The 72,089-nt window shown below is 44.3% G+C and overlaps 1 protein-coding gene across 1 annotated transcript; it reads left to right on the top strand.

Annotated features, from left to right (window-relative positions):
- The first annotated feature begins 9,262 nt into the window (after positions 1-9,262).
- LOC135319016 (putative serine protease 47) lies at positions 9,263-55,933 on the top strand. Its single transcript, XM_064478090.1, has 6 exons — positions 9,263-9,355; positions 13,794-13,926; positions 33,858-34,049; positions 48,525-51,221; positions 51,783-51,928; positions 55,827-55,933. Exons 3-4 carry the CDS (start codon positions 33,907-33,909, stop codon positions 48,835-48,837), a joined length of 456 nt encoding a protein of 151 aa, XP_064334160.1. The 5' UTR covers positions 9,263-9,355; positions 13,794-13,926; positions 33,858-33,906; the 3' UTR covers positions 48,838-51,221; positions 51,783-51,928; positions 55,827-55,933.
- Positions 55,934-72,089: the final 16,156 nt, after the last annotated feature.

A 72,089-nucleotide genomic window follows, 5' to 3' on the forward strand; every position in this document is an offset into this window, starting at 1 on the left:
GATGACGATGGGTGTGGGGACCACCATCCTTAATTCTGTTACCTTCAATTTATTGCAAGCTTGAGCTTTTAAGGAAAGTTTCAGTGGTTTTATAGTAAATGATCTTTATTGATTTTGTCTTTTTTGTTTTGTTTAAGTGAAAGCAAGCTTACTTAGAGAGACACACACTCCATAGAGAATGCCAGTGGTCTCAAGGCAAGAGAGAGAACAACTCATTGGTTTCATCTTGGTCAGTGTTCTTTCCAGGTTATGATGGAGAAAGAAAAAAAAAAAAACAATTTCAAAAACTGGTTTCATCTCCTCACAGTGTTGGGAGGGGGTGATGGAATCTGAGGAGTCCCCAGTACCCTGGCTCTGGAATCCAGCTGGCCTTTCCTGCCTGGGTCCCCACCAGGAAGAAGGGGGAGCATCAGGGAGGGAGATGCCTGTTTTGGGGAGTGCAGCCCAGCAGTCCAGGCAGGTGAAGGGAAACAACTATTCCTTGGTTGGTGTACCCCCGCTCTCTGCTAGCTTTTCAGGAACAATTCAGCTGCAGCTGTGAGCCCTTCAAAGCCAGTTTGGAGGGAACTGAAGAATTTAAATGGAAACGTGTGTGGAATATGTCTAGTGGTTGTGTTTGGCAAGTGAAGTTGATGCTCCTGGATAGTTACACCTGGGTAATCTTTGTAGAGGTGGAGAACAGAGAAATAGCTGGTGATGGAGAGGGCACTGAGTCAACGACCAGTTTATTTCCCCCTGTAGAATAGGATGGGATGGTGTCTGGGTGTGATGCTGGGGGAGGGAGAGGCTCACAACCTAGAGGCAGATGGGGATGATAGTGGCCCTCAAGCCCTGTGAGAGCAAGAGGGAGGCAAACCCAGGGCCCTGGAGGAGGGGCCAGCTTCTGGAAGGTTGAACATATGTAACAGGAGGCCCACAGGGCGGGGCTCTGGGAGCCTTTTGGAGAGATTCCTTCTGTCTGAAGAGAAAAAATACTCACTCTCTCTTTTTTTTAATTGAAGTATAATCAGTTTACAATGTGTCAATTTCTGATGTACAGCATAATGTTTCAGTCATACATATACATAACATATATTCTTTTTCATACTCTTTTTATTATAGTTTACTACAAGACATTAAATATAGTTCCCTGTGCTATATAGTAGGACCTTTGCTTATGTACTTTATATATAGTAGCAGTATCTGTAAATCTCAAACTCCCAATTTATCCCTTCCTACCCCCTTTCCCCTCAGTAACCATAAGCTTGTTTTCCATGTCTGTGAGTCTGTTTCTGTTTTGTAAATAACTTCATTTGTCTTTTTTTTTTTTTTTTAAGACTAAATACATGTGATATCATATGGCATTTTTCTTTCTCTTTCTGACTTCACTTAGAATGATGATCTCCAGGTCCATCCATGTTGCTGCAAATGGCATTTTATTTTTTATGGCTGAGTAGTATTCCATTATATATATACCACAACTTCTTTATCCAGTCATCTGTTGATGGACATTTAGATTGCTTACATTTGGCTATTGTAAATAGTGCTACTATGAACATTGGGGTTCATGTGTCTTTTCAAATTATGGTTCCCTCTGGGTAAAATGCCCAGGAGTGGAATTGCTTTATCATATGGTAAGTATATTTTTAGCTTTTTTAGGTATTGCCATACTGTTTTCCGTAATGGCTGTACCAAACTGCAAAGAATACTCTTATTTACACTTTTCTTGACCTCTGATTGCTTAATCTATGACTATTAATCAACATTTCTCTAAGGAAGAAACATTAAATGCTTGTATACTACTCTCATACCTAATAATCCCAAGCTTAACACTTTTACAAGTGTAATTTGCTCCAATTTTTAAATGAATGTATATATTGAATTAAACTTGTAAAATTGAACTAAATCACAAATCTGATAGATTCTCTTAAATGCTAAAAGTGGCTAGAACATTTAAAAAAATATTTGCTATCATCTGAGAGCTTAAGTACCAGGTCCTGTTCAGCTTTAGATATGTGATATTATCAATATTCAAAACGGCCCCATGAAATAGATCCTCTGATTATGGCCTTGAAATTCAAACATGGAAAAACGAAGCAACTTGCTCACGGTCACACAGGCAGCTGAGATTGGAGTCCAGGGTCCCATGCCATGTGCCCCTTTATCATTGTAGTGAATACCGAATACATTGTAACAGTTTCATTAAAACCAGTTAGAGAAATGCTAATATCTTTTATAGTAATCACTTCCTTGTCTTTGTTTGTAGTTTTATCATCTAAGCATTTGCTCCTGCACGTTATATGTAAGTTTTACTTTATTTCTGAAAAAGTAGAAAAATACATATTGGATGATGTTGTGTCCAGCACTATTTATTCAGCATGGTTTATGAGATTGATCCATTTTGTTGCCTGTAGTTGTGTTTCATTCGTCTCCTTGTTGTGTAGGCGTTTTTCCTTTATTTTTTATTTTTAATTGAAGTATAGTTGGTTTACAGTCTTGTGTTCCTTGTTGTGTAGTCTTTCACTGTATTTATGTTCGTATATATACATTTATATCACAAATCATTTATCCTTCCTGATATTGATGGGCTTTTGGGTTTTCTCCAGGTTTAGGCTAGTGTAATGAATATGACACTGAACAGTCTTGTGTAGGTTTCTGTATTTGTCAGCTCAGGATACAATAACAGAATACCACATTTATTTTCTCAGGATTCTGGAGATTAGAAGTTCAAGTTCCAGGATACCACTGTGGGTGGTTTCTGGAGTGACCTCTGTCCTTGGTCTGCAGATGGCTGCCTTCTCCCTGGGTCCAAATGGCCTTAAATGAGCTGAGGAGGAGGGGTGGAGGGGTTGGGGAGGGAGAGTTTCTGGTGTTTCATCCTAGAAGGACACCAGTCCTATCAGATTAGGGCTCCACCCTGAGGACTTCACTTAACCTTAATTTGGCCCCCTCTCCAGGTACAGCGCCACTGGGGGTGGGGCTTCTACAAAGGAACTTTGGGGAAGGATACAGCTCAGTCTATAACAGTCTCCTGGGGCACACGCATGTAGTTTTGCCCTTTGCATTTAATATATACTTTACAGGCATACGGTGTTTTATTGTGCTTTCCCTTATTGCACTTCAAAGATACTGTGTTAGTTTACAAATTACAGGTTTGTGGTAATCCTGCCTTGTCAGGTGATGGTCAGCATTTTTTAGCAAGAAAATATTTTTATTTATTTATTTTGGCAGTTTTTTGGGGGTGGGAATTAGGTTTGTTTGTTTGTTTGTTTATTTGTGGAGGGACATGGGATGGAACCCAGGATCCGTGCATGCTAAGTACGAGCTCTACCACTGAGCTCTACCCTCCTTCCACCAGAAAATACTGTTAAATTAAGGTGTGAATGTTGTTTTTTTAGACAACTCTCTTGCACATCTATAGACTACAGTGAAGTATAGGGGTCACTTTTACATGCACTGGGAAGCCAAAACTTTGTGTGACTTGCTTTATTGCAATATTTGCTTTATTGCATGGTCTGGAACTGAACTTGCAGTATTTCCAAGGTCTGCCTGTACCTGGAATTTAATAGAAGATTTTATTGAGTTAATTGCAGCTTCCCATGCAGTTTTAAGAAATAGTCCAGAGGGGGAGGGGATAACTCCGTGGAAGAATGTGTGCCTAGCAAGCACGAGGTCCTGGGTTCAATCCTCAGTACCACCATTAAAAATCAATAAATAAAAATGTAATTGCCTCCCCCCAAATAAAGTAATAAATAAAAAATATAATAATAAAAATCTAGGATTCTTTGTTCACTTCTCCCAGTTTCACATAACGGTGACATTTTGAGGAACTCTAGTAAACCATCACAACCAGGACATTGCTATGGGCTTTCTTCCCTAGTTTCATTTGCACTCATTGTGTGTGTGTGTGTGTGTGTGTGTGTGTGTGTGTGTGTGTGTGTGTGTGTGTGTGTGTGTGTGTGTGTGTGAATTAGGGTCTACACAATTTTCTCACCTACATAGGTCTGTGTGTCCACCGTCACAGTCAGATCCTCGATGTTGTCTTCTTCATAAACACAGCTGCTTCCTTGGCCCCCTCTCAGCAGTTGATTTTTTGTATGAGGTAGCGTCACATTTGTTTCCATTTCTTTTTTAAGTGATCTGTATTCAGTGGTTCTGGCATCCTTTATTCACAGGATCATCCTTTCCCCACTTCTCCGAAGCACCACCCCTGCTGTAAATCGTCTCCACGTATGTATGAGTCCACTTTACAGTTCTTCCATTCGTTGGTCTGTTTCTTTCTTCTTACATCGGAACCGCGCTGCCTTAATTACTACTGCACCTTTAAACAGATGTTGCTATCTAGTAGAAAAAGCTCTGTTTCTTATTTTTCTTCTGCAAACATTGTCTTGGCTTTTCTTGGCCCTTTGTATTTCTGACTAGTTTCCAAGGGGGGGCGGGTATAGCTCAATGGCAGAGCATGTGCTTAGCATGCATGGTGTGCTGGGTTCAATCCCCAGTCCCACCATTAAAAATAAGTGAACAAACCTAATTACCTCCCCCCAACCCAGAAACAAGAAAGCTGACTAGTTTCTGAATGAATTTTCCACAGCAGGACCAGTTTTGACATCTCATTCTCAGAGCTAGAGCGAATTCACACTGTCGTTTCTTCTCTCACAAAAGGGGCTTCAAGGAAGCAGCTGTGTGTTCCCCATCAATGTTGTCACGTTCATCTGACCTCAGGCTCTGGTCTCTAATACACTCTGGAAGGAGCTGGGACACTGGGAGGATGGTTCTTACAAACCTTTGGCTCTATAACCTCCTGCCATGAAATGAGTGAAAAAGCCAAGCTATGTCAAGTTTAGATCCCCCCTCTCCTTTTCTGAATGTAATTAGGTGACAGGGCTGTAGAAACTAGTCATCTCTGGTGGAACTGAGCTGGGAGCGGCTATTGGGAACCTCGGATCATCTTGCCTCCCGTGTATTGCAGTGGGTCCCAGGATCAACATCTGATCTGCAGCAGTGTGGGAAGGGATGAAGCTCTCAGGCTGGAAGGGCCCTCTGGAATTGTCCTAAGTTGGGGCAGGAAGGCCGAGCCTCAACCCCCTACATCCATCCGTCACTGGGGGTGGGGCTGCTCCAGAAGGGAGCAGGACCCTGGGCGGAGCCGCCATCCTCAGAGGAGGTGATCCTTCTGACTGGCCTCTGAGAGCTGCTGCCTGGTACCTGTGCTGCCTGTAGCTGAGGGATGTGCTCCGGGATCCTGGAGGGTGGTCTGGGAGGCACCGTTCAGATCTGCTTCCCAGGTGTGCACTGGGAGCAACAACTCCAGCGCCCCGGGGGGTCCTCATGTCTTAGGATAAACTTAGAAGGGCTTATCCATATATGGACTCATCGTCCCCTCCTGTTCTGACCTTTGTAGGGTCCCCTAACCCTCATTTGGCACCTCCGCTGGTCTCAGTGTCTTGCCTGGATGTATAACCCTGACCTTCATCCCAGAGAGGTCAGCATCCCCTTCTTGGGTCTTGCCTGCTGTACATTTCCACGCAACCAACACAGGGCCAGAGAGCAGCAAGAGAAGGCCAAGCAGAACCCGAGACCGCACCCTTCCCTGCCCTCCCTGTCGACACCGAGTCTCCCTCCTCGCGGCCCTCGTGGTGAGTCATCCCTGTCCAGGTGCTGACCTGCAGTTCCCAGAGGGCTCAGGCAGCAGCTGGAGCACCATGTGCCCTGGTAAAAGTGTTCTCACCTTTGTGAACCAGGATGGGAAGCCAAGGCTGCAGGGACAGGAAGCACCAGGGCCTCACGTGGGTCGCTCGGTCAGGGTAGGGCCTCCTTTCACCTTTCTGCTCCTCTGCCCTGAGTTCTGTCGGTGATGGAGCGCTACGTACATGTGACTGACGTGAATACACACAGCTTCCTGGGGGAGGGCAGCTTGTCCTGGGCCAACACTGGATCATTCATGGAGGTGTGGGCCTGACAGCTGCTTGGTGCCAGATCATGTGATCAGACCCGGTGGGTCCCCTGGCCATGTTGCCCACTCCTGCTCTTTTTGACATAAAGTGGGTCCCTTGGTCTGAGGTGATACCATGCGTGACCCTGTATTGGTGGTTTCAACATTGTTTAGAGATGCTGGCTGAGGTCCTGTGGGCAAACTTATATCTGTAAAATGTGTCTATTCCCATCAGAATTAACTGCTGCCCCTATCAGGGTAGAAGGGACTCCACTGTCATCAGCTTTGTTGATGCTGCAAACAAACAGGGGACCGTTACCCAATCGGAACTTGTTCTGCTTGCCACACGACAGCCAAGGTGTTGGGGCAAGGAATAGCAACTTTATTTGCAAAGACCGGCAGACCCAGAGGATGGCAGACTACTGTCTTGGATAGCCATCCTGCTCCAGTCAGAATGCAGGCTCATTTTATACAAAAAACAAAACAGAACAAAACAGGGGAAGGGGTGTGGTTGGTTGTTGCAAACTTCTTGCTGCAGGCATTCTTTGTTCTTTCAGCCATCCATGTGGGTCAGGTCATGCTGTCCTTGTAAACCTCCAACAAAACAAAGGTTATTCTCTGGTTTGCAACTTGCTATCTATGTAAATGCAGAAGAGCTACCATCCTTAAAGGTCAGAGCCCCTAGAATAGGCTCTCCTGTAGATGTCAGGCTAAAGGCAACATTGTTTCACATAAGGTGCAGAGCTGGCAAGACTAAGCCTGGAAAGCAGGGCGGGCACAGTGGTTAAAATTAAAGGAACAGATCCAATATAGAGTCAGATTTGTTCTCTATTACAGCACTAGGAAAGCCTTTGCTAAACATTCACTCTTAAAACACTGGCTGTGACCCAGCATCCAAGTAGCCTGGGAATCAGCAGTTCTAGATGTCTCTTGCACTAGTCACCACTAGCTTCACTCACTGCATGTAACTTTTTTCAAGGAAAGAACAGTGTCTAAACATTCTTTCCTAGTGCTATTCAAAAGTCTCCATATATCTAATGTGGGGACATTCTTTTAAATGAGGACGGATTGGCTTTGTCATTTATTGGGTGTGAAATCACTCGTTATAACAAAACTCCTCATGAGCAAGAGCCCTGCTGCCCCAGGTCTTCCGTTCAGTTAGCCGTGTGCATCACTCACTGGGTACAGCTCTTCCCCTGAAAGACACTGTGTCTAAGATGTCCTGCATCTCAGCTAGTGACAACAGCGCTCTGCCCACCATGAAAGCAAGGCTTCGATGCAGTGCGGAAGTTGGTCTCATCTGTTCCCCGTAAGGGCACTGGGCATGGTGAGCCTTTCAGAATTCTGAGAAAACAGCTTCTTTCCACCTGTTAAATTATTTACTACATGCTTTAAACTCTGGAAATAACAATATTTCTGTGAAAAAAACTGAGCTTAAGATTTCTATTATGTAGCCAGCAAGAACATCGAAATATTGAAAATCTAGAACAGGATTTTACATGCCCTGGAAAAGGCTTTCCCATCCATTCACTGAAAAAACATCAGGTATGGCTAAGCACCCAAGCAGCCAGAGAAAATGAACCGTCCAGGGCTGTTAATCTACGCACTGCTAGCTTCATTCACAGTCTAACTTTTTGTGACTGACAGAATTGTCTAAACTTTCTTCCATAGTGTACTAATAAGTCTATATGTGTGTGATATAGGAACAAATTTTTACATGCAGAAAAAAGGCTTTCTCACCCATGGCCTTTAGAACACAGGCTGTAACTAGGCTTCTGATTAGAGAAAGATTACAGGTCCCGTATTCATTGGACTACATACATCCCTCACTGAGCATGACTTTTTTCATTGTAAGAACATTATGTCTACAATTTCTCTCCTATAGGTAGTGACAACAGCTTCTAACACGGAGGACTTTGCATGCAAAGTGAAAAAATGTCTATGTATTTCCTGTCAGAACACTGGGTATAACAAAGCTTGAAGAAACCTAAGAAAATAGTTAAAGTTTTTACTACATGCATGACTCTGAATCTATCAACTTTTCTGTGAAAGACCTCTGAGCTTCAGATTCCTACCGCGTAGTCAGTAAGAACATCTGTATGTTGGGGACATGGGGAGAGGACTTGGAAAGTCTTTCTCATCCATTCAGTGTTAAACGTCTCGGCGTGACTCAGCATCCAAGTGGCCTGAGGAACAGCACTTTGGCAGGTCTGTTCAACAGTTCACCACGAGCCTCACACCGTACGTGACTTTTTTCTCCTGAAGGAGCACCATGTCTAAAATGTCTTTAGTTTAGTTTTAACCAAGTCCGTATGTACCTAATATGGGAGCAAGAATTTCCACTAGGGGAAGACTTTCTCACCTGTGGGCTCTCAGACATGGGGTACAGGGAAGCTTTTGAGGAGCAGGAGAGGCAATGCTGATCCAGGTCCTTATGCAGTTGGCATCATGCTCCTCTCCTCGGGCATAATGTCAGTTCACTGAAAGAACGCGCGTCTGAAATTCCTTTCATATAGCTAGGAGCAAGAGCTCAGAAACTCTAATGTGGAAGCAAAATTTACACAGAGTGAAAGGGTCTCACATGTTTCCTGGGTATAGTGAAGCTTGAAGAAACTTGAGAAAACAGTTTCTAGAAACCTGTTAAAAGATTCACTATTATGTACGACTCTCTGGGCATAACAACATTTCTGTGAAAGAACCCTGAGTTTAAGATGCCCTCCACGTAGCTAGTAAGAACTTGCATACATAAAGAATGTGGAAACCGTATGACATGCAGTCAGAAAGGCTTCAGCATCCATGCACCATTAGGACTCTCAGTATGACTCAGTGTCTAAATGGAGGCTCTTACCTGCTGGCTTGCAGAAATCTTAGGCACAGTGTCCTTCCAGAGAACTGCTGTTAAATCCAGAGTCATGAGGTAGCAAATCTTTTAACAGATTTAAATTCTGTTTTCTCAGGTTTCTTTACTTCCCTATAGCCAGTGTCCTAAGAGGAAGTAGAGGAGGCAACCTTTCAGCCTGTATGGGAATCTTGCTTCCATAGTACATGTATATAGTTGTTTTTACTAGCTGTGTGAAAGACATTTTAGGAGAGATTTCTTCCAGTGAGCACAAGTTATTCCCAGAGGGTGATGCACATAGTCAGTTGAATAAAGAACCTCCAAGTAGCGCTTTTCTTGCTACTTAGACGCTTCCCTGCACCCAGTGTTCTAACAGCTCATGGACAAGAAATCCCTTTCACCGGCATGTAACAGCTTGTTGCATTATTAGTTATGTACAGCTCTTGTTACTGCTCTTTGCAAGAGGGTGTTGACTTTGTGAGTTTTCAGGGGCAGGAAGTACCCAAAGTGAGTGAAGCTGGCAGTGAACGCTGCATCAGACCCACAGAACGAGTGTTTCCCGGGCTACCTGAAAGATGACTCACATCTTGGTTTTAAGAGAGAAGGTATGTGAAAGCTTTCCAAGTGCGTAAATGTTTTATCATTGTATTACATATAGAGAGATGCTGTTACTAGGCACAGAATAGAAATCATTGGCCCACTTTTCTTTCTGAGAAACATTTTTATACACGGAGAGTCATTCATGTAGTAAATCATTTAACAGATTCATAGAAGCTTATTGCTGATACTTCTTCCACTGTGGTATAAACCATTTTCTTACAGGCAAGAGATGAATGCTTTTGCTCTGCACGTAAGGTCCTGATTCCGTGTTAGAGACAGACGGCTGTTAGCAGCGCTATGGAGGAAATGGTAGGCTCCGTGCTCTTCCAGTGAATGGAGCTTATACCCAGTGAGTGATGTGCACGCTCAACTGAACAGCGGACCTCGAGCAGCAGAGCTCTTCCTGCTACAGAGAAATGTCTTCACTGTGCTCAGCCAGCCCCCAAGTGAAAAACTTCCTCATGTATGTGTAAAAGCTCGTTCCCATATTAGATATACACAAGCTTGTTAGTTTGCACACATCAGTGTATAAACATGAAAAACTACACGCATCAGCATACAGGCTGAAAGGTTCCCTCCTCTACTTCCTTTTAGGACACTGGCTATGGGGACGCTTAAAGAAACCTGAGAAAACAGCATTTAAATCTGTTAAAAGATTCGCTACCTCATGACTCTGGATTTAACAGTAGTTCTCTGGAAGGACACTGTGCCTAGGACTTCTGCAAGCCAGCAGGTAAGGACCTCTAAGGATAAGGAACATGGGAACGGGAGTTTACACGGACTCAGAACGTCTCTGCCGTCCACCCAGTGGCTGAGTTCTAGGCACGAGCCAGCACCCAGTTAGTGTGGGCATCAGTGATCCCACAGGCCTGTTAAACCACTCGCTGTCAGCCTGCGCATTTTTGTCCTTTTTTTCACCGAAAGAAGACTGTCTAAACCTACTTTCCTGGACTATTAGCAACTCTATACTTATACTGAATATGATAGCAAGGCTTTACATGCAGATGGAAAGGCTTTCTCATGTCAGGGTTGTTAGAGCCCTGGGCAGAGGGAAGCTCATTTGTAGCAAGGAAAGAAATACTGCTACAGGCCCTTTATTCACCTGACTACGTGCCTCACTCACTGGGCAGACTTCCTTCCACTGAAAGAAAACTCTGCCTAAGATCTGTTTCATGTAGACATTAAAGACAGCTATTTATATCTAATACGGGAGTAAGATTTTAGATGCAGGTTGAAAGGTGCTCTCACCTATTTTTTGTTAGAACACAGAATAGCAGTGTGAAGAAACCCAGGAAAACAGCTTCTATAAATCTGTTTAAATACTCACTGCATGCGAGACGCTCTGGATACAACAGCATCTCTCTGAAAGGACACTGTGCCTGTATTTTTACTGCGTAGCTAGTGACAGCATGTGTGTATAAGGTACATTCAAGCAAGACTTTCCTGAGAGGCTCTTACATATCTTCATGGTTAAAACCTGGCTCTGACTCAGCTTCCAAGAAACCCAGGAAGCAGTAGTTTGACAAGTCTGTTAAACACGTCACTACCAGCATCACTCACTGCAACTTGTTCTGCTGAAAGTACACTGTGTCTAAACTTCTTTCATAAAGTCCCACTAAGGCTATGTATCTAATCCAGGTACAATTTTTTACATGCAGATGAGGGGCTTTGTCATCCAAGGCTGCTTAACAACCTGGGTGTAGCAAAGCCTCTTGTAGCAAGAGAAGACCTACGGCCACCGGTCCTTCACTCACTTGACTGTGTGTATCACTCGCTGGTTATTTGATTCATTCACTAAAAGAACACTGCGCCTAAAATTTCTTTCATATAGTTAGTTACAGCAGGTATGCATGTATATGTAGCATGAAAGACAGACTTCACATGCAGAGTGATGGGGCTCACATCTATTGTCTGTAAGAACACTGTATATAGCAAAGCTTGGAGACGTCTGTAAAATCAGATTCTATAAATATGTTAAATGATTCACCATGGGGATGACTCACTGTGTGTAACAGTGTTTCTCCAAAAGAACGTTGTGTCTAAGTTTTCTGTCTATCTTGTTTTACGTTCACACAGGAAGACTTTCCTCTCCAGTCACTGTTAAAACTACATGCATCACTTACTGGGTACAGTTTCTCCCTGAAAGAACCTTGTGCCTAAATGTTCTTTCATATGTTTAGTTACAAAAGCTATATGTCTGTATCTCTCTTAATAATACCTAATGTGGAAACCAGACTTTTCATGCAGAGAGAAGGATGCTCTCATTCTCTGCTTCTTAGAACACTATGTATAGCAAAGCTTACAGAAGCCTTGGAAAGGAGTGTCCAGAGATTTCTTAATTCACAGGTGCATGACTCTTTCTGTACAATATAGCTGTGAAAAAACACTGTCTGACATTTCTATCATGGGGCTCAAGACAACATCTATATATAATCAACATTTCAACAGGAATTTTTATATATACTATGAAAGACCTTTACATCCATTCACTGTTAAAAAGTTTTGATATGACTCAGCTTCCAAGTAGGCTGAGAAAACCTACCTCTACAGGTCTGTTACACTACTTAATCCTAGCCTCACTTACTGTGTGTAACTTTCTGTCACTGAAAAAAAAACACTGTGCCTAAAATTACTTTTATAGTTCTTTTAAGAAGTGTGATTATCTATCTGTCTGTCTGTCTGTCTGTCTGTCTGTCTGTCTGTCTGTCTGTCTGTCTGTCTGTCTGTCTATCTGTCTGTCTGTCTGTCTGTCTGTCTGTCTGTCTGTCTATCTATCTATCTATCTATCTATCTATCTATCTATCTATCTATCTATCTATCTATCTATCTACATGGGAACAAGGGTTTACATGCATCTGGGCAGGCTTTCTCATCTACGGACTGTTAGAATACAAGGTGCAGCCAAATGTCTAAGTTCCACAGCAAACACTACTTCTACAGGTCTTTTCATCAGTTGACTGTATGCCTCACTTACTGAGTATAGCTTCCTTTCCAGAGTGCAAGAACACTCTGACTAAAGTTTAAAGTTTCTTTCACATAACAGGTAGCAACAGCCATGTGTATTTATGTATCTCTGACATGGAAGCAAGACTTTACATGCATAGTGAAAGGGATTCTCTATTTTGTCTTAGAACAGTGGTTATAGACAAGCTTAAAGAAGCCTAAGAAAACAGCGTTTTACAAGTCTATTCAATATTTACCACATCCACGACCCTCTGAGTATAAGAATATTTGTCTGATAGAACACTGTGCCTAAGATTACTGTCTTGTGTCTAGTAACACCACCTATGTGTAACTGCCAGTTTATCCCTCCCTCCACCTTTCCCCTGATAATCGTGTTTGTTTTCTACATCTGTGAGTCTCTTTCTGTATTGTAAATGAGTTCATTTGTGTTATTCTTTTAGATTCCACATATAAGTGATGTCATATGATATTTTTCTTTGATTTAATTCACTTAGTATGATAATCTCTAGGTCCATCTATGTTGCTATAAATGGCATTATTTCATTCCTTTTCATGCCTGAGTGATATTCCATTGTGTATATATACCACATTTTCTTTACCCATTGATATGTCAATGGCTGGTTGCTTCCATGTCCTGGCTATTGTAAATAGTGCTGCTATGAACATTGGGGTGCATGTATCTCTTTGAATTAGAGTTTCTTCTGGATATATGTCCAAAAGTGGGATTGCTGGATCATAGGGTAAGTCTATTTTCAGTTTTTTCAGGAATTTCCATACTGTTTTCCATAATGGCTACACCAAACTACATTCCCACCAGCGGGGTAAGAGGGTTCCCTTTTCTCCACATCCTCTCCAGGTTTTATCATTCATGAACTTTTGAGTGATGGCCATTCTGACTGGTGTTTTATAGTTTTGATTTCCATTTCTTTTGATAATTAGTGATACTGAGCATTTTTTTCAAGTGCCTATTGGCCATTTGTAGTCTTCATTGGAGAAATTCTTGTTTAGGTCTTCTGACATTTTTGGATTGGGTTGTTTGTTTTTTGTTATTAAATTTTAAGAGCTGTTTATATATTTGGGAAATTAAGCCTTTGTCAGTCAAACATTTACAGATATTTTTTCCCGTTCCGCAGGTTGCGTTTTGTTTTGCTTATGGTTTCCTTTACTGTGCAAAAGCTTGTAAGTTCAGTTAAGTCCCATTTGTTTATTTGTGCTTTTATTTCTATTGCTGGGGTAGACTGCCCTAGGAGAACATTGCTGAGATGTATGTTGGGTAATGTTTTGCCTGTTTTCTTCTAAGCGGTGTATAGTGTCTTGTCTGCATGTTTGTCTTTAAGTCATTTTCAGTTTATTTCTGTGTAGGGTGTGAGGGAGTATTCTAACTTCATTGATTTACAGGCAGCTGTCCAGTTTTCCCAGCACCATTTGCTGAAGAGACTGTCTCTTCTCCATTGTATATTCTTGCCTCCTTCATCGTAGGACGCGGGAGCGCGCCCGGAGCCCGCGGACGCTGGGCGGGAGCCGGGTGCTCCTGGACCGGCTCCCGGAGGAGCAACGCGGCCTGGGGCCTCGGCGACCGCTTGCTGTCGCTTCTGCTGCCAACGCCGAGCAGGTAAGGGGGCGCTGGTGGGCGCGCGCGGGTCGAGGAGCCGGCGGGTGAGGCCAGGGCTGTGCAGCTGGGGAGGCGCACAGGGAGGGAGGGGTGCGGAGGTGAGGCCCAGGCCGCGTGGCCCGTCAGGATCCTGAGGCGGGTCCAGGCCCGCTGCCCCGGTTGCGGCGCCCCCTCCCCGCCACTTTAGTAATCACTGAATGCTGCGTCTTTCTGTGCTGCAGCTCATATGCGGGTTTGGGAAAGTCGGAGCAGCTCCGGGAGATGGGAGGGCCCAGGGCTGGCCCTCAGGTCGTGGCCTTCCCTCGCAGGTGGACCTGCCCTGGGAGCGGAGGCCGCCCCGGACCGTCCTGGGCACAGGCGTCCTGGGGCGGAATAATGGGCGAGGCCTGGGCCTTTGGGAGTTTGTTGGCCTGCCCCTGAGATCAAAAGCTTTTGACAAGTGTGTTTTTCATCTTTTGGGGAATCTCCCTCCTGTCCTGTTTTCCACAGTGGCTGCACGAAACTACATTCCCACTAACAGTGCAGGAGGCTTCCCTTTTCTCCACTGCCTACCCAGCATTTCTCCTTTGTGGACTTTTGCATAATGGCCATTCTGACTGGTGTGAGGTGACACCTCATTGTAGTTTTGACTAGTTTCCTTTGATAAAAGAACAGCAGCATTGAGCCTCTTTTCATGTGCCTATTACTGGCCACTTGTATGTGTTCATAGGAGAATTGCTTCTTTAGCTCCTCCTCTGCCCATTTTTGGATTGGGTTGATTTTTGGTTATTCAGTTGTGTGAACTGCTTCTGTATTCTGGAAATTAACCTCTTGTCAGTCTCACCTTTTGCAAATATTTTCTCCCATCTGGTAGGTTGTCGTTTTGTGTTGCTTATGGTTTCCTTTGCTGTGCAAAAGCTGATAAATTCAGTTTGGTCCCATTTGTTTGTTTCTTTGTGCTTTTGTTTCTATTGCTTGTGTGGACTGCCCTAGGAGAACTTGGCTGATGTGTGTGTCAGATAATATTTTGCCTATGTGTTCTTCTAAGAGGTATACAGTGTCTTGTCTTATGTTTAAGTCTTGAAGCCATTTTGCATTTATTTCTGTGTAGGGTGTGAGGGACTATTCTAACTTCCTTGATTTACCTGCAGCTGTCCAGTTTTCCCTACATCATTTGCTGAAGAGACTGTCTTTACTCCACTGTATGTTCTTGCCTCCTTTTTCAAAGCTTAATTGACCAAAAGTTTTGGGGTTTTTTCTGGGCTCTGTATTCTGTTCCATTGACCCATATGTCTGTCTTTTTTCCCCTCCTTTTCCAGTTTTATTAGGTCGAATTACTACAGTCTGACTGCACATACGCATTCTATTGCATGTAGAGACATATACACAGTATACTGCACGTTTTTTGTCTTTTAGTTTACGTATGTGTACCACTTACCGATTCTAAGAAGAGACTACATTTTGAAACTTACATAGTTACCAAAGGAATAAAGCCAACTACGAAATAAGAATCCGATCCTAAAGGACAGTCAGATGTGCTTACACATACTCAAGAAATCAAAATGATTACTAGCCCATTTGCAGCCTTATTATTATTACTTTTTAGATTCCTCATATAAATGATGTCATATGGCATTTTTCTTTCTCTTTCTGGCCCACTTCACTTGGAACGACAATCTTCAGGTCCATCCATATGGCTGCAAATGGCATTATTTTCTTGTTTTTGTGTGGCTGAGTAGTGTTCCACATGTATGTATGTATGTACCACATCTTCTTTCTCCAGTCATCTGTCAATGGACGTTTGGGGTGTTTCCATGTCTTGGCTGTCGTAAAGAGTGCTGCTGTGAGCATTGGGGTGCATGTGTCTTTTTGAAATTTATTTTTCTCTGGATATATACCCAGGAGTGGGATTGTTGGATCACATGGTAGGTCTATTTTCAGTTTTTCAAGGAACCTCCATACTGTCCTCCATAGTGGCTGCACCAGTCTGCACTCCCACCAACAGTGTGGGAGGGTTCCCTTTTCTCCATACCCCCTCCAGCATCTGTCATCTGTACACTTTTCAATGATGGCCATTCTGGCTGGTGTAAGGTGATAACGCATTGCAGTTTTGATCTGCATTTCTCTGATGATTAGTGATGCTAAGCATTTTTTCACGTGTCTGTTGGCCATTTGTATGTCTTTATTGGAGAATTGCTTGTTTAGGTCTTCTGCCTATTTTTGGATTGGGTTGCTTGTTTTTTTTTTTTTGCTATGAAGGTATATGAGCTGTTTGTATATTTTGGAAATTCGTCTCCTGTCAGTCACATCATTTGCAAAGATTTTTCTCCCATTCTGTAGGTTGTTTTTTTGTTTTGTCGATGGCATCCTTAGTTTTGCAAAAGCTTTGAAGTTTAGTTAGATCCCATCTGTTTATTTTTGCTTTTATCTCCAATATTCCAGGTTCAAAAAATGCATTGCTGTAATGGATGTCCGTGAGTGTTGGGCCTGTGTTTTCCACTAGGAGTTGTATAGTATCTGGTCTCACATTGAGGTCTTTAATCCATTTTGAGTTTATTTTTGTACATGATGTTGGAGAATGTTCTCATTTCAGTCTTTTACAGGTAGCTGTCCAGCTTTCCCAGCAGCATTTATTGAAGAGACTGTCTTTTCTCCATTGTATACTCTTGCCTCCTTTGTCATTGATCAATTGACCATATGTGTGTCGGTTTATTCCTGGACTTTCTATCCTGTTCCATTGATCCTGTAGGTCTGTTTTTGTACCAACACCGTGCTGTTTTAATTGTAGCTCTGTAGTATTGTTTGAAGTCTCGGAGGGTTATTCCTCCAGCATTGTTCTTTGTCTTCAGGAATGCTGTGGTAATTCTGGGTCTTTGGTGATTCCATATGAGTTTTAGGATGATTTGATGTATTTTTGTGAAAAATATCCTGGGTAATTAGATAGGGGTTGCATTAAATCTTTAGGCTGCCTTGGGCAGCATGGCCGTTTGAACATGCTTAATTCTTCCAATGCAAGAACATGGGATGTCCTTCCATTTCTCTAAGTCCTCCTTAATTTCCTTAGTCAGGGTTTTGTAGGTCTCCGCATAGAAGTCTTTCACTTCCTGGGTCAGATTTACTCCTGAGTATTTTATTTTGGGGGATGCGGATTTAAAAGCGATTAGTACTTTCATGTAAAGAAATGCCACTGATTTCTGTATGTTGCTGTTGTATCCTGCTACGTTGCCGAATCTTTCGTCAGCTCTAGGTGTTTTTTATGTGGTGCCTTTAGGGTTTTCTGTATGTAGTATCATGTCCTCCAGACATAATGACAGTTTTACCTCTTCTTTCCCAATTTGGATCATTTTTCTTTCTTTTTCTTGTCCAGTTGCTGTACTAGGACTGCCAATACTATATTGAATAGAAGTGTTGAGAGTGGGCATCGTTGTCTTGTTCCAGATTTTAGCAGACAGGCTTTCAGCTTTTCTTGTAGAGTATGATGCTGGTTGTAGGTTTATCATAAATAGCTTTGATTACATTGGGGTGTGTTCCCTCTATGCGCACGTTGGTAAGGCCACAGGCTCAGTGCGGTCAGGGGGCTAGGAGGGTGGCAGCGGCAGTAGCAGCGGTGGGAGGAGGGGGGCTGCCCCTTGGGAGCCAATCATTTGCTCCCATCTCCCCTGCAGCCTGGCCCTGGGAGTAGTCTCTGTTGCTCCAGGTTGACTGGACCCAGGTCCTTAGGTCAGTCTGCTACCAGGAGGCTGATATGGTGCAGTCAGGGGCGAGGGCGGTGGTGACGGTGGAGGTGAGGCTGCCGCATGCAAACCCTTGCATTTACTCCCATCTTCCTGGCCGCCTGGCCTGGGGACATCCTCTGCTGCCCCAGGTTCACTGGAGGCATGTCTTCAGGTCAGCCTGCTCCTGAGAGGCGAGCTTGGTGCCGTCAGTGTGCTGGGGCAGGGACAGCGACAGTGACAGCGACAGTGAAAGTGGGAAATGGGAGCAAATTCCAGCTCTAGCATGGGGCAGCCCCAGTCCTACAGTTGCTGCTGCTGCCATCATCCTCCCCTGTCCACACTCTGCCTGCCTCCCAGGAGCAGGCTGACAAGGAGAAATTCTTTGCAAGAAGCCTGCGCAGCAGAGGCTTCCCCCAGGCCAGGCAGCAGTGGAGATTAGAGCAAGTCCACTGGCTCTGCCAGGGCAGCCCCCCTCCTCTGCCGATGCCACGGGTGCTGCTGCCTGCTGTCCATCCCAGCAGCGCCATCAACCACCCAGAGCCCACTGGTAAGCACTGTGCAACCAAGGACCACCCTGCTCCATAGGCTCAGATGAGGCACTGGGCACTGGGCTGGGGTGGGGAGGGAGTGGTGGTGGTGCAGGGTGGAAGTGTTGGGGGGTGTGGGGCAGGGCACCCAGGCGGGAATTGGAATGGCCTCCAGCCCTGCCCACCCTGGCCCGGGCGGGAGCCTGGGACACAGGGCTTTGCACCTGCACACTGCTTTTGCCATGGTGATCGGAGCCAGGATGGCCCTGCCCCTGCGAAGTGAGGGGTGAGGAGGTCAGCTGGGTTAGGGTTGCAATCTGGGTGTGGGGGGATCCCGCAGTGATGGGAGGACAGACTGAGGGGTGAGGGGGTCACTGGGAGTGGAAGTGACCCAGCTGTGGGGTGAGGGGGGCCGGCCCGGGGTGAGGGCCACTTGGAGTGAGGAGACCCAGCTGAGGAATGGGGGTGCAATTCCGGGGTGAAGGGTGAGGGGACTATCTCTGAATGGTGGGGGGACCTGGGGTGAGGCATGAGGGGTCAGCTTGGTTTGTGGGGGCTATAGCTTAGGACCTAGTGGGGCGCAGTGTTGGGGCGGGGAATTCTGTGTGAGGAGAAAGAGCCATGTCTTGGGGGTGCTATCAATCAGGGGCCAGGCCTGGTCTGGGGTGGAGAGGCAGTGACTGGGTGGGAGGAGGCGAGCAGGGGTAATGGGGCTGGGGGTGTGGCCTGGCCCCGGGGCCTGTGGTGGTTCTAGTTGGGTGCCCGAACCCTGTGGGTGGCAGGGTGGGGGCGTTGGGGCTGGGGACCCGGCTGGCCCGTCCACGAGGTTGGCCAGCCCCGCCGCCCCACCGCTCCACCGCCCCAGCACCCGGCCCCGCTCGCAGCATCCCTAATGCAAGAGTCCCAGTCAGGCGTCCGGGCTGCGGGCGGGAGGGGAGGGGCTCGCACGCGCACGGACGCGGGAGCGCGCACAGAGGCACAGAGCGCGGGGAAGCTGGGTGGGAGCCTGGTGCCCTTGGACCAGCTCCCGGAGGAGGAACGCGGCCTGGGGTCTGGGCCGCTGCGTGCCGTCGCCTCCGCTGCCGCCGCCGAGCAGATAAGGGGCGCTGGTGGGGGCGCGCGGGTCGGGGAGCCGGCGGGTGAGGCCTGGGCTGTGCCGTTGGGGAGGCGCACAGGGAGGGGTGTGTGGGTGAGGTCCGGGCCACACGTCCCGTTCAGACCCTGAGGCGGGTCCCGGGCCGCTGCCCTGGTTGGGGTGCCACCTTCCCCCAGATTGGTAATCACTGAATCCTGCGTCTTTCTCTGCTGCAGCTCATGTGCGGGTTTGGGAAAGTGGCTGAATTATTATAGCTGAATAATATTCCTCTCTCTCTCTGTGTGTATCACATTTGTTCTCCATTCATCCACTGATGGACACTCAGGTTGTTTTTGTATCTTGGCTATTGTCAGTAATGCTGCAATGAACATGGGGTGCAGTTATCTCTTCATAGCGTTTTTATGTCCTTTGGACAAATACTCAGAAGTGGAATTGCTGGATCACATGAATCTATTTTAATTTTTTAAGAACTCTCCATATTTCCATCGTGGCTACACGAATTTACATTCCTATCAATAGTGCACCAGGGTTCCCTTTTCTCCACACCCTTGCCAAGTCTTATTATTTCTTGTCTTTTTGCTCACAGCTGTCCTGACATGTGCCAGGTGATCTCTCGTTGTGGTTCTGATTTGCATTTCTCTGATGATAGTGATGTTTTGTCCCTTTTCTTGTCCCTGTTATCTGTCTGCATGTCTCCTTTGGAAAAATGGGTATTCAGATTTTCCGTCAATTTGTAAATCAGATTGTTTGTTTTCCCTGTGAAGTTGCATGAGTTCTCTATGTATTTTGAATAGTAACTCCTTGTTAGAAGTAGGATTTGCCAATAGTTTCTCCCATTCAGTAGGTTGCTTTTATCTTGTTGATGGTCTCCTTTGCTGTACAGAAGCTTTTTAGTTTGATGTAACCCCAGCTGTTTATTTTGGCTTTTGTTGCCTTTGCTTGCAGTGTCAAACCTTAAATATAATCATCAGGACTGAAGTCAAGTTGTTAATGCTTAAGTTTTCTTCTAGTTTTTATGATTTAGGTCTGATGTTGGATCACTTCATGAATATGTGTGTCTTGCTCAGGGGCCATGCTAATGTATCTTTCCAGTTTTAGTATATGTGCTTTCCCTAAATGTGAATTTCCCACCAAGGGGAAATTTAAATTGACCTTATCCTCTGCTAGTCAAACTTGAAGAACATGGATTTGTAATCTGTCTTAGTGTCCCCTCTTTAAGCACAGGACTGAAGTTTAGAACCATTTTTCTAAAGAGACTGTTTCCCCCAACCGCATTCTGTAGTCTTCTCTTTACAAGGACATGAGGGATGTTGTTCCTGAGAACTCTGAGGACAGGGTGACAGTCAAAGCACTGTTACTGATTAGTTGAATCCTAAGAGAAAAACTCTAGAATGTGCTTAGGGAAAGGTAGTCAGTTTCACTAATTAGCAGAAAAACCTTTGTAGATTCCTTGACGATGACTGATCTGTCGATCACTAAAAATATCAACATGATAAAACAGGCTATGTGCTTATCGGTCCCTCAGAACGTTCCTAGTAGAAGAGCACCTTTGTTTTTTCTCTTTAGGGTACAGAATTAGCTTTATTCCTCTACTAGTCTTTTCAACAAATTTTCAAGATCCAGTTGCTGGTTCAGTGGAAAAGTTGACCTAGAGCAACTTGGAAGTGTATAATGTGACTCTCACTTTAAAAATATTGCATGTATGTTCATTAATGCGTTTTCATGAGATCTCACATGTTCAAGAACTTCTAGTTCATTTATATAACAATAAATCTTCAAAGTTTGAGCACAGCAAAGCAAATGCATTTTTGCATTGCTCACTCTTTCCAATGTAAAGCTGTGCTGAAAGAAATTTTCTTTAAGTAGCTTTTGGTCTCTGGCTTGTATGGTATTCATCTACAAGCATGTCCAATGTGTTGTTTGAAGATTTTTTTTTCCTTTCTTAGCAATGAAAACTATACCATCAATTATTTTCTTTTCCACATGAAAGTTTATTTATAGTGATTACACAGTAAGAAGAAAAAGGAAATGCGAGATAGACCTCACAGTATTTTGGTTTGAAGCTGATAGACCAAGGCCTGATGTGACAGGTGCACTTCGGAAGACTGAAGCTCTGAGCAAAATGCCCTGGAGGATAATCAAACTCTGGGAGAGAGGATAGTGTGTGTATGAGATGATGGATCTGTGACCTGTAAAGCAGACTATAAATTTCGACCATCAATCCAGCAGTAGGAACGATTCTCCTTCCCTCATGGGCTTGGTGCCCTCTTATGAAATGTCTGGTCCTACAAGCCCATTAAGGAGCATTGAGGCCTCTGAAAATGTAGTTCACCCAAGAGAAGGAACTTACCCACAGGACTAAAGATATGCTGGGAAAGGATAGAAGGACACATCTAGCCTAAATTAAAGCCCAAAGCCCATTAAAGAAATCAGAGCCCATTAAAGAAAGGGAAGAGGTGGCTGTAACCAGGGACTGTGGCAATGGGCACAGAGGAATAACCAGGACTTCTTAAATTACAGAATTGAAGTGGGTCACTTGAAATACATAATGAATTGAGTTGATAATTGCGTTAGATTATTTATGAGTGGAATTTTAACTCTGATTATTATTATATTAGATGTATACTTCCATTTCAATCAGTATATTTCTATTTGTATTTTATTTCACTGTGTATTTCTATTTCAATCTACTTCTATTTGATTTTACCTGGAATGATTTGTAAAAATAGAAACAAATTCAAAAGAACTCTTTAAAAAATAACTTTTAGATTTCCTTTAAAGTTACAAATGAATTAAACATCCTCAATCACTATTTCATATTATTTATATATTTTAAATTATAAGATACAAGTGAAGATTTATGACATATATACACACAAGATACAAATAATTGTATCAATAATAGCAATGGTGATAGGCATGTATACCCCTGATCAATGAAAATAAACATCACCGGCACATCCACCACGTGCCTCTTCCTGATTGTGTTTCAGTTCCCTCTTGGTTTCTGTGTTTCTTACCCCTAGACTAAGAATTGCTCTATGTATTCAGTGTCATATATATATCTTATTATATTTTACTCCCTGTGTAAAAAAATATATGTGAAATATTTCACTTCATATACTCCTAAATGATAGACTCTTTACTTTTCTATGATTTAACTGTAGCTGGAAATTATGTTGTTTTATCACTTCATTATTCAGCATTATCTTAGTGAGTTACGTCCATGCTGAAATATGTAGAAGTAGTTTTCCATTTTCACTTCCTGAATGAAATGTTTTATGAATCTTCCATAGTATACTTATCCATCCACCTGTTCTTCCATGATGAGCACCTCGTGTGTTCCCAGTGTTTCTGGTTGCTTTGTGTTTGTGTGTGTGTATGATAGAAACACAACTACTGTAACATTTCTTACAGTATATGTTTCCAGGGATACGTGCCAAGACTTTCCAGCTTCTATACCCAGAGGTATAACTGCTGGGATGTAGAGTATGTGCCCGCTCAACTTTAGTAGATAAAGCCAATTTGTTTTCCTAACATTGAGAAACTTTACAAGAATTTCCATTGTTCTTCATCCTTGCCAGCAGTTGGCGTTTAACTTTTCATTTTTTGCTAAATTAATACATGTAAGTTGATACTTTATTTTGATTTTGAATTTCCTCTTTCCTGATGCTAATGGTTTTGAGCAAATTTTCATGTATTTCCTCATCATTTGGTTTGTTAATTTGTAAAATTCCTTTTCTTGTACGTAGCTGACTGATTTTTTCACTCCCCTGTAATATTGTTGCAGATGTCCTTGTTAGATGAGTACAGCATTTTGCTGGAAGGGGTGTGGTTTCCTTCCTCTTGCTGGTGGGTTTGGTCAGCCATTTGTTTTGGCCAATGGTATGTGAATGAAAGTAATGTGAATAACAACTTGAAGTGTGCTTGTGTGTCTGGGCTGGCCCACTTGAGCATTTGGCCAAGCCATGAGATAAAAACTCCAAGTAGCCATTGTTTATACTATTTATCAGCTTGGCCCATAGAATGAAACACATAGTGTTGAGTTGCCCCAGCTGACCCGCAGACATGAGTGAGAAATAAACACTTATTCTTATGTGCCTCTCAGCTCTGACACCTGCTTGTTATGCAGTATTATGAAGACAATGACTGATAGACATCTGCCATTTTCTTCTATTGGACTGGATGTCCTTTTCTTATGGATTTATGAGAATTCTTTATTTATTCTGAGTTCAAAATTGTTGTACTCCAAATTTGCTGCTTCTTTTCACTCTTTTTTTGATGTAAATATTTCCCCCAGTTTTACTGACGTACAATTGGGAAACAACACTATATAAATTTAAGGTCTACAACATAATGATTTGACTCACATATATCATGGAATAACACAGCAAATGTAGTTAATGTCCTTCATCTCATATAGATACAAAGAAGAAAAAAAATAATTTTCCTTTTGATGAGAACTCTTAGGATTTATGATCTTAAAAACTTTCATACGTACCAAACAAAAGTGTTAACTATATTCATGTTGTAAATTACATTCCTAGTTCTTATTCATCTTATAACTGAAAGTTTTTATTTTTAACCAAGTTCATTCATTTCTTCCTTTCCTTCACCCATGGCCTCTGGTAACCAGTAGTATGCTCTCTCTCTTTTTTTTTTTTAATGAGTTAATTCATTTGTTTTAGATTCCACATGTACATAAATTAATGTGGTATTTGTCAGTTTCTATCTGACCTATTTCACTTAGCACAGTGCTCTCAATGCCCATCTATGTTGTCAGAAATGGCAGGATTTCCTCCTTTTTGATGGTTGATTAATATTCCATTACATAGATAGATAGATAGATAGATAGATAGATAGATAGATAGATAGATAAATAGATAGATAGATAGGTAGGTAGGTAGGTAGATATCACCACTTCTTCATTCATTCATCTTTTGATGGACACAGGTCATTTCCATGTCTCGGCTATGGTAAGTAATGCTACAATGGGGTGCAGATATCTCTTTGACATAGTGTTTTCATTTCCTTCAGATGTATATTCCAGAAGTGGAATAACTAGATCATATGGTTTTTCTATTTCTAATTTTTTGAGGAACTTTTATACTGTTTTCCATAGTGGTTGTGCTGGTATATGGTCCCACCACTAGTGCACAGCAGTTCCTTTTTCTTCACATTCTTACCAGCATTTGTTATGTCATGTCTTTTTGATACTAGCCATTTCAACAGGCATGAAGTGATATCTTACTGTGGTTTTAATTTGCCTTTCTCTAAGGATTAGTGATGTTTTTCGTGTACCTGTCAGCTATTCATATTACTTTTTTAGAAAAATGTCTTTGTGGGTCCTTTGTCCATTTTTAAATGGGATTATTTGTGAGGTTTTGGTATTGATTTGTATGATGAGTTCTTTATATATTTTAGATATTAACCCCTTATGAGATACATGGTTTGCACATATTTCCCATTCCATATTTTGTCTTTTCATTTCATTGATTTTTTGTTGTTGTTCTGTAGAATTTTTTCAGTTGACACTTGTTTATTTTTAATTTTGTTGCTCATGCTTTAGGTGTCACATCCAAAAAATTATTGCCACAACCCATGTCAAGGAGCTTGTTCTCTTCTGTTTTCCTCTAGGACTTCTGATGTTACATTTACATTTTTAAATCCATTTCAAGTTAAGTTTTGGTCATATTATAAGATATCAGTCTAGTTTTATTGCTTTGCATGTAAAGATTCAGTTTTCCCAACACCACTTATTGAAGATACTGTCTTTTCTCCATTGAGTATTATTGGCTCCCTTGTCAAATATTAGTTGGCTGTATGCATGGGTTTACTTCTAGGCTCTCAATTTTGTTCCATTGGACTATGTCTGTTTTCATGCAGGTACCATACTCTTTTGATCACTATATTTTTGTAAACTAGCCTGGAATCAGGAAATGTGATGTCTTCTACTTTGTCCTTTCCCAGGGTTGCTTTAACTATTTGAGGTCTTTGTAGTTCCATATACATGCTAGGATGTAAAGATTTCATTAGAACCTCGATAGGGTTTGCACTGACTCTACAGATTACTTTTGGTAGAATAAATATTTGAAAGTGCCTCTAATTCTTCTAATCCATGAACATAGGATACTTTTGCATATATCTGTGTCTTTTCCAATGTATTTCATCAATGTCTTATAATTTTCAGTGTAGAGCTATTTCACCTCCTTGATTCAGTTTGTTCTTGAGTCTTTTTGTTTGTTTTGATGCCAATATAAATGAAATTGTTTTATTTGTTTTTGAGATAATTCACTGTTAGTGTATGGGAATGCTACTGATTTTTGAATGTTAATTTTGTATCCTGCAACTTTACTAAATTTGTTGAATAGATTTAAGTTTTTTGGTAGGTCTTTAGGGTTTTCTATATATTAAATTATGCCCTCTGCAAATAGAGGTAATTGACAACTTCTTCCTTTCCAATTCTGGGGCTTATTTCTTCTTTCTTGATTGGTCTAGCTGGAACTTCAAGTACTGTGTTGAATAGGAGTGGTGAGAATGGACATCTTTGTCTTGTTCCTGACTTTAGAAGAAGAGATTTCAACCTTTCACCATTAAGTATGATGTTAGCTGTAGGCTTGTCACTATGGCCTTTATTGTAGTTAGGTGTGCTCCTTCAATACCTAGTTTGTTAAAAGTGCTTATTTAAACAGATTTTGAATTTTGTCAGCTACTTTTTCTGTATCTATTGAGATGATTATATGATTTTTAAATTCATTTTATTAATGTAATTTATCACATAGATTGATTTGCATATGTTGAACCATCCTGGATTTTCTGGGATAAATCCCACGTGATCATGGTAAGTGATCTTTTTAATGTGCTGCTGAATTTGGTTTGAAAGTATTTTATTGATAATTTTGGCATCTACCATCATCAGGAATATTGGCCTGTGTTTGCCTTGCTGGTAAAGTCCTTCTCTGGCATTGCTATCAGGGAGGTGCTGACCTTGTAAAATGAGTTTTGAAGTCTTCTCTCCTCCGGGTTTTTTTGGGAAAAGTTTGACAAAAGTTGACATTAACTTTTTCTTTTAATGTTTTGTAAAATAAAACACGTGAAACCACTTGGTCCTGGGCTTTCCTTCATTGGGAGATTTCTGATCACTGATTCAGTCTCCTTGCTAGTATTTAGCCTGGATAGATGCTGTATTTCTTCCTGATTCAGCTTTGAAATGTGTATTTCTAAGAATTTTTCCACTTCTTCTAGGTTGTCCGGTTTATTGGAATATCATTGTTCACAGTAGCTTCTTATTATCCTTTTTATGTTTATGATATTGGTTGAAATATCTCCTCCTTCATTTATAATGATTTGGGCCCTCTCTCTTTTTTCCTTGGTTAGTTTAGTCTAGCTAAAGATTTGTCAATTTTGTTTAACTTTTGAAGAATCTATTCTTTGTTTTGTTAATCTTTTAAAATTGTTTTCCTGTTCTCTATTTCACTTATTTGTGCTCTAATTTTTATTATTTCCTTCCTTCCCCTTACTTTGGAATCAGTTTTTTTTTTCTTTTTTTAGTTCCTTAAGATATTTATTTCTACTTTCACACCATTGTAGTCAGAGAAGATACTTGGTATGATTTCAACCCTCTTGAATTTGCCAAGAGTTATTTCGTGACCCAGTGTATGGTCTGTCATAGATAATGTTTCATGTTGCTTAAGAAGAATGTATATTCTGCCATTGTCAGAGAGAAAGTTCTTTATATGTCTTTTCGGTTGAAATCTGCTGTTTTCTTACTGATTACCTGTCCAGATGATCTGTCCAATGCTGAGGTGGGGTATTAGAGTTCTTAGCTGGTGTTGTGTTGCTGTTATTTCTCCTTGTAGCTCCGTTAGTTCTGCTGCATATGTTGGGGCACTTCAGCATTAGGTGCATAAATATGTACAAGTGTGATACCTTCTTGACGGATTGACCTCTTTGTTATTATTCAATGGCCTTCTCTCTTCACATGATTTTTGTTTAAAATATATTTTGTATGATGTTAAGTATAGCTACTTCCACTTTTCTTGAGGTGTCATTTGATTAAAATATCTTTTTCCTTCCTCTCACCCTATGCATGTCTTTAAGGCTAAAGCAAGTTCTCGTGGGGAGTGTATCATTAAAACTTGTTTTTTTCTTTAATCCTTTCAGCTATTTTATGACTTTTGATTGAAACAATTAATCTATTTACATTTAAAATAATTGTTGATAGGTAAGGACGTACTACTGTCATTTTATTAAATGATTTCTGGCTGCTTTGCAAATGTTACTTAGTTTGTATTCTATTGTCTTTTTTTGTCTTTTGATGTCTTTAGGTATTAATGTTGTTTGACTGATGTATCATCTTCTTTTGTTTAATTAGTACCGGTTTTCCCCTAGTTATTACATAAAATATCTTAAAATTATAACACTCTATTTTGAATTGATAAAAACCTAACTTTTCAATAGCATTACTAAACTTTATACTTTTATTTCTTCTTGTTCTCACATTTTAGTTATTGATGTTATAATTATTTTATATTTGATAACTAATAACATTGTAGTTATGAATATTTTACTGTTTGGTGTTTAGCTTTTAAACAAGTTGTTAGTGAATTGCACATCACCATTACTATATTACAGATTCTAATTTTGAATATATATTTACTATTGACAGTAAGTTTTATCCTTTCTTACATTTTCACAAATTTTATTACCATATTTTCACCTCCACACAATCTCAGCAATTTTTGTAAGGCAGGTCTGTTGTGATAAACTCCTTCAGTTTTAATGGTTTTAGAACGACAAGGGCCTTGTTACTCTTTCATTTCTGAAGGACAGATTTGCCAGGTGTAATATTCTTGGTTCGCTATTTTTTTCTTTCAATATTTTGAATATATCACCCCTGGGCTAAAATGTTTCCCTTGAGAAATCCACTGATAGTCTTATGGGGTCTCTTCACGTGTTGTTTCTCACGTTTTTCCTTGCTGCTTTCAAATTTCTTTCCTTGTCTTTTACTTTTGACAGTTTCATTGTAAGATGTCTTGATGTAGGCCTATCTGGGTTCAAGCTATTTGGGCCTCATAGGTCTAAATGTCCATTTCTCTCCCCAAGAAGTTTTGAGCCATTGTTGCTTTAAATATACTTTCTATGCTTTACTTTTTCTTGTTTTCTTGAATTCTATAGTTATATACATAACTCTACAAATAGTTCTTTCTAGTTTTTTAAATTACTTTGTTGAATGTCTCATTTTATTTATGCATTGTTTTCCTGATTTATTTAGCTGTCTGCCTGTGTGTTCTTGTAGTTCACTGAACTTCTTTAAGTGGACACCTATTCTGAATTCTTTGCCTGAAGTTGATAGATCTTCATTTATTTGGTGTCAGTTATTGGAACTTCATTAGCTTCCTGTGGTGGTTCTAGTTGGGTGCCGGAACCCTGTGGGTGGCAGGGTGGGGGCGTTGGAGTTGGGGACCCAGCTGGCCTGGTCCACGAAGTTGGCCAGCCCCACGGCCCCGCCGCCCTGCCGCCCCGCCGCCCCAGTACCCGGCCCCACTCGCAGGGTCCCTACTGCCTGAGCCCCAGCCAGGCATCCGCGCTGAGGGCGGGAGGGGGAGGGTCGTGCACGCGCACGGACGCGGGAGCGCGCCCAGAGCGCAGGGAAGCTGGGCAGGAGCCCGGCGCTCCTGGACCAGCTCCGGAGGAGGAACGCGGCCTGGGTTGTGGGCCGCCGGGAGCCGTCGCCTCTGCTCCTGCCGCCAGGCAGGTAAGCGGGTGCTGGTAGGGGCGCGCAGGTCAGGGAGTCGGCGGGTGAGGTCTGGGCTGTGCAACTGGGGAGGTTCAGAGGGAGGGGTGTGTAGGTGAGGCGGCTCCGGGGCCGCCACGCTGGTTCATGGTGCTCCCCCGCCTCCCCACATTAGTCGTCCCTGATCACCGCATCTTCGCTGCCTCTTACACCCGGGTTTGGGAAAGCAGGTGCAGCTCCGGGAGGTGAGAGGTCTCTGGACGGCCAGGGAGCATCTCCGAGGGGCTCTCAGGACAAGGCCAGCTCCTGAGAGGCGGATGCGTTGCTGTCGCGGGTCCCGGCGGTGGCCTCGTTGGCATGAGGGCTGCCCGATGCAAGCCCCTGGGTTTTCTTTCCTATTCCCCCGCGGCCTGGACTGGGGCGGCCTCTGCTTCCCCATATTCGCAGGGTGCACGTCTGGTGATCAGCCTGCCCCTGGGAGGCAGACACGGCGCTGTCAGGGTGCGGGGGTGACCGCGGCAGCGGCGGCATCATTGGCTACAACGGGGAGAGGGGTCTGTCCCTGGGATCCTGTGGATTTGCTCCCATCTAGCCCGCGTCCTGAGGGCGGCCTGTGCTGCCCCAGGTTCACGGGTCGCAGGTGACAGGTCAGTCTGCTCCTGGGAGGCGGGCGAGGTGCGGTCAGTGTGAGGGGGCGGCAGCAGTGACAGCGGGAAATGGGAGCAAATCCCCATGCTTGCACTGGGCAGCCCCAATCCCGCCATCACTTCAGTAGCCCTCTGACAGCATGGCGCCTGCCTTCCAGGAGCAGGCTGATCTGTAACCTGAGTCCCGTGGACCTGGGGCAATAGAGGCTGAGCCCAGGGTTGGTGGCTGGGGAGTTTGAAGCAAGTCCACAAACTGGCAGGGGCAGACCCCTAACCCTCCGCCACCGCCGCCGCCGCCGCTGCCTCCGACCACACCGCGCCCCCCTCCAGGGAGCAGGCTGACCTGGGGATGTGCCTGGGGCAGCAGAGGCCGCCCCCAGGCCATGCCGCAGGGGAGATGGGGCAAATCACCCAGCTCACCAGGGGTAGCGCCCCTCTCCTCGCCGCTGCCCCAGGTTCGCAGGACACTGGTTTCCAGGACAGTGGGCTCCCAGGAAGCAGGCGCGGTGTGGCTAGGGGGTGGCCGGGAGGGGGCTGCCCCCGGGGGAGGCAGGTGGACTTGCTCCCATCTCCCCTGGGGCCTGTCCTGGGGGCGGCCTGTGCTGCCCCAGGTTGGCAGGACGCATGTCTTCACGTCAGTCTGCTCCTGGGAGGAGGGCGCCGTGTGGTCAGGGGGCAGCGTCAGCAGCAGGCCAGGACTTTAGGAGGACTGGGCTATAGCCCAGGATAGCTCATTCTCCTCTCTTCTCTTGCTTCCTCTGTTAGTGGCTGTAGTGGCTTTTCCATTAGAGGCTATTACCAGATACTGAACGTAGGTTTCTGTGACTAACATTTGTAAATCTCAAACTTCCACATTTATCCTTTCCCAGCCCCTTTCCCTGGTAACCGTAAGAATGTTTACTAAGCCTACAAGTCTGCTCCTATTTTGTAGGTGAGTTCACAGTGTCTTTTTTTTAGATTGCACATACAACTGATATCGTATGGTATTTTTCTTTCTGTTTCTAGCTCACTTCACTTAGAATGATGATCTCTAGGTCAAGCCATGTTGCTGCAAATGGCATTATTTTATCCTTTTTAATGGCAGAGTAGTATTCCATTGTATAAATATACCACATCTTTACCCAGTCATCTGTTGCTGAAAATTCAGTAAGGTCGCTTCCATGTCTTGGCTATTGTATATAGTGGTGCAGGTCTCTTTTTGTATTTGAGTTCCCTCCGGATATATAGCAGAAATGGAATTGCTGAATCATAGGGTAAGTCAATTTTTAGTTTTTTGAGGAATTTCCATACTGTTTCCCGTAATGGCTACTCCAAACTACACTCCCATCAGCAGTATAAGAGGGTTCCCTTTTCTCCACACCCTCTCCAGCATTTATCTTCATGAACTTTTGAGTGATGGACATTCTGACTGGTGTGAGGAGATACCTCATTGTAGTTTTGATTTGCATTTCTCTGATAATTAGTGATACTGAGCATTTTTTCATGTGCCTATTGGTCATTTGTATGCCTTCATTGGAGAAATGCTTGTTTAGATCTTCTGCCCGTTTTTGGATTGGGTTCTTTGTTTTTTGTTATTAAGCTTTATGAGTTGATTATATAATCTGGAAATTAAGCCTTTGTCAGTTGAATCATTTACAAATATTTTCTCCCGTTCTGTAGTTTGTCGTTTTATTTTGCTTATGGTTTCCTTTGCTTTTGCAAAAGCTTGTAAATAAGCTCAGTTAGTTCCCATTTGTTTCTTTATTTGTGCTTTTATTTCTATTGCTTGGGTAGACTGCCCTAGGAGAACCTTACTGAGATGTCTGTCTGATAATGTTTTGCCTCTGTTTTCTTCTAAGAGGTTTATAGTATCTTGTCTACATGTTTAAGTCTTTAAGCCATTTTGAATTTATTTTTGTGTATGGTGTGAGGGGGTATTCTAACTTCATTGATTTACATGCTGCTGTCCAGTTTTCCCTACTCCGTTTGCTGAAGAGACTGTCTTTACTTCATTGTATATTCTTGCCTCCTTCATCAAATATTAATTGACCAAAAGCTTGTGGGTTTACTTCTGGGCTCTCTATTCTGTTCCACTGATCCTGTATGTCTGTTTTTGTACCAATACCATGCTGTTTTGATTGTAGCTCTGTAGTGTTATCTGAAGTCTGAGAGGGTTATTCCTCCAGCTTCATTCTTTTTCTTCAGTAATGCTTTGGTAATTCCGGGTCTTTTGTGATTCCATATAAATTTTAGGATGATTTGTTCTAATTTTGTGAAAAATGTCCTGGGTAATTTGATAGGGATCGCATTAAATCTGTAGATTGCTTTGGGTAGTATGGCCATTTTAACCGTATTAATTCTTCCAATGCAAGAACATGGGATATCTTTCCATTTCTTTAGTTCTTCTTTAATTTCCTTAGTGTTTTGTAGGTCTCTGCATATGTCTTTCACTTCCTGGGTCAGGTTTATTCCTAAGTATTTTATTTTTTTTGGATGCAGTTTTAAAAGGAATTATTCCTTTTGTATAAGGAATGTCACCGGTTTCTGTATGTTGAGGTTGAGTCCTGCTACCTTGCTGAATTGTTTTATTAGCTCTAGTTATTTTTGTTTGGAGCATTTAGGGTTTTCTATAGATAGTATCATGTCATCCACATATATGACAGTTTTACCTCTTCTTTTCCAATTTAGATCCCTTTTATTTCTTTGTGTTGTCTAATTGCTCTGGCTAGGACTTCCAATACTGTATTGAATAGAAGTGGTGAGAGTGGGCATCTTTGTCTTGTTCCAGATTTTAGTAGAAAGGTTTTCAGCTTTTCTTGGTAGAGTAGTATGCTGGCTGTGGGTTTATTATAAATAGCTTTTATTATGTTGAGATATGTTTCCTGTGTACCCACTTTAGTAAGACCATGGCTCAGTGCGTTCAGGGGGCTGGGATAACGGTAGCAGAGGTAATGGCGGCAGAGGGAGGAGAGGGGCTGCCCCTCAGGAGCCATTCATTTGCTCCCATCTCCCCTGTGGCTGGGGCTGGGAGTGGCCTCTGCTGCCCCAGGTTCGCTGGACCCTCGTCTTTAGGTCAGTTGCCTCCTAGGAGGCTGGTATGGTGTGGTCAGGGGACAGGGGCAGCAGGAGGGTGGCTTCCCCCTGCAAGCCCTTGGATTTAGTGCCATCTCCCCTGTGGCCTGGCCTCTGCTGCCCCAGGTTTGCAGGACTCACATGTGTAGGTCAGCCTGCTCTCTGGAGGCCTGTGAAGTTTGGTCAGGGAGCAAGGAAGACTGCAGAGGTGGCAGTTTCAGTGGTGGGAGAAGGGGGCTTCCCTGTGCCTCCCTGTGGGTTTGCTCCCATCTTCCCAGGGGCCTGGCCTGGTGGTGGCCTCTGCTGCCCCAGGTTCCCTGGAGGCTTGTCCTCAGTTCATGCTGCTCCTGAGAGGCGGACACTGTGAATTCAGTGTTTGGGGACTGCAGCAGTGACAGCGAGAAATGGGAGCAGATGCCTGCTCTAGCACGTGGCAGCCCCAGTCCTGCTGTTGCCACTGCCGAGTCCCGTAGATAGCCCCCCGCCTGCCTCCCAGGAGCAGGCTGACAGGGAGAAGTGCTTTGCAAGCTGAGGAACTGCAGCTGCCTCCAGCCCCGCCTGCCCGCGCCCTGAGCCTGGGACAGCTGACTGCATGCCCGCACACGCTCAGGATCCTTGTCTGGTGGCTGTCACCATGGTGATTGGAGCCTGGACTGCCCCGCCCACGAGGGGTGAGGGGTGAGGGGGTCAGCTCGGGTTAGGGGTGCACTCGGGGTGAGGGGGGAAAGGCTGAAGGATGAAGGGCTGCCGGGAGTGGGGGGACCCTGCTGAGGGGTGGGCGGTAATCCCAGGGTGAAGGGTGAGGGGGACCATCTTGAGATGGTGGGGGGGACCCCAAATGGGGCATGAGGGGTCAGCTTGGTTTGTGGGGAGTGTGAAGGCAGGGACCTCAGTGTAAGGAGAAGGAGCTTTGTCTTAGGGGTCCAGGTCGGGTAGTAGGCCTGGCCAGAGGTGGGGAGGTAGTGACTGGGTGGGGGACGGCACGCAGGGGGTGCAGCTGGGGAATGTGGCCTGGTCCAGGGCCTGTGGTGGTACTAGTTGAGTATCAGGACCAAGTCGGTGGCAGGGTGGGGGCTTTGGGGCTGGGGACATGGAGGGGCAGGCCGCAGGGTAGGCCCTCCCCAACACCCCTCCCCGCCCGGCCCCACCCAGCCCCATTCTCCTTTTCCCACACTGCAGGAACCCCAGCCCGAGCTTCCCCCTGTGGTCCAGCAGAGGCGGGGCAGGTATGCAAGCCTGGACGTCTGAGCCCGCCCAGAGCAGTGGAAGCTGGGCAAGAGCCCGGTGCTCCTGGACCAGCTACCCAAGGAGGAACGCGGCCTGGGGTCTGGGCCGCCACTTTCTGTCACCTCTGCTGCCTTCACTAGTCAGGTAATGGGGCCCTGGTGGGGGTGCACAGGTCAGGGAGCCGGCGGGTAAGGCCTGGGCTGTGCAGCTGGGGAGGCGCACAGGGAGGGGTTTGTGGGTGAGGCCCAGGCCGCACATCCTGTTAGGACCCTGAGGCGGGTCCGATCGCCCACCCTGGTTTGTGGTGCCCCAGCCCCCTCATTAGTAGTCTTTTCTGCCGCTTATTCCCGGGTTTGGGAAAGCGGGTGCAACTACTGGAGGTGGGAGGCAGCTGGACAGCCAGGGAGCACCTCCCACTGGCCCTCAGGTCGTGGCCTTCCTGTGTAGGTGGACCAGCCTGGCCAGTGGAGGCCACCCCGGACCTTCTGCTTCACAGTTGACCTGGGGCACAATAAAGGGTGGGCCTGGGCCTTTGGGAGCTGTTCGCCCTGCCACAGAGATCAAAAGCTTTTGGCAAGTCTATTTTTAGTCTTTTGAGGACTGTCCCTACTGTTTCCCACAATGGCTGCACCAAACTGCATTACTACCAGCAGTGTAGGAGAGTTCCCTTTTCTCCGCAACCTCTCCAGCATTTCTCCTTTGTGGACTTTTCAATGAAGGCCTTTCTGACTGGTGTGAGGTGATATACTTCATTGTAATTTGGATTTGCATTTCTCTGATAATTAGTGATACTGAGGATTTTTTCATATGTCTATTGATCATTTGTATGTCTTCACTGGAGAATGGCGTGTTTAGTTCTGACCATTTTTGGATTGGGTTGATTTTTGGTTATTCAGTTGTATGAGCTGTTTATATATTCAGGAAATTAACCCATTGTCAGTCTCATCTTTTGCGAATATTTTCTCCTATCTTGTAGGTTGTCCTTTTGTGCTGCTTATGGTTTCCTTTGCTGTGCAGAAAGCTGATAAATTCAGTTTGGTCCCATTTGTTTGTGTATTTGCGGCTTCATGTCTGTTTGCTGGGGTACACTGCCCGAGGAGAGCATTACTGACGTGTGTGTCAGATGTTTTGCCTGTGTGTTCTTCTGAGAGGCGTGTAGTGTCTTGTCTTATGTTTAAGTCCTTAAGCGATTTTGAATGTATTTTTGTGCACGGTGTGAGGGAGTATCGTGACTTCATTGATTTCCATGCAGCTGTCCAGTTTCCCCTGCGTCATTTGCTGAAGAGACTGTCTTTCCTCCACTGTATGTTGTTCCTGCCTCCTTTGTCGAAGGTTGACCAGAACTTTGTGGGTTTCTCTCTGGACTCTATTCTGTTCCCTTGATGTGTATATCTGTTCCCTCACCACCCCCCCAACGTTTCCAGTTTTATTAGGTAGAATTATTACAGTTTGACCGCACATACACGTTATATTGCGTGTAGATACATATATGCAGTATAGTGCACATTTTTTTTAATTTACATAATATGTACTACTTACCATTTCTAAGAAGAGATTAGGTTTTTCAACTTACATAGTTATCAAAGGGCTAAAGCCAACTACAAAAGAAGAATCAACAGAATGCGGTATTAACGATCATAAAGGACAGTCAGATGTGCTTACACATATTGAAGAAGTCAAAATGAAAGTTAGTCCATTTGTGGCCTTATTATTATTGTTGTTATTGTTTTGATTCCTCATATAAATGATATCATATGGCGTTTTTCTTTCTCTTTCCGGCCCACTTCACTTAGAATGTCAATCTTCAGGTCCATCCATATTGCTGCAAGTGGCATGATTTTATTCTTCTTTTATGGCTGAGCACTGTTCCATTGTATAGATGTACCACATCTTCTTTATCTAGGCATCTGTTGATGGACATCTGGGTTGTTTCCATGTCTTGGCTGTCGTAAAGAGTGCTGCTGTGAACACTGGGGTTCATGTGTCTTTGAATTTTATTTTTCTCCGGATACGTTCCCAAGAGTGGGATTTCTGGATCACATGGTAGGTCTAATTTCATTGTTTTAAGGAGCCTCCATACTGTCCTCCATCGTGGCTGCACCAGTCTACGCTCCCACCCACACTGTTGAAGGGTTTCCTTTTCTCCACACCCCCTCCAGCATCTATCATTTGTAGACTTTTCGAAGATGGCCATTCTGGCTGGTGTAAGGTGATACCGCATTGTAGGTTTGATCTGCATTTCTCTGACAATGAGTGATGCTCAGCATTTTTTTCGTGTGCCCTATGGGCCATTTGAATATCTTCTGTGGAGAATGGTTTGTTTAGGTCTTCTGCCCATTTTTGGATTGGGTTGCTTGTGTCTTTGCTATTAAGGTGTATGTGCTGTTTGTGTGTTTTGGAAATTAGTCTCCTGTCAGTCACATCATTTGCAAAGGTTTTCTCCCATTCTGTAGGTTGTCTGTTCATTTCGTGGATGGTATCCTTAGTTGTGCATAATCCTTTGAGTTTAACTCGATCCCACTTGTTTATTTTTGCTTTTATTTCCAATAGTCCAGGAGCTGGTTCAAAAATACATTGCATTAATGTATGTCTGTGAGTGTTGGGCCTGTGTTTTCCCCTAGGAGTTTCACAGTGTCTGGTCTTACATTGAGGACTTTAATCCATTTTGAGTTTATTTTTGTACATGCTATTGGAGAATGTTCTCATTTCAGCCTGTTACAGGTAGCTGTCCAGCTTTCCCAGCAGCACTTATTGAAGAGACTGTCTTTCCTCCACTGTGTGTTCTTGCCTCCTTCATCATGGGTTAATTGACCACACATGTGTGGGTTTATTGCTAGACTTTCTATCCTGTTCCATTGATCCCGTAGGTCTTTTTTTGTACCAATGCTGTGCTGTTTTGACTGTAACTCTGTAGGATTGTCTGAAGCCTGGGAGGGTTATTCCTCCAGCTTCGTTTTTTTTCTTCCATAATGCTTTGGTAATTTCAGGTCTTCTGTGTTTCCATATAAGTTTTAGGATGGTTTGTTGTAGTTCTGTGAAAAAATGTCCTCGATACTATGATAGGGATCACATTAAATCTGTAGATGGCTTTGGGCAGCATGGCCACTTTGACATTATTAATTTTTCCAGTGGAAGAACATGGGATGTCTTTCCATTTCTTTAAGTCCTATTTCATTTCCTTAGTCAGGGTTTTGTAGGTCTCCACATAGAAGTCTTTCAATTTCTGGGGCATATTTATTCCTAGTCTTTTATTTTTTGGATGTGGTTTTAAAAGGGATTATTACTTTCATGTAAAGAAATGCCACTGATTTCTGTATGTTGATACTGTCTCCTGCTACCTGGCTGAATTGTTTGATTAGCTCTAGTTGTTTTTATGCGGAGGCTTTAGGGTTTTCTATATATGGTTTCATGTCATCTGCATATAATGACAATTTTACCTCTTCGCTTCCAATTTAGATCCCTTTTCTTTCCTTCTGTTGTCTAATGCTATGGCTAGGACTTCCACTGCTTACTATGTTGAATAGAAGTGGTGAGAGAGGCCATCCTTGTCTTGTTCCAGATTTTAGCAGAAAGGCTTTCAGCTTTTCACTGAAGAGTATCATGCTGGCTGTAGGTTTGTCATAAATAGCTTGTATTATGTTGAGATATGTTCCGTCTCTACCCACTTTGGGAAGACCACGGGCTCAGTGTGGTCAGGGGGCTTGGGAGGAAGGTAGAAGTAGCAGTGGTGGGAGGAGGGGGGCTGCCCCTTGGGAGCCAGTCATTTGCTCCCATCTCCCCTGTGGCCTGACCTGGGGGTGGCCTCTGCCACCCTAGGTTCACCGCACCCACGTCTTTAGGTCAGTCTGCTCCCAGGAGGCTGGCGTGGTGTGGTCAGGGGGCAGGGGTAGCAGTGGCGGGAGTGGGGCTGTCCTGTGCAAGCCCTTGTGTGTAGTCCCATCTCCCAGTGGCCTGGCTTGGGGGCAGCCTGTGCTGCCCCAGGTTTGCAGGACTTTCATGTGTAGAAACAGACTCATAGACATAGAATACAAACTTGTGATTGCCACGGGGCAGTGGGGTGGGAAGGGACAGACTGGGAGTTCGATATTTGTAGATACTGGCAGACATATGTAGAATAGATAAACAAGATTATACTGTATAGCACAGGGAAATATATACAAGATCTTGTGGTAGCTCACAGTAAAAAAAAGCAACAATGAACATATGTATGTTCATGTGTAACTGAAAAATTGTGCTCTACACTGGAATGTGACACATTGTAAAATGACTTTAACTCAATTTAAAAAAGTAAAAAAAAAAAGACTAGGCAGACAAAAAAAGAATAAATAAACCTAATTACCTACCCCCACCCTGCAAAAATAATAATTAAATAAAAGATTTTAAGGAGCAACAAAAATGACAAGCAGGAGTGACCTGCAAAGATTACAAAGTCTTACAAAGTTCTTATTTCCAGGTCTCTGTGTTTTAATTCATGATTTTCTTACAAAATAGTAAGATATTGGAAGCCTCCTTTGATTTCTGTCCTTCTTTTTTATGTCTGAATATGAGACTTAGAAAATCTCAACTTCCTTCCACTAGCTAGACCTGAGGTGGCCCATCTTCCTAGGACACACACAAAAGTTGTGCTATTTTAAAAATGCAATTCAGTAGGTCTTCTGACTAGTAACAGAGTCACAGTTTATCCCCCATTACATGCCCTCTGGGGCATTTAATCTAGACAGAGTTAAGTTCAACACTTGGCACAGAACGTCTATTTGGAGAGAAGCCAAAAACTGAAAAGAATTTTTTTAGAATTAATAAGATACTAAGTTCCTATCTTCTTTCATGATGAGTTATTATAGAAAAATAACTGCATACCTTAAAAAGTAAGAATCTAATTTTCAAATGGGTGAAATTAACCTCCAGCTCTCAGAAAAACATACTTCAAATACAGTTTAGCTGAATGTATTTCCAGTGCCACTGAGCTTAGAATTGACACCTTTGATGAAATTTAAAGTGTGATTGAAAAGTAAAAGGATTGTGGTGCTTGAATGGAAACATTTATAGATTTTACTATAAAAAAGTTTTATTTTCTGTTGTGTAAATAGACCGTAGACATGTGCTGGAGATGCCAGTGTATGTTTTGCATCCACCACTCCCATCCTGGCTCCTGCTCAAAAGGTAGACCTAGGTAACTGTTCTGGGAACTAGTGGCCCCGACTTCCCAGTGTTAAGAATAATGCAAGCCTGTATCTCACTCTAGTTGGGAATGTTCTTCCTAAGTGTATTCTGGGTTATTGATCAAATAAGCTAGTATTAACTCCATTTAATGTTTACGATTATAAAAAGTGTAAATTTGTGTTCAACCAAATTGAATTATTATTCTGAATTCCAAGAGTAGTTGCATTTTATAGTTTGTTAGCTTGAAGACTATATTTAGGTAACTTACAACCTTAGACTTAAATTAATTCTCAGGTATTCATCAGATGCCTAAATCATTTCTAAGATATGACAATGAAACATTGGTTACTAAGCATACTTTTCAGTTTATATGCTTTTGTTTTATATTTTAAATGCTAAAAAGAGGCTATTTCTTTGGTGTGTTAATGAATGTGCTTATTTTTGCAACTTTGAGAAGCCTTATAAAGGATGTGGACAGCTATAGAAAGTTGTGTTACATATATTCATAAGCTTTGTTTATCTGCTAAAATGTCAGTGTATATCATAAAATTCACAATTACCCTCTAGTTTTTTTGTGAAATAAAAGCTATTTTGGTTAAAAGTTGCTATTAATACAAATGATTGCAGCCATATACTTTGGAGCAATAGTTTCAGAGAAATACAACTACTATGCACATGCTTTTGTTTTTCAAGGAAAATAATTCATTCCTAATGCAACCATTCTCAGGGCTTTTGATCTACAAACTCCTCTGTACCACATTTCCACCAGCAATGTATGGGTGATTTGTTTTCTCTGTATCTTCACCAGCATTTGGTGTTGTCATTATTTGTTATTTTAGCCATTCTGCTAGGTATGAAGTGATATCTCATCATAGTTTTGACCTGTATTTCTCTAAGGGCTAATGCTTTTGAACATCTTTTGATGTGCTAATTTGCCTTCTGTATAACTTCTTCAGTGAAATGTCTCTTCATTTTTTGTGGATATATATACATTTTTTTTAAACTGAATGATAGTCAGTTTACAATGTTGTGTCAATTTCTGGTGTACAGCACAATGCTTCAGTCATAATGAACATACATATATTTGTTTTCATATTCTTTGTCACCATAAGTGACTGCAAGATAGTGAATATAGTTTCCTGTGCCTATACAGTATAAACTTGTTGTTTATCTAATTTATATATATTAGTATCTGGAAATGCAAATCTCGAACTCCCAATTTATCCCTTCCGAACCCTTTCCCCCATTCAAGGCCCAAATGTTGAGAGAGTCCTGTCTCTTTGGCATCTTTTGTCTTCTGGCAGCATCTCTTTTCTCCACTCTATTCAGCATAGCATGTCCTGTTCTAGCACGCCAAATCCAAGAGAGGGAATTTTAGGTATAAACGGTATGTATTGGCATATTTGAGAGATAACACTAACATGGTTTTACATTGTAGTATTGTGTATCTGGGAACATGGTTAAAGTGGTAATTCCTTCTAGTGTGTTCTTGACACTGCTCCCCTTATCCTCCTCCTTATTAAAAAGCCATTAGATTGCCCTTTCTCCAATGAGGCTCTGACCCTTAGGTTCATGTTCTTCCAGATTAGAATACCTAACACATGAATGCAGAGCTCACTATATGTCAGGCACTGTATTAAACACCCTACATGCACTATCTCATTTAATTCTTATGACATCATTATAAGAACATTACACAAATATAAAATTGAGATTATAACAGAAAGATGAGAAAACCGATTTCAAAGAAGTTAGATAACTTGCCTGCATTCACACGACTAATAAGTTCTTGAGCCTGCACGAGGCTTGCCTGAGTCTCCAACTTACTCCCTTCCCAGTACATTAACCCTACATTATGCCATCAATTGCAGAACTAGCTGCTCATTTTAGCCTGTTAGTATTTGAAGAACAGGCCTTTGTCATTTGGCCATCATTTAAGCACTGCTCCCTGCCTAACCCAGCTAATGTCCCCACAGCTCAGTTTCCAGGCAGCCTGTCTTTTCTGTAGCTTGTCTCTCCTCTAGATCTTGCTCAAAATCTGTTTCTCTGTCCCTGCTGTGGGATTAGTGGATTCAGACATTCTGCTTCCTCTCCCTCCTTTCCTCTAAGTGTCTTTTCTCTATAATTTTCCCTACAAGATTCTCATGCAGCTTTCACACGCTCGTAAGACAGACTCATTCACAGTATTAATACGTATGTTAAAAAAGAGAGTTGCCATTTTGGAGGCAATTTTATTTATTGTTTTTCTTGCTACTTACTGTTTTCCCTAAACTGTTATCAGACTTAAGATTCATCCATTTATATATTCAATATATTTTTAGGGTTTCCAAACCAGAACCCAATTTATTTACCTATCATTAGAGAGTGAAGAAATATTCTGAATATTACTTAAGTGTTATATTCTTTCTACTTAACAATGTCAATGCTGAATAAATATTCTTAAGTATTTGCTGAGTGTCTATATGTCAGCAACTACCCTAGATAGTACTGATTACCCTTCCACACAAGTTTTTTTGGTGAAATAACTTTTTTAACATTGTCTTCTCAATATGATAATACCCAAGTTCATTTTAGAAAAATAAAAAATACAAACAGAAAAGAATTAGGAAATACACACCAACAACAATCACTTTCAATACTTTTAGGACTATCTTTCCAAAGTTTTATCTATATTTTTGAACTGTTGAATTTCTTTTCCAGTTAACACTATATCATAAACATTCTTATACATTAATGGTTGTTAAAGGTCGATGAGTTCATTTTTGGGTGTACAATAGTTTTAAAGTCATACTTTCGATGTTGGCCTCTTAATCTGTTGCTAGTTTTCTTGTGATTACGTGTGAAGACCATGATGAACATCATCTAGGTATTTTCCTTTTAATATATCCATAGGCGACTCCTTGTAGCCTCAGAATTTGTATTTCTAGTGGGTTGGGGGACATTTTTCCAGCTCTGAAAGAATTATTACTCAATTGGTTAAAAGTCTGCAAAGGCAATCCCTTCTGTCTGAAATTCAGCAAAATCCAGAATTTGCTCAGACCTTAACTCTTGCAAAGTGTCTCCTTTATTCAGTACATATTGATAGAAAACTGGACATGGGTATACAAATATGAATAAAAGCCTGTGTGAGGCAGATAGCAAAACAGACTAGAACTAATAAACAAGTTTAGGAAGGTAATAAGAAGCAGTATTTCTTAAGAAAATCAATTGCATTTCTATATACTAGGTATAAAAAATGAAAAGGAAATTAACAAAATAATTTCATTCACAATAGCTTAGGAAAGAATAAAATACTTAGAAATAAATTGAATAAAGATGTGCAAGATCTATATACCAAAAACTACAAAATATTGCTAAGAGAAATTAGAGATCTAAATAAATGGAGAAATAGATTTTCATGGATGAGGAGATTTCATATTATCAAGAAGGCAACTTTCCTCAAACTGATCTAAAAGTTCAGTGCAGTCCGTATAAAACTAGCTGACTTCTTTTGGGTAGAAACTGACCACCGATCCTAAAATTCATATGGAAATGCAAAGGATGCATAATAGTCTAAACAGTTTGGCAAAAGAATAAAGCTGGAGAACTTTCACTACCTGATTTCAAATTTTACTGTAACACATATTAACCTAGACATTGGGCTTCTTGGAAAAGGATAGGAACACAGTTCAATGGCAAAGAATTAAAATCCAGAAATAGAACCTTACTTTTTATGATGAATTTGTTTTTCACAACGGTCCCAAGACAGCTCAATGGGAAGAAGACTAACCTTGTTTTTTGGCTTTTTTTTTTTTTAATCAAGAAAAGGTACTGGAGTAAATGGACACCCACAAGAAAAGCAACAACAACAACAACACACACACACACACACACACACACACACAAACACCCCAAAGAAATAGAAACTTACATCAGAGACAAAAATGAACTAAAACTTGATCATAGATCCAAATGTAAAAAACAACTTTTAACATTTGTCAAAGGAAACATAGGAGAAAATCTTCATAACCTCTTACTATAACATCAAAAGTATGATGTATACAAGAAAAAAATGGCAAATTAGACTAGAGCAAAATTAAAACCTCTTGCTCTTCAAAATCCCCTGTTAAAAGAATGAAGAGACAAGCCACAGACTTGGAGAAAATACTGCAAATCACATATCTGGTAAAGAATAAAATCTTGTAGTTTGCGACACCATGACTAGACCTAGAGGATATTATGCTAAGTGAAATAAGACAGAAAAGACGTACTGTGTGATTACACATATTTGCGGAATCTAAAAAATAAAACAAATGAACAAACATAACAAAACAGAAACAGAGTTAAAGATACAGAGAACAAACACATGGTTGCGAGAAGTGAGAGTTTTGGGAGGAGGAAAGGAACAGGTGAGGAAGAATTAAGAGGTACAAACTTCCAGTTGCAAAACAAATGAGTATGAAATGTACAGTGTGCAGAGTATAGTCAATCACTATGTGATATATTTGTGTGGTGACACATGATAATTGCAGTTACCATTTTGAAATGTACAGAAATACCAGATCACTCTGCTGTGTAACAGGAACTAACGTAGCATTGTAGGTCAATTATACTTCAAAAACAAATACATAGAAAAAGGGATTAGATTTGTGGTTACCAGAGGCAGGGGCTGGGGGGACAGGGAACTGGATGATGGCAGTCAAAGCTACACACTCCCAGTTATAAGATAAGTAAGTATTAATAGATGTAACATACAACATGATAAATATCATTAATACTACTGTATGTTACATATGAAAGTTGTCAGAGTGAATCCTACGAGTTCTCATCACAAGGAAAAAATTCTTCCCTTTCTTTAATTTTGTATCTAATTGATGGATGTTGATGGATGTTCATTAAATTTATCGTGATGATCATTTCATGATGTATGTAAGTCAACCCATTATGCTGTACCCCTTAAGCTTTTTAAAATTTTTATTAATATATTATTTTAGAGCAGTTTTAGGTTCACAGCAGAATTGAGCGGAAAATACAGAGTTCTCACATAGTCCTCCCCTCTCTCTCTCTCTCTCTCTATATATATATGTATATACTCCCCTACCCTCAGCATCTCTCATCAGTGTGGCATATTTGGTAAAATTGATGAACCAACATAGGCACATTATTATCAACCAAAGTCCATAGTTTACACTAGGGTTCACTCTTGATGTTGTACATTCTATGGGTTTTGACAAATGCATAATGACATTTAGCCACCACTACAATATCATACAGAATAATTTCATTGTCCTAAAAATCCCTTGTGCTCCATCTATTCATTCCTTCCTCCTCCTCCTCCTCCTCAAACCCCTGAAAACCACGATCTTTTTATTGTTTCTGTAGCTGTGGCTTTTCCAGAACATCATTTGGTCAGAATTGTACAGTTTGTAGCCTTTTCAGACTGGCTTCTTTCATTCAGTAATACGTCTTTAAAGTTTCTTCCATGTCTTTCGTGACTTGATAGCTCATTTCTTTTTTTTTTTTACTGCACATATATTTTTAAATTTACATATATGTACTGTTCATTGTTTCTAAGAACGTTTAGAGCTTTCACTTTTTAAGCTTACATAGTTATCAAAGGAATAAAGCCAACCACAAAATAAGAATTAATTCAAAAATATACATACACCCTGTTATTAATAGCAACATTATTTATAATTGCCAGGATATGGACACATCCTAAGTGCATATCAATAGTTGAACAGATAATGAAGATGCAGCATACATATATGTAGTGGAATACAACTCACCCATAAGAAAGAAGGATATTTTGCCATTTGCAGCCCTTCTTTCACTTTTTTTTTTCACTTCAAAAACCAGAATTTTAAAACTGGCATAAACATTTCCATTACATCGAAAACAACAAAATACCTAGAAATAAACTTAACCAAGGAGGTTACCTATACTCCGAAAACCAAAATGACACAAAGAAATGGAAAGATTTCTTGTGCTTTTGGATTGGAAGAATCAGCACTATCATAATGGCCACACTACCCAAAGCAACCCACAGATCCAAAGCAACCCGCATCAAAATACTCACAACATTCCTCACAGAACTAGAACAAACAATTCCAAAATACATAAGGAGCCACAAAAGATCCCAAGCAGCCAAAGCTACCTTTTGTAGGTCTTGTTTTTCACTCTTTCTTCTTTTTGTTCCCTTTTTTTATGGCTTGATGACTAGAGAAGGTCCTTTAACATTTGTTGTAAAGCTGGTTTGGTGGTGCTGAAATATTTTAGTTTTTGTTTATCTGTGAAGCTGTTGATTGCTCCATCAATGTACACTTCAAACCTTAAAAAATGAAAAAGAAAGAATGGACTTCGGTTAATATTAATGTGTCACTATTGGCTCACCAATGGGCCGTAGTAATATAAGATCTTAGCATTAGGGGAAACTGGGTGAGAGGGATGTGGGAACTCTTTGCAACTTTTTCATGTATCTAAAACTATTCTAAAATAAAAAGTGTATTTAAATAAAAATAAAGAAATAAAAATGTACTGAAAATCAGTGAATTGTCCTTTGTAATAGGTGAACTTCATGGTATATAAATCTTACCTCAGTAGAGCTGTTTAAAGTTAATAAGGGCAGAGTGGGATCGGGGATGGGCCCAGGCAGGGTCAGGGCCAAGGCTCAGGGGCCAGGCTCAAGGCTGGGTCAGGCCAGGGTCAGGCGGGGCCTGCTGGGGGTCAGCAACCTTGACAATGGGCACGGGGGCATGGCTTCCCGAAGGCTGAGGCCGGCCTGTGGCCTTCCTCTGGCTGCTGCTGCTGCCGCCAGCGGCCACCCCGGAGCTGCGGGGGTCCTCCGCCAGTGCCTCGGCGGCACCTGGCCGGGCCCCAGGCGCTGGGGGTCCGGTGGAGGGCGGCCCTCTGACCCCTGACGCACAGCGGCTGGCTCCAGGAGCCACAGGTGCATTGGGGCCTCAGTGTGGGTCTGGGGCTGGTTACACAGGAGGGCCTCAGGGGGGCGCAGCTGTGACCAGGGCCTGGGGGCCTCTTCTTCTCTCGCCCTTCCCTCCAGCCAGGCAGCCCAGAGACCACCTCAACACAGGTGGGTCACAGGCCCCCACTGTGGGGCCTCTGGGTGGGAACCACCCCAGGACCTTTGTGGGGCTGTGGACTAGGCAGGTAGCAGGGTCTGGCCCCGAGGCTGGCAGGCTGGCTGGAGGGAAGCACCGGAACTGCTGAATAAGTGGCCCTTAGTCTGGGGCCCAGGAGTCTCATTTCCCTCCCTGAGGCCCTGGGAGCACAGGCCCTAGGCCGGGAGGCCCACTCTCAGGGGGCCAGGGCACGCCCCTGCCCTCCCAAGTGTGGGTCCTAGAGCCAGGGCTGTCTTCATTAGCCCACTCCCTCTTTAGAAATGGAGGATCCTGAGTCAGAGAGGGGGAGTGACTTTCCTCAGGTCACACAGCACTACAGAGCTCTGACTGTGAACCTATTTCCCTGAGATACTAGGATGACGTGGAGGGGGCACAAGCCCTTAGCAACCATGATCTTGGGCAAGTAATATTGGCAGCTTCTGAGGCCTGCAGTTCTTGGCTCTGCAGAGCAGGCACTGAGGAGTGCTAAGTGAGGGAGGTAATGGCTGTGATGGCCCAGCCCTTGGCAGGCTCACTCAGGGATGTCCATCACCCTGGAGATGCTGCTGTCACCTGCTGTGGGTGCCCTTGGTCCCCCTCCCGCCCACCAGACCACTGAGCTCTCATCCCCACGGGGCTTGCTCAGTTGTGCTCTGCTGTCCAATTCTTGGCACCCTGTCATTTTGGTAGGCCTCTGGACACTTGGCCTTGGTTTTTCCATCTCTGAAGTGGACGGGGCTTCCCTGGTAGTGGCACCTGGGGCACTAGCAGTGTCTCTGTCATAGGAGGCAGGGGCGTCTCCACTGTGTGTGGGAAACCCAAGGTGATAGGGAAGGTCTACGGCAGCCAGAACACGGTGGTGGGCCAGTGGCCATGGCAAGCCAGCCTGCTGTACCAGGGGTCGCATGTCTGTGGAGCCACCCTCATCAACTCCCGCTGGCTGGTTTCTGCTGCCCACTGCTTTCTCAAGTGAGTCCTCCTTCCTTGGGTGCTGGGGAGAGGGGTGCAGGGGAAGGGGAGAAAAGGGGTGATGGGCATCCCAAAACAGTCCTCTGGGCTTTTCTCTGGGGTGGTCTGTGGCCTTCAAACCCACATCATCCTTGACTTTGACCTGCGTACCCTCCACCTGGACTGTCTTCCTCGCTCACCTGTCTGATCCTCCTCATGCTCTGTCCTCAGCCCTTGTGCCTGTCCCCTAACACAGATGTGCCCCAGGAGAGTGGAAGTGTTGGTCCTGGCTGCCATGTGGTGTAGACCAACCTCAGACCACAGCTTCTTCTCAGTGTCCCCACATTCCTGGGTGTCAGACTGTAGGCAGAAACTGGAACTGTTCTGGGCCATTCTGCTTGCTTGTGCAAAACTGAGTTCCCAGGAGGAGCTGTGGTCACTGGTGTGAGTGGGTGGACCCCTGCTGCCAGGCTGCTTAGGTGGGAGATGGGGCTCCCTAGGAGAATGACATGACTGTGGAGGAGCCTAACTCACTGCCCTTCCTGGGCCTGGCCCAGTGCCTAGCTTCTGAACGCATGAGGAGGGGTCTGCAGGGAGCAGGGGCATCACAGCCCAGGGCCAGGAGCTGGAGCTTTGAGAACCCAGAGTCCTGTCAGCACCTACTCTGTGCCACGCTGTATGCACGCCCCTCTGTGGCATTGGGGTGGTAAGACCCCACCTCACTGTGTCTCCGTCTTGTCAGAAGAGAAAGCCCAACATGGGTGAGAAAAGCAGATCACATGGTGGGGGGGCAGGTCAGGAGAAGCTCTGTGCTCCATTGGGTGTGGAGAGGGAGGGGCTTGCAGGAGAGGGGCAGGGGGAGGGTGTCCGGGTGGATGAGCCATGCATGCAAGGTCAGGGAAGTTTTAACACCCATACTCAGGGAACAAGGCAAGTTTCCATTCCCTGTGCTCATTTGCTCATTTAACAATCTTTTGTGAGCGCTTATAACTAAGTGGACAAGCAGCCCTTGGGCAGGAAGATGTTTAAAGAAAAGAGGGTTGAGAAAAGTGTGGGGCCAGAAGGTGGGCTGTAGGGAGCCTTGGGAAGGGAGAAGTTAGAGCTGGGACTGAACCAGAACTCCTCCTGTGTACAATCACAAGGCCTTCATTTGATGGCCCCCCACCCCACCATCCAGCACTAGGATTCAATGCTCCTCCAATTCATGGGTGTGATGGAGAAGCCATATGCTGACGTTGTAAGTAGAGTATCAATTAGCCTCAAGAAAGAAGGGCTCCTGACCATTAGAAATGGGGAGACAAAAGCCACGTGGCATACTGGTGGGTAGAGGGGTGGGCAGTTAGATGAGGATGCAGGGAAAGAGAGCTGGCTCACATTCAGACACGATGGTGACCATGCGCCCTTCCTCCTCCAGAAAATCTCAATTCCTGGAGAACTACCGGGTCTTGTTAGGAAACACCCAGCTGTACCAGCACACCAGGCACACCCAGAAGATACCCGTGAGCCAGATTATCGTGTACCCAGACTTTGATAAGTTTCACCCTTTTGGGAATGACATAGCCATGTTGCAGCTGCTCTTTCCTGTGAACTTCACCTCCTACATCATCCCCGCCTGCCTCCCAGCTCCTTGCATGCAGCTGCCCAGTAACTCGTCCTGCTGGATAACGGGCTGGGGCATGCTCAGTGAGGAACGTAAGGGGGCATGGGAGAGACCAGGGGGCAGATGAGGGCGGGGAGGAGGGGCAGGGAGGGGAGGAGGACAGAGGGGTCCCCAGGCAAAGTGGCCGCTGGACCTTGGCTTGCCGTGCCTCATTTCCAGAGGACCGGACTAGTCTAGTTCTAGTTCTGAAAGTGTGTGATCCTAAAGCTTCAGTGCTCCCTGAGTCCAGATCTCCGCAAGTCTGGGAATCTGACTTTTGGACTCAAGGATTGTGTTCTTGGAGTCTTTCTAAGGCTTGACTCCAAGATTTTAATCAACCATGGATGTCAGATGACTTGATTCAACTCAGAAGTCATGGTTGGGGCCTGGACCATTCCAAGCCACTGACAAACACTCCTATTTCCCATTGCCATAGGAGGCACTTGGGAAAACTGGAGAGGAAACACATTTATGAACTCTGACCTCTGACCTCTGAGCCTGCAGGATAAAGTTAGAATAATTATGACCTGAGAGTGTTTGACCTCTCTGAAGCTCGCTGTGCTGTTCTTCCAACACAGGTCAACTATCTACTTTGTAGGCTTATTCAGTGAACTGAATAATGCAGGAAAAAGGTGTTTTTTTAGGATTGAAAAAGGAGAAGTGTAGGCAAAGACTTATAAGCAAGAGTCTTTATTAAAGAAAGGAATGTTCATGGTTTGGGAAATGCTTACAGTGCAAAATTAAGTGGAAAAAGCACATATATTTGTAATTATTTGGTACGGTGTTTCTCGGCAGAGGTGCTGCAGGCATTTTGGATGGACCCTGTCTTCACTGGGTAGGATGCACCTGCTAGTGTGTCAGTAACTCTCCCTGTCATAGGATAACCAGATCCCCAGTATTCCCACACCATACACACGCGCGCGCACACACACACAAACAGAAATACACCAACACAACACACCACGCTCACACCCACAAATACACACACAGAGACTGCTTCCCCTTGAGGGCAGGGACCCTGTCTTGCTGGTTTAATGTCCCAACCTGTGCCCAGGGCCTGGCCCTAGCAGGTGCTCTGCTGCTGCCCCCAGGTCCTAGAGACCGTCATTCTTGCCTGCACCTCCAGACCGGTCTCCAGCTCCACCCTGTGCGCTCTGCTTTAGTCCCCACCAGCTGAATGTTTGCTTCAGAGCAGGGGTCGTGTCAGTCCCCTGCTCACTACCCTCAGTGCCTTCTCACTTATGCTTCGAAAAAGGTCCAGACGCCCTACCTCGGCTCTGCATAACGGCCTCCATCCCTCTGTGCTTATCTCCTGCTGCGTCCCGTGCACTCGTGACTGCCCAGCCGCAGGCCTCCTTCCTGCTGTGAATGTGCCGCAGCCACTCCATCGGGGCGTCACCGTGGCTGGGCTCCCGGCCCCGATTGCTCTCCCTGCTCTCCTGGGCACGACTTGCTCATCTTGGCGGGACTCGTTCCTTTACATGAACAACTCGGCTCCTCCTCTGAGGAGTTTTACTGGATCACATGAGCAAAAATAGACAACCCCTACCACCACAGCTCCCTGTTGCCTTTACATCACTTACTAGATCTAAAATCATTCTATTCACTTCACTTCCCTGTATCCCCCAACTGAGTATGTTCCCCTGTATCACTAGTGTCTAAAAGACACTAAACACAAGGACAAATGAATAAGTGAGTGAGTAGATGGGAGGATGGATTGGGGAGGGGGAGGGAGGAGGATGAGTGAGGGGAAGGGAAGATGGGGGGTGCGTAGGTAAGAGGATGGTGGGCAGACGGATGGAGTGAGTGGACACATCAGTAGGTGGAGGGGGGAATGGAGAGATGGGTCAAGAGATGGGTGGATGGGCAAATGGATGGAAGGGTGAGTGGGTGAACGGGACAAAAGGAGAGCTAGGTAGATGGAGGGAGGATTGGTGGGTGGAAGGAAAGGTTAGTGATAGACAAACGGAGAACGGATGGGATGGTTTGTGAAAGGGCAGGCAGGCTGCTGGATGGTTGCTGAACACCCGTGAAGGGTATGTGTTGGTGGGATTTGCGGAATAGAAGAGGTGTGGTCTGTTACCATGAGAGAGGTGGAGGGAATAGGATGAGTTTGGAGGAGTTCAGCAAACAGGAGGGGGCTTCTTAGGCAGAGGTAGGACTGGAACAGTGCTGCAGGCCCAGCTGTGCCGAGACAACCCCGGGCTCGGGGCGCAGCGGCGGGCAGGGCGGAGGAGCGGGGAGCGCGGAGCGGCCCGGAGCTGAGCTGCAGCGCACTTCACTCAACTCCTCCTCGTCCTCGCAGGGCCTCTGCTCGAGCCCTTCCGTCTCCAGGAGGGAAAGGGGGGCCTCGTTGAGAACAAGTTCTGCAATATGTTATATGAACAAAGAGTTGGCCAAGGCAGGAACTACTCTGTGCACGAGGAGATGCTGTGTGCTGGGGACTTCTCGACAGAAAAAGCCATCTGCCGCGTGAGTGAGGCCATTTCTGTTCCTCCCTTGTGTGTTCTCAGGGCCTCAGTTTCCCTGAGGGGGGGAGTGGTGTTGCCTCTGCTCTCCTTGTGGAGACCCCCCGGGACGTCCTGCTTCCTCCCTCTCCGTGTCTTCCCGGGCTCCAGCCCTTGGCAGCGTCCCCCCGGCTGCCCCTTCCTAAGCCCATTGTCCCTGAGAGCGTTACTGGCAGGACCTCAGACAGCGTCTGTTTTTGAGGCATATTTTCCAGTTTTGATTGAGGTGTAACATACTTACAAAAAAGTATATTCATAGTGTTGCCATAGGTGTGTAGTGGATGAATCTTCACAGTGATGCAACATGTGACCAACACCCCGGGGCCCCACTCGTGTCCCTTTCCCACCACCAGCACTCAGGGGAAACTGCCACCTTCACTTGCAACCCCTCAGATTAGATTATGGGTTTTCTGTAAGTAGAATTTATTTCCAGTTGTCAGTCTTTCGTGGCTTCACATTCTGTGTGTGAGCTGCGTCCCTGCTGCTGCTGCCTGTAGTTAGTTTGTTCATTCTTGTCGCCTTCCAGGACTCTGCTGGAGGCACTGAATTCTGTGGTCAGTTCTGCTTCTGATGGGTATTCTAGCAGTTTCCAAGCTGTCCATTTCATTTCGCTTCCAAATGTTTCATATTCCATTTCATACAAGCCCATGAGGAGAACTGTTGGATTGAAAGGTATGTGTGGGTTCAGCTCTGGCAGATGCTACCAGACGCCTCCAAAGTGCCCACCACACCCCCCCGTTCCAGCAGCGGGTCAGGCTCTGTGTCCTCACCGACACTTGGCACTTTCCATCTTTTCTCATTTTGATCTTATCGTGGTTTTAATCTTCATTTTCATTAAATATATTTTCATATGCTTATTGTCATTGGATCTCTTCTTCTGTAAAGCTGCCCTTCCAGTTCTCTCCCCTCTCATCTTCCTCTTGGGTTGTCTGTCTTTTCCTTGAGGGGCTCTTGGTGTATTTTTCTATATTCCAGACATGAGTCCGCTGTTGGAGTGTGAAGATATCTTTCTGCTCTTTATTGTGCCCCGTGTTGTAAGCGGGCAGACAGGCCCGGAGAGGGAAAGTGGTGCCCTAAAATAAGGCAGTACAACCTGACTGCAAGCCCACTGCCTCCCCGCAGGGCCCAGCCTCCCACGCCGACATCACATCTTTCGCACAGATGGCACCGTGGGGTGGAGGGGAGAGTGTTGGGCTCTGGAGTTAGAGACGCTGCCCTGCCACGTGTCCCTGCCCTGTGACCTCCGGCGGTCTTTTCACCCCCGGAGCCTGTGTCCTCATTCGCAGTGTGGGACTCTGAGGCCTCCTTCACGGGGTTGTGGAAAGGCTGGTGCAGTGGCTGGATAGTGTCCCCTAAATTTGCATCCACTCTTAATCTCAGAATATGACCTTAATTGGAAATAGAGGCTTTGCAGATGTGACTAGATAAGAATCTCGAGATGACACCACTCTGAATTTGCAGTGGGCCCTGAACCCAATGACTTGTGTCCTTATAGGAAGAGAGAGAGACACAGAGACGCTCGGTGTCAGACTTCTGGCTTCCAGAACCGTGAGAGGACACATTTCTGTTGTTTGCAGAGTCACTCAGTTTGGGGTGATACGCTGTGGTGCCCCAGGAGACCCGCATGGGAGGGACGAGGTGTGCCTGGCCTGTGGGAGGGCCTCGCTGATGGCAGGTTCCATGATGGCCCAGTGAGCTGCTGAGCCCGAGGGGGGAAGCTTGGCCACCTGCCCCCTTGGTAGGAGGTGGGCCCAGGTTTCCCGAGTCTCAGGCCCTAACCAATGGTGTGGACTTTCTGACTGTCTGGCCTGGCCCGTCCTTCTCACAGAGTCAGCTGCACCCAGAGGTGAAACAAAGGGCTCAGCCCTCATCCTCCCAAGTCCCCATCTGGCTGTCACCCTGGACCCCACTTCCAGCCTTGTCCTCCACCTGCCTTCCCCTGCAGATGTCATGCCCATGGAGTGCAGGGCTGGAGCCCTTTGCTTGCCTCTGGACATACGCAGGGCCCTTGACCTCTAGTCCCCCTGGCCCCTAGCTTGAGGACACCACTGAGCTGGACACCTAGGAGTCCCAGCAGATGACCCCCTCCTGCCTCCCTCAGCCTTTCAATCACCCAAGCCCATCTGAGAGATTCCTTCTAGATTCATCTGCCACGTCGCCTGCTCTGGCCCCCACCCTCCAACCCGGGGCTCTCTTCTTTCCCCCAAAGTGTCCCTCCCCCTGCACAGGGCCCCCAGAAACAGGTCTGAGGAGAGAAGGGCCACAGGGGCACTCAGCACTCAGACTGTGGGGCAGGACAGACCTGGTTCCAGGCATTAATCTGTTGTTTACTGGAATTGTGGCCTCACCTCAGTTTCATCACCCATGAAATGGGGTCGCTAACAGCCTCCACTTAATAAGGTTCCTATAACAATTTGAGTACTGTGCCTGGCACTCAGTAGGTGCTTGACAAGTGCTGGCTTTCATTCTCCTGGCCTGGTCTGCCCCCCTCTATCTTAATTGTACCTTTTCTGGGCCTTTCTTAGAACTTCCTCTCACTCAAGGTGGATTTCACTTCCTGGCCCCACTCAACACACACGTGCAAGTGTGTCCATGCACACACAAACACACACACACAGTTGGCTGTGTCTCTACAGCAGTGCAAACCACAGCTCACTTCGCATGGGAAATATTAGTGTTGGGGTTCCCTCTGCCTTCTGAGAGATCCCCAGGGGCCAGGGGCCAATGGAGCCCTTCTCATCTCCTCTAGATTGGTCCAGAATCCATCATGATATTGGCAACCACATGGTTCATCTGCGTGAATCCCTTGAGGCCTGGAGTGGACAAGGACCAGGCCTTCCCCTGGCCTTGAGGAACTAGGAGTGGGAACACTGTGGGGAGGGCCGAGGGATCTCCAGGCAGGGACCACAGAGGGGAGGAGCTGAGAGGATGATGGCACATTCCCTATGTCCAAGGAGCCCCATGTATGACCCTCTTGGGGCTGCTGAGACAAACCACCTCAAACTGGGTGGCTAAAATTACAGAAATTTATTCTTAGGTTTCTGATGGTCAAAGGTCTAAAACATAGGTGCTGGCCAGGCACGTTCCTTCTGGAGGCTCTAGGGGAGAATGTGCCCTTTCTTCTTCTGGCTTTTTAGGGGCTGCCTGCATTCCTTGGCTCATGGCCCCTTCCTCCATCCTCAAAGCACATCGCTCCAAACTCTACTTCTATCATCGCACCTCCTCATGTGACTCTGGCCTCCCACCTCCCTCCTTACCCATGAGGACCCTTGTGACTACCTTAGGCCCACCCAGGTAATCCAAGATGAGCTTCCTACTTCAAGATCCCCAACTCCACCACATCTGCAGAGTCCCTTTTGCCACATAAGGTGACATAACCACAGGTTCCAGGGATGAGGATGGGCATCTCTGAGGGTTATTTTTGGCTGGCCACACCACGTACCCCTCTCTCTCCTTCAAGCCACCGCTTCCCCCACCCTCCCTCTCAGCTAGAGGTCTTGCTGCTTATTTCACCGAGAACATCTAAGCGAGCAGTCAGACTAGAGCTCATTCGCCCTCCCAGCCCCACAGCCCGCTCCCCGCGCCTTGCATCTGGCCCATCCCTCTTCTCCTCGCCTGCACTTACCGCTCCCTCTGCTCCTGCATCAGAAGGTTAGGTTGTTTCCTGTTTAGAGTCTCAGCTCAGGAAGCCTTTGTGCCTCCACCCTTCCTGTCCTGTTCTTTTCATGGCTTGTTTCCACACATCACATCTGACCACGGCAGGCTAGCTGGCTTATCGACAAAACACCATGGGGGAGGAGCAGTGTCATTTCACCCCTGTGCCCGAGGGCGGAGGCTGCCCTGGATGCTTGACGTGCATGTGGACAGGTGAGCGGAAGAGCGGCAGGCATGGCTGTGGCCCCGCTCCACTCCCCCCACGCCCAAGGATGAGACCCTCCCTTTGGCTGACGAAGTGAGAGGATTTTCAATCAGATGGTCCTGCCCTGACAGTATTTCAGGACTCCAGTGATTCCCAGCAGCTTTCTGGGGACCCCCTCCCGCTCCCTGAGCAATGCAGGCTTCCCCTGCCAGGCCTGGGTATGAACATTTTCTGAGGATGCTCATCCAAGGGGTTGAGAGAAAACCAAAGGCCTAAATGAATGAAAAAGGGGGAGGACCCAGGTGGGGATGTGCTGCTGCAGCTCAGGGTTTTGCAAGAACTGAGGTCTGAAGCAGCTTGGCCTGACCAGGCTCCACTCACAGACCAGTCCTCCTGGGCCCTGTTGGGGCAGCTGTCCCTTCTTGGCCTGGACAGTGCCTTCTCCTGGACCACCGGGGCCTCCCTGGGCACAAGTGTCCATGTGTTGTAGATTTCAATCCACAGCCATCCTGGGGGTCAGTCAGAGCTTCCTGAAGTGTGATGCCAGCGCCTGCCTGCATGACTGTAGCTGCAGGGGGAAACTGGTGTTTGGACTTTCAAAGAGGTCCACCTGAGTGAGTCTGGATGCTAGACACTCATGAGCCCGGCCTTGCTCCCTGGTCTTCTCAGCGCTGGCCCAGCCGCCCACACTGACTCCCCTCTCTTTCCTAGGGTGATTCTGGGGGACCCCTTGTCTGCAACCTCACCGATGCCTGGGTTCTGGTGGGGCTGGCCAGCTGGGGCTTGGACTGCCGACATCCCATCTACCCCAGCGTCTTCACCAATGTCTCCTACTTCATTGACTGGATGGATGAGATCCAGAGGCTCACACCGCTCCGTGATGCCATGTCTGCGCCTCCTCAGACCCAGTTTCCACACCAGCCTCTGCAAGCTGCTGGCTCGCCGGGGCCTGGCACAGGCTTTGTACCCCCACAGCCTTGGCCCCTGCTGCTGTTTCTGCTCCAGGCCCCACGGCAGGCCCTGTGGTGACCTGCCAAGCCCCTCTGCTCCTTCCCTGTGTCTCAGACCCCAGTCTCCTTGCTGGAATTTTCCACCCCTCCCCTCCCCCAGCCCCATCAGCTTTCAGAGGTTCCTTCTTGGCTTTCCAGTCCAACAGCTGCCACTCCCCAAACCAAGCCTGAAAAGTCAAATAAAAACAAATGAAAGACTCATCCTGCTCCTGTCTTTGGGCCCTGCTGCCCCTCCTGACCTTCAGCACTCACCCCTTCCCTTGAGGTCTGTTGTCTGGCTCCCTGGACAAAGAAACAGGACCTGGCAGAGAGACTGTCCCAGGAGGAAGACAGGGGTGAGGACACTGAAGGAGTCCAGCTGGGGAGGGAGAAGGATGTGTTCATTTGCAGACTCCACCCCTGCCATGGGAGTGCACAGGTTTTCAGAGGAAGTGTATCAGTCAGCTCCAGCCGCTACAAGAAATACCACAGGCAATGTGGCTTAAACAACAGGAATTTACCATGTCATAGTTCCAGATGGAGCACAGAAGTCTGAGATTAGGGTGCAGGCAGGGATGATTCCCCATGAGGCCTCTCTGCTTGGCTTATAGGTCATCGTCTCCCTGTGTCCTCACGTCATTTTCCCTCTGTGCATTTCTGTGTCCAAATTTCCCCCTTTTATAAGGACACCAGTCATAATGGATTAGGGCCCACCCAAGCGACCTCATTTTAACTCAGTTTACCTACTCCAAATAAAGTCACATTCTGAAGTACTGGGGGTTAGGACTTCAGAATATGAATTTGGGGGGACACAATTCAGCCCATAACAGGAAGTTGGACATTTTGCCAGGTGACTACAGTGCAGAGGAGTGACAGCTTTCTCACAGTAAAGAAACATTACCCCTGGTGTTTAGCAAAGGTAGGAACAACTTGCTGTGGAGGTAGAGGGAGCTTCCCAGGGTGCAGGACCACTGAGCTGGACTGGAGTGCGTGACCCGGCCCGTGAGGAAGAGGGCTCCACCCTGCAGCACAGAGGGCTCTTGAAAGCAAGGGTTCTAGGAGACGGCGTGGGAACAGACAGCAAAGGCCCGAGGCCAGGCTGAGAGCTGGGGTTCAGGCAGGCAGTCCTCAGACCTCTGCTCCTAGAGTTGACTCCTAGCACCTTCCTCACCTGCCCTCATGGCCCTGCTCTCCCCTGTCTGAAGGGGCCCAACTCACTCCCCACCTTCCTAGCTCCCAAACCCCACCTGAAACTGCTCCCTTCTGTCCAAGGACCCAAGCCAGCCTCCCCCAAGTTGTCCACACACCTCCAGGAGTTGGAGCCTCATTTCTCCTCTTCTGCTTAGCTGACTCAGGACTTAGCGGCCTGGCAATAAGCCTTGAAGCAATGTTCTCATCATTCTTCCTGCCCATCTGCCTGACACAGTCCTTGTGTAGCCAGAAGGATCCCAGATGAACACCTGTATGGCAATAAAGAAAAAAAAAACTGGACAACTTAGAAGAAATGGACAAGTTTCTAGAAACAAACAGTCCACCAGAACTGAACCAAGAAGATATAGATCATTTGAACAGACCGATCACTAGAAGTGAAATAGAATCAACAATAAAAAAAACCTCCCTGCAAATAAAAGTCCAGGACCAGACGGCTTCACTGGGGAATTTTACCAAACATACCAAGAAGAGCTCATTCCAATCCTTCTCAAATGCTTCCAAAAGATTGAAAAGGAGAAAATGCTTCCAAACTCATTCTATGAAGCCAACATCACCCTGATACCAAAGCCAGACCAAGACACCAAGTAGAAAGAAAGCTATAGGGCAATATTGTTGATTTGCATAGATGCAGAAATCCTCAACGAAACATTAGCAAACAGAATCCAACAACACATAAAAAAGGTCATACACCACGATCAAGTTGGGTGCATCCCCGGGACACATGGATATTTCAACATACATGAATCAATCAATGTGATACACCACAGAGAAAGGACAAAAATCACATGGTCATCTCAGTAGGTGCAGAAAAACCATTTGATAAAATTGAACACCCATTTATGATAAAAAATCTAACCAAAGTGTGTACAGAGGGAACATATCTCAACATAATACAAGCTGTTTATGACAAACCTACAGCCAGCATGATACTCTTCAGTGAAAAGCTGAAAGCCTTTCCGCTAAAATCTGGAACAAGACAAGAATGGCCTCTCTCACCACTTCTACTCAACATAGTAAGCAGTGGAAGTCCTAGTCATAGCATTAGATGACAACAACAACAACATCAAGAACAACAACAACAACAAAAAAAAGGAATGAAGGGGATCCAAATTGAAAGAGATGGGTAAAATTGTCATTATATGCAGATGACATGATACTATATAGAGAAAATCCTCAAGGCTCCACACAAAAACTATTAGAGCTGGTAAAAGAATTCAGCAAAGTAGCAGGATACAAGAGTAACATACAGAAATCAGTGACATTTCTTTACACTAACAATGACATATCAGAAAGGGAAAGTAAGGAAACAATCCCTTTTAAAATTGCATCCAAAAAAATAAAATACTTAGCAATAAATCTGACCCAGGAAGTGAAAGCCATATGTGGAGAGGTACAAAACACTGACTAAGGAAATTAAATATGACTTAAAGAAATGGAAAGATATCCCATGTTCTTAGATTGGATGAATTAGTATTGTTAAGATGGCCATACTACACAAAGCAATCTACAGTTTTAATGCCATCCATATTAACCCAGGACACTTTTCACAAAACTACAATAAATTATCCTAAAATTTAAATGGAATCACAAAAGACCCAGAATTGCCAAGGCAATACTGAAGAAAAAGAACAAAGCTGTAGGAATAACCCTCCCAGACTTCAGGCAATGTTGTAGAGCTACAGTAATCAAAACAGCATGGCATTGGTACAAAACCAGACATATGGATAAATGGAACAGAAGAGAGAGACCAGAAAAAAATCCACAAACTTTTGACAAATTAATCTTTGACAAATGAGTCAAAAACATACAGTGGAGTAAAGACAGTCTCTTCAGCAAATGGTGTTGGGAAAACTGGACAGCTGTATGAACATCAATGATGTTAGAACACTCTCTCACACCATACACAAAAATAAACTCAATATAGCTTAAAGGGTTAAACGTAAGACAAGACACTATAAACCTCTTAGAAGAAAACATAGGCAAAACATTCTCCAACACAAATCTCAGCAATATTCTCCTTGGGCAGTCTACCCAGGCAATAGAAAAACAAAGCAAATATAAACAAATGGGACCTGATTAAACTTACAAGCTTTCACACAGCAAAGGAAACCATAAGCAAAACAAAAAGACAACCTATGGAATGGGAGAAAATATTTGCAAAACATGAGACTGACAAGGGCCTAATCTCCAGAATATATGAACAGCTCATACAACTTAAGAAAAAGAAAACAACCCAATCCAAAAATGGGCAAAAGACCTAAACAAGCAATTCTCCAAGGAAGACATACAAATGATCAATAGGCAGAAGAAAAAATGCTCAATATCACTAATTATCAGATAAATGCAAATCAAAACTACAATGAGGTATCACCTCACACCAGTCAGAATGGCCATCATTCAAAAGTGTACAAACGATAAATGCTGGAGAGGCTGTGGAGAAAAGGGGACCCTACACTGCTGGTGGGAATGCAGTTTCGTGCAGCCACTGTGGAAAACAGTATGGAGATTCCTCAAAAGACTAGGAATAGACTTACCATATGACCCAGGGATCCCGCTCCTGGGCATATATCCAGAAGGAGCCCTACTTCAAAATGACACCTGCACCCCAATGTTCATAGCAGCACTATTTACAATAGCCCAGACATGGAGACAGCCTAAATGTCCATCAGCAGATGACTGGATAAAGAAGATGTGGTATACTTATACAATGGAATACTATTCAGCCATAAAAATGACAACATAACACCATTTGCAGCAACATGGATGTCCGTGGAGAATGTCATTCTAAGTGGAATAAGCCAGAGAGAGAAAGAAAAATACCATACGAGATCACTTGTATGTGAAATCTAAAAAAGAAAAGAAAAGGACAAATGAACATAAGTACAAAACAGAAACAGACTCATAGACATAGAATACAAACTTGTGGTTGCCAAGGGGGGACAGCAGTTGGAAAGGGACAGACCGGGATTTTGAAATTTGTAGATACTGACAGGTATATATAGAATAGATAAATAAGATTATACTGTATAGCACAGGGAAATATATAGAAGATCTTGTGGTAGCTCACGATGGAAAAGTATGTGACAATGAATCTATGTATGTTCATGTATAACTGAAAAATTGTGCTCTACACTGGAAATTGAGACAACATTGTAAATAATCAATTGACTATAACTCAATAAAATTAAAAAAAGAAAGAAAGAAGAATCAGATAACCAAAAGCTTATCTAGCACATTCTGAATTCTGCTTCAGGGAAGATAGTGGTATTCAGCATTTAATTTGAAATTGTCAATACTCCTGAATATAAACAAAAGACATAGGCTCATGGAAACTCATCTTAGAAGAGGAAAGAATCCAGTCCAGCCTCTTCATTTTACAGAAGGGGAGACTGAGACCCAGGATCTGTCCTGGCAATCAGCAGCAAAGCTCTCCTAGTCTGCGTGTCTTGCACTGTATCAAAAACCAACAGATCTTTACTAGGCCTATATTCATAAAGGTCACGTCTGTATTTTTCCAACAGTAGGTAATCTAAGTGTCTTGCAAAATACTCCCCAAAGAGTCAGGAAATCATACCATCTTGTTGAAACACAATAACATTTATTTAAATATTAAAGCAGCATGAGCTTTATTCTCTGTATTAAAAAAGTGACATGTCAAATCCATGTTTTGATATTTTAAAACCTATTAAGAGTGCAGAAAAAAAATCAAAATTTTCTTCAATTACAAAAGAGATAAGCTTAGTCCCTGAAAATAATCAATGTTGATTTTTCTAAACTTAATGGTTCTGGTCAGATTCCTATGAATTTCAAGGTTCTAGTGGATGGTTACATGGCAGTATGAATTCTGAGTTGTAAAAATACACATTCTGTATAAATAATCTTCAAGGTCGTCTGCTTAAGGCAATTTAAGTAGTCCCTGTCTTACTAGAATGACACTGATTTCATAAAAACTTCTTTTTGCACTAAAAAAAAAAAACTGAATCCTTATTACTTTAAGTCATATTCATATATACATATTGAATATGCATCAGAAATAAGCCACCCTCTTTAGTATTCAGAATTGATCCTTCTAAACTATCTGTCACTGTGACAGCAAATTTTTCATTGAGCACCTCTTGGGTGCTTTGTATACGAGGCATCTAACTCTCACAGTCAGACGCAGTAAACAGCATCACTCAAATTTCACAAATGAGGAAATGTACTTAAGCCATGAAAACAACTTACATATTCACCATCAGGAAAGAAAAGAGTAAAGATTTTATTTTCAATATTCACTGACAATCTTTTCTTCTATCCTAAGACTACATAAAACAAATTCAGACTTTGTAAATTTTTCTCTCAAGAAGCACCACTAGAGAAAAACAAGCAACATCATTAGCAGTGGTTGGACTTTCAAAGCCCACTCCTCCTTTGCACTATAATCATTTTTAATGTTTTGTTTTTAGTGCTTATAGAACATTAGAATAAAAAATATTAACTTTTTAAGTCATTAACTGAGAGTAAGACTTTTGTGAAAATGTACAATTTTAATTTATGCCACTCTGTCTCACATTCTCACTGGTGTCTCTCCTTTGAAGGCCTCATCAGGCTGAGATCGCTGAAATCGGTCACTTATGGACTCACAGGAGTTCGGGAAACCACTCAACGTGGGGCTGATTAGAGGAGCCATTGAGAATGCATCCTGTGCAGCCAGGGTTCCAGCCCTGAGCCTGCCACTGCCAGCTGTGTGTGATTTGGGACAAGCTGCCCCATCTCTCAATCCCTCAGCTGCAAAAAAAGGAGACACTGATACCTACCCTCAAACACCTGCTATGAAGTAAAACATGAGGAAAGCATTTTAGCCTTAGGTAGGTGTCCACTCAGAGCGAGTTTGGTCATTATGATGATGAGGATGGCTGTTAATAAATTAAGCTAGACCAGAAAATAGAAATCACCATAAAGGAGAAACATTTTAAGTCAATGAGCACTTCCTTTTGGATGGATTGCAGATTGTTCTATTGATTGTTTTAATAAACCAAGTTTTGTCCATTAATTATAGACTTCCAAGTTCATGGACAAGTCTCCAGAAAAAGAATTAGAGGCCTCTAACCTCTGAATACTAAGAAAGTAAAGTTAAAAAAAATTAGGGGGGAGATTATACCTCAGTTGGGAGAGCACAAGTTTAGCATGCATGAGGCCCTCAGTTCAGTCCCCAGTACCTCCATTTAAAAACATTTTTTTGAAGAAATGGAGAATTAAAGCAAAAAGATGGAGAACTACAGAATTCTTTTGGAGACTCAACTCAGATTTAAGGTGGGGAAAAAAACACCCTTTTCTCAGAGGAAATCTTGAGAACTATGTAAACAGGATCTGAGATGTCTAGTCTTTTAACATTATTCATGAATTCATATTACCAAGTCTTAAAACTGCCTGATAACCCACAGTGGTGATACTGATCTTAACAGCTGCCAACATGGATCGAGCTCCGGCTAGGACTGCTCTGTTCTGACATCTCTGCCCCTGAGGCCTCACCAGGCTGAGAGCACTAAATTCGGTGATTCATGAGCATCTCGTGTAAGTCCTCCCTTTGTGCTTCTCACTCCCCCCTCCCCAGCCCCTCTGAGGGAAGCACTGTTATCATCTTCCCCACCTGCAGATAAGGCCACTGAGGCACAGAGACTAAACCCTTTCCAGGTCATATTGGCATTAAAGGACGTCTGTATTTCTGCTGTTTTGCTATTGACAAAGGAATCTGAGATATCAATTCAAGAGAGACTGTTAAATAGTCAAGTCTGTCTGGTCTTCACCTCAAAGAGCAGATACTATAAATTCCTGATGTAGGATGAGGCTGCCACCACAAACTGACTCAGCTTGAAATTAATATCCAAGATGAAGCAGTGAATACACGTAAATATTCACGATTGTCAACTCCGCTCACGGGTCAGGGCCCTTCAATGCCTGAACGGGGGTGAAATCCCCACCCGTGTCAGGGAGGGAAGTGCGGCTCTTCCTGGTCTCACCCAGGCTTCACGGGCTATTTCCCCCCACAGACTGTCTTCAATGATTAAAAAGCTCTCAAGTCTTTTACACCATACAAACTGAAAGACATTTCTGCAGATGGAGCACTTTCTCAGGCTTAAACCTTTTCTGCCTACACTTAGCAAGGGGGAAAAAGAAACATGACTCAGCAAAGTCTCTGACCCTCACCACTCACACGAGTAGAACGGCCTCAGCGCAAGATGACTGTTCACATTGCAGGGTGAGAACAAAATAAAGCCGCCCCAACCACAGGCAGTCCCAGAGAGAGCAGAGGACTGCGGGACTTAGAAAGCTGGAACCTCCTCCCAGGGACAGCAGGGATGAAAACAAGGGATAAACATGGGGGGGCACTGACAGGAGGGGCCTCAGGTCAGAATCAAGCCCAGGGAAGGGGTAGTAGAGACATTCTAGACCTGATCTCCTCTATCACTTCTCAGGCTGCCTCTTCCCTCTCCAGTAGCCAAGGCCCCACTGAAACCACTGGAACGGTCTGAGGAAGAATGATGAACTGTCTTTAAGAACCATCAGATTCATCTAAGCAGGTCTACAAAGAGTGCACCCAGGTTCAGACCGCGCGGCTGCCCTGATGGTTTATAAAAGTGGTCTCTGCATAACTTATTGATGGTGGGGGATGGTATCAATCAGGGGAAAGGAAATTTAAGGCATTTCCTCATCAAACACACAACTACTATCATAGGCTTTCTCTATGGAGTGAAAAAATCTATTAAAAAAAAACCTCATGGATCAAAAAACACCTGGCAGCTCTGTGCCCCACCTGGATGTCTGCACTCTGTTATTACCTTTGCGACCTATGAGATATGACAGCTATGTCCTGAATTATTTAAGGTGAGTTCATTCATTCGGGGCCAAAAGGGTCAAAGTCATTCAGCGATCATTTGTGGGTCAGCTCCTCCAAACAAAGTTCTTTACTCTCTGCAGCTGTTAATAAACATAACCAAATCCAACTTCACTCAGTAAGACATCATCAACCAGAAAAAACAGAAACAGCCCCCAGGCCCTGAATTAGCTGTTAAAACTGACATCTGGAATTAACTTTGCCAAATACACAGGAATTATGAAAAGGACCCAGAAGGTCAAGGTTGGTCTACCATGAAATGTTATGCACCTGTTCCAGAAATCAACCAATCACTGCAATCCATTAATATCATTCAGTAAGACTCAATAAAATCAATGCATATTCAGAAAAATCAGAAGAAAATGTCTCATGTGTAGGATTCTTCACCCAACGGATTTTATACTTTTTTTAAACATTAGTCAAGCTTAACTCAAAGGGGATAGTAATAAATTACTCCTGCTTGCTGAAGGACTGCCAACGAGCCCAGGACAGAGGCATGGGCAGAGTTTACCTGGGTGATGTCTGCTGGCTGCCTCGGCAAGAAGTGAGCTGCCCTGGAACCTCCGAGCTCCAGCTTGGCCACTAGTCCCAGCCGGATAGTGACAGATGACAGAGGCTGAACACAAACCCTCAGGGTCAGCTGGGCTTTAAAATGAAAATACAATGAATAAAGTTAGGGGCCATCCTCAGCTCTGACTGCAGTGACTAAGAATGATTTGGACAGCCTGATTACATGGAAATGCCGATTTTCCCCCCAAAGATCAAGCCCACAGATCTCTGGTTTTGTTACAAACAGGAGCATGCCACCTTTTCTGCTCTGCACGCCCGTGTCAAGGCTGGCAACACAGAAGAATCTCACGATGCTCAGGGTTCCACTGAAGGACTGAGCCCACATGTGAAACAGGCCATCCAGCCCTTCATTTAACCAAGAGTCCAGTGCATGCTGTGCGGCAGGCTCTGGGCCAGGTGCTGGCACTGCAGAGGAATGAGGGATGGAGCAGGAAGGGCCCTGGACTGAAAATGTGTTAAAATAATACCATCTGAAGCAAGACCAGAGTACCTTTCCACCTCCTTCACCCTAAATTCATCTGCCCCACCTAGAATAAATACCTAACAGGCCTGCCTCCTTCTCAAAGGTGGCCACAGTTAGTGGCTGCAAACTTTTGCTCTCGCCTCACTGGCAGTTCCACCCTGAGAATCTTACGCAGCCACACACCTGACAAGCTGGGCTACAGTCTTCATCTGTATTCATTAGCTCCGTGCACCTCCAACTTTTTGGTCTTAGAACTCCCTGACACTCTGAAAAATCACTGAGGATCTCAAAGAGTGCTTCTGTGTGTGTGTGCAGGTTACACCTACAGATACTTACCATATTCAAAAATAAAACTAGGGGAGAGGGATATGGCTCAGGGGTAGACACATGCTTAGCATGCAAGAGGTCCTGGGCTCAATCCCCAGTACCTCCATTAAAAAAGAAGAAGAAGAAGAATAGAGAAGGATTTTAAAATGTATGTGTTCATTCCTATTAAAATAATAATAAGCCCATTACATGTTAAATTTTTATGAAGGATAACTATTTTCCAAAACAAAACGCCAAAAAGAATGGCATCGTTTTACAGTTCTACAAATTTCCTTGCCATCTGGCTCAACACAAGTGAGTCAGTTCCCCACGGCCACTTCTGTGCTCTGTCTGCTTTGGTGTCACACGTTGTGAAGCCCCCGGGAAGCTCCACTGTGCGTTTCCGATGGACTGAAGGTGAGAGGCCAAGAGCACAGGGCACCGTCCTCTGCAGGAAGCTGACAGCCCGTCACCACCATGTGGGTCAGGGGCCCAGGTGGGTTCTCATCCTGGAGAAGTGCCCCATCTCACAGCTACCCTCCGCCCATCAGTCAAGAGGATTTACAGGCTTCTCTTTCAACACAATGATCTCAAGTTCCCATCATTTCCCTTTCTCATTCAGCTTAATTTTTTTTACCTGTTTTCTCTTTTCTTTTGCATTGATTTCTTCTCTTTCCCACTTTTATTTCTCTCTCCTCTTTGAGAAACCAAATTAGGAAATTTAAGTCCATTCAAGAATCTCTTCTACTTGGTGTGTACTACAGTGCGTTGTTAAAACTTCATTACTTCATTCTGACCCATATTTATTGTTAAGTGGCTGGCAGGCTCTCTGAGCTGTCAGCCTCTTCCAGGAAAGAGCCCCATTTTAGTCCTTACTTACACAGCATTTGTTAACAAGCATTTAGGAAACATCTACAACATGCTAGATTGATGGGGACACACAGAACATGCCTTCCGCTCCCACCTCCAGGAGACAGTCCCTGCAGGAGAAAATCATGCCACAGGCAGCTCCAGCACAGAGGGAGACTCTGACAGACCCCACTGCCGGGCGGGCTCAGGAGAGGCTGTCTTTTGACGGAGGGTTTTTTTGGGGGGTTTTTTTGGGTTTTTTTGTTTTTTGTTTTTTTAGTTTTTTTTTTTAATTGAGATAATTCACATACCATAAAACTCACCCGCTTAAAGGGGTACGATTCAGTAGCTTTCTGTATACTCACAGTTGTGCAGCCCTCACCACCATCTATTTCCAGAACACTCCAGCACCCCAAAAGAAATTCCTTGCCCATTAGCATTCACTCCCCATTCCCCCTTCACCCAGCCCCCTGCAACCATCATCTGCCCTCTGCTTCTGTGTGTGCCTCTTCTGGGCATTTCAGATCATTGAAATCAACAATATGTGGTCTTCTGTGTCTGGCTCCTTTTATTCAACATGCTGTTAAAAAGGCTTCTCCATGTCAAAGTGGTATTAGCATCTCTCTTTTTTTTTCTTATTAGAAGGTGGTAAGTACTATCAAATAGAGAGGAGTATAAGGGGTGGGGTTTCCTAAGGAAAACGGCAGGCTGAGCAGTCAGGGTGGACTTCCCAGAGCAGGTGGCCTTTCTCATCTTCCCCTTTATTTTATTTTTTTCTTTTTCATTCATTCTTATGTCTGAATAATATTGTACTACATGGAGATACTATATTCTGTCCATCCACTCAGCAGCTACGTATGGATGAGGTCTGGAAGAATGAGTGTAAGAGGTGCCTAACAAGAATGGCATTCAAAGCAAAGGGCAAGATGTACTTTAAAAAAAAGCCAACAAACAGAGGCACAAAGAAATTCAGTGAATTTCTGAGGAAAGTGCATGCTTGCTTTGGCAGGACTGCCGTGCAGGGCTGTGGGGGAGAGTGGCAGGAGTCAGGGTGAGGGAGTCACCTAAGAAGACTCCCCACTGCAAGCAGCTCAGCCAGTTCTCCTCCCTCATCCTGTATTTTAGAGGGAAGAGGGGCCTGGGAGGCAGGAGAGGAGACACAGGCTCCACCCCCAGCTCAACTAGTGCCTCGTTCTGCTCCATCTCAGGATTCAGCACCTCACCTATACATCAAAGGGATGAGACTGTGCCCCAGGGCAGGCTGTCCAACAGGAATGAAATGCGAGCCATGCAAAGAAAGTTTTCCAGTTGCCACATTTAAGAAGGTGAAAAAAAAAATTGAAACTGATTTTAAGAACAAATCTTACTTAATTTACTATATGTAAAATACTATCATTTTGACATGTAATCAATATAGAAAGTACCAAGATAGTTTACATTCTTTTTATAGACTAAGTCCCAGCATTCGACGTGCATCTGACCTACAGCACATCTCAGCTCAGACCAGCCTCCTCCCCAGCTCTCCCAGCATCAGTGGCTGTGGCTACTCTATTGGACAGCAGCTCCAGGGGTCCCACCAGGGGTCCTGGCTGAAAAGGGGAGTAAGTGTCCACACTAACCATAAAAAGATCTCTCTGAACCAAAGGTGGCCTCATTTTTTAAAGTCTGAAAACCAGCAGGCTGCACCTCTCTCCCTCCTTGGCCTCAAGCAATCCTGCTCCTTGCTGATCCCTTTCTGGGTGTAGGGAAGCAACCCCGGCACACAGCCAGGGTGGCCGGGCTTCCAGGTAGACTTACCTGCTGTCTGGGTCCAGTCCCACGAAGTCCTCCTTCTCAAACAGGATGCAGAGGAGAGGGATCTTGTCCCCAGACTTGTCGGTGGCCCTGTCCAGGCACTTGGACTTGAGCACAATTAAGAGTGACTCAGTAAAGTCCTCGATCTTCTTCTCCACCATCCCGTGGTCCTCGCAGCTGGGGTAGAAGGCCACGTGGGTGCGCGGCTGCTCAGCCACCTCCCCCTGCAGACTGAAGATGAAAAGCCGGGAGTTGTAGAGCGTGGTGCCACACAGCTCCTCTGCACGTGGAGCTTCTCGAAGGTCTGCAGCCAGTTCTTGGCCAAGAAGCAGTCGTTGGCTCTTGGTCTAGGCTTCCAGCCCCTGCAGAAAAGGGTCATTTCTTGTTTTCTGTTTCCAGTACCTAGCCAGGCCCTGATGCAAAGTCAGTGCTCAAAAATGCTGAATAAAGCAATGAACAAAGGAACTGCTTCCCCACCCCTCAGCAGAATATAATTAAAAGAACCACAGCTGTTCCTCAATTTCTGACCTACAAAAACTCCAATGGAGAATATAGTTAACGTTGTTTGGAGTCACTTCGTATTGGGGTTATTTGTCATGCAGCTGTGGGTACTTGGAACATACACAGAAGAAACATGGACAGAGAACAAGCGGTAGATTTAAATGAGTCCCAGACTGACAGCCACGAGGCAGGGACCCCAAACTGCAGGTGCTGACGTTTCACTGAGGCGTTTCTCACTTGGGCAACACGACAGCACCTGCTCTGCGTAAACAGCAGCATGAATTTATCAACGATGTGCCGAATAACTTGAGAGGCCAGTTAAGACAGAAAAAATTCTAAAGTAAGTTGCCCAACACTAACTTCTCTAAAGATAGAACTCTCAATACATATACTCCTCAAGGTCCCATAAAAATATGAAATCGGTAATGTAGGAAAATGACCCAAAGGTAACCTCTCAAAGGGTTAACTGATCTCACGTTAAAGAACAAGCAAGACTGGCCAAGCTTGCTGGCCACTGGCATCACAGGAAAGGTGACTTTATCTCCAGGTACCCCTTACCATTGTTAGATAATTCTGGTTAGAGTGTTTCATTTCTAACTTGGTCATTCCTCATAAAATCATTAAGATTTTGGTTAATTTATATTGTGCTTTAATAAATTCATAATTCTTTTTTTATAAACAGCATATTATCACTTTTGTAGTCAGAAAAAGTAATTAAGTTATTTCTGTAACAAAACTAAAATACGTGTTTGCAAATACTTTGAATAGTTATAAGTTACAGTTTTTCAAATATACCTAGTCCTATAAAAGACTTAAAATCCTCAAGCTCACTTGGAAATAAAACTATATATTTAATAAGTAAAGGTAGTTCTCTTCCCTGGGGACTCAAATTTTAGGATTTACCAAAGCTATTTTTCTTTTTGGAAAATTATAAAATATGTACAAACTCTCAGAAATATAAATTAGAAATGATTTATTCTTATACCTTCACAGTTAACTAAGAATTCTGGAAGATGGAAAAACTCTGGGATAAGTTCTTTCACATCAGTCATGGACTCAAAAGATGACAGATGCCACGTTGTATTTGTAGAATGAAAAGTTCTGTCTGGAATGTCAAAACTCTGATCTAAAAAGAAACACAAATTACACAATTAAGATACAAAGACGTGATTCCTTTGAAACCTGTTAATTTACTTTGACTGTTTCAAAAAGATTAAAATAATGTTCCTTTTGTTTGTCCATGATTTAAAAGTTTATTCACGTTCTTGAAAATGAATATTTCTATACCTATTCGGGACTGCGTTATATTACTTTTAATCTGTTATTATGCTTTCACAGTGCAAATAACTAGATACATTTACATTGTTTGTCTGATTATGATCAGTCTGCCCAAGTAGAATGAAAGTTCCACAGAAGCAGAACCCTGGGATAGCAGCCACACCCAGCACATGCTAGGAACTGGATAATGGTTTGTTTACCGAATGAACAAATGAATGAATAGGGAAGGAAAATAATAGTTCAAACAGGTAAAACCGTTTTTCCCCATGAAGAAGTGAAATTATTCCTTTACCTCTGATCAGTAAGACTACTCTTCTTCTTGCTTTTCCTTTCCCTTTTTTTTTTTCCTGTCAGGGTTGAGGGGCACTGCTTTTTAGATGTTCTAACTCTATGCCAAAAAATTAAGTAAAGTTTCATATAAATGAAAATAAAACTAAGAATAGTTACTACTTTGTTAAGTTTATCTGGTGTAGACTACTAATTAATCAAGAACTGAGTTTTGAGCCTGTCTTTTCTGTCAACAGTTACTCAAACTTTCTAGCCTAGAATGCTAAATGATCTCCTCAGGCCCGCCCTTGAAAACACCAGCAGTGTAGACGCTCCTCAGGAACCGTGATGCACCAGCTAAAACTCCTTTGAACTTGCTGGAATTGGAACACATCTTTTCATCAGGAGGCTGTCAAAGACTAATTTCAGCATCAAGCAAGGCTCAGTTTTAAAGGAGGCACTAAATCTCCCCCAGCCTGACCTGCTTTGCGGAACAATATTCTTTATCACTTTTATTACCTTCTCTTCCCTTCTGTTCAGTTCGTTAGCATTGGCTGGCCACTAAATAAAATCTGGGAAGAAATGAGGTTTATAAATGTCTTTTTTTTCCCCACAGAAAGTAGGGAGGGCCTCTTAAAGAAATATTTACGAACTCATTCAGGAGGAAAAGTTATTGATCTAAATGGAATCAAGAAAAATAAATGCAATTGTGTAAGGCTGCGGTGGAGCCACAGGCCCCAGACCCGAGAGCACAGAACTGTGGAATGAGACAAGCTCACTGAGGGTCCTGTCCAGATTTTAAAATTCCCTGTCATTTCTTAATTTAAAAAAAAAGCAATACTGTAAACTCCTATAATCTAGAACATGTATATATTCAACTAGCAGTTGTCACCCCAGCACTTCTGTCCCCCAGGGGACATCTGGCAATGCCAGGAGACATTCTTGGCTCTCACAGCTGGGCAGGGGGATGCCACTGGCTTCTGGCAGCGAGAGGCCAGGGATGCTGTGAATCATCCTACAAAGCACAGGTCAGTCCCTGTAACAAAGAACTAGGTGGCTCAAAGTGACTACAGTGCCAAGCTGAGAAAACTTAGACTAAACCAGAAGTCTAGAAATAAATTCAAAAGCCAATGCAAATCATTTTAAATGAATCAGAAGAAAGTGAATGGGGACTGAGGTCATTGCTGTTTTGTTTTAAAATCATTCTTCAACACACAATGAAGAAAACCCAGCATAATGGTTGATTGGGAGTTTTATATTAACAGGTTCATGGGCTACATTAAAAGAAATGAGGGCAGTAACGGTTCTCTTATCCACTGCAGTTGCCCCAAACCACATCGGGGATATTCTTTTTTATTCCTATGGCCCCTTTTTAATAAGGGCATTAGCAAATCATGTCCAGAAAGATGAGCACAGCGCCAGGCTTGTGAAGCAGAGTGAGCCCAGCTCAGCTGTGAGTTTCAAAGCTCTTTACCGGGAACAGAACTGTCCTTCTCATTGTGTGCTCCGTGCAGCAGCCAGAGGAGGGCTTGCATATAGGAAGCTCTCAACCCAATGTCCTAAGGGCTGAGGACAAGCAGCCTGGCAGTAAACAGGACAGGGAGGAGGGAGGGGCAGGGCAGTAACCTTCCAGTGTCTGGACAGCTGTCATGTGGAATCTGTGCTCTGTGTACTCAGACAGGGGCAGATCTATGGAAGCCCCTTTTATAGACCAAGTAGTGTACAGATACAAAACTCATTCCTCCAAGGAGTTGCATGTGAGCAGAAATACAGAAGGACATTCAAGAAGGGTCGGAGAAATGAATGGATGACGTCCACAAAGGATTCCGAGCACCTGGAGGAACAGCCACAGGGCTACTGCCACGGCTCTC

Source organism: Camelus dromedarius, chromosome 23 (genome assembly GCF_036321535.1).
Source record: "Camelus dromedarius isolate mCamDro1 chromosome 23, mCamDro1.pat, whole genome shotgun sequence".
NCBI lineage: Eukaryota > Metazoa > Chordata > Mammalia > Artiodactyla > Camelidae > Camelus > Camelus dromedarius.

Excerpts from the sequence above, each read along its gene's own strand:
- LOC135319016 (XM_064478090.1), top strand. The coding sequence starts at position 33,907 with ATGCAAGCCTGGACGTCTGAGCCCGCCCAGAGCAGTGGAAGCTGGGCA. Across the intron at positions 34,050-48,524 it reads CTGCTGCCTTCACTAGTCAG|AAAATCTCAATTCCTGGAGA; the intron begins GTAATGGGGCCC and ends TTCCTCCTCCAG.